Source organism: Hibiscus syriacus, unplaced genomic scaffold (genome assembly GCF_006381635.1).
Source record: "Hibiscus syriacus cultivar Baekdansim isolate YM2019G1 unplaced genomic scaffold, ASM638163v2 tig00010968_pilon, whole genome shotgun sequence".
Classification (NCBI taxonomy): domain Eukaryota; kingdom Viridiplantae; phylum Streptophyta; class Magnoliopsida; order Malvales; family Malvaceae; genus Hibiscus; species Hibiscus syriacus.
This window is the reverse complement of record NW_024062239.1, coordinates 705885-777973: the sequence shown is the minus strand read 5'-3', so window position 1 is coordinate 777973 and position 72089 is coordinate 705885. Positions and strand designations below refer to the sequence as shown.

The 72089-nt window shown below is 34.3% G+C and overlaps 1 long non-coding RNA gene and 1 pseudogene across 1 annotated transcript; one reads left to right on the top strand and one right to left on the bottom strand.

Annotated features, from left to right (window-relative positions):
- Positions 1-37804: 37804 nt before the first annotated feature.
- Positions 37805-38677, bottom strand: LOC120204497. Its single transcript, XR_005523941.1, has 3 exons — positions 38622-38677; positions 37944-38062; positions 37805-37819 (listed from the first exon to the last, which is right to left on the bottom strand). It is a non-coding gene; the product is annotated as an uncharacterized LOC120204497 (long non-coding RNA).
- A 2495-nt stretch (positions 38678-41172) lies between these two features.
- LOC120204502 lies at positions 41173-45262 on the top strand (annotated as a pseudogene).
- The last annotated feature ends 26827 nt before the right edge of the window (positions 45263-72089 follow it).

Here is a 72089-nt window from a genome sequence, read left to right as displayed (position 1 = left end):
GATCATAAAAAATTAGGGACCTAAATATAAATATGCAAAACTTATGTATAAACATTAACATGGGAATAAGGGTTACATTATGTAATTAAGTGTGTTAAATAAGTGATCATTCAAATCTCATCAAATTCCAATTTAAGAGTTTAAGTAATTAAATAAATCAATTTTCGGGTTAACTTGAACACACATAATCATTTATGAGTCAAATTAGAATTTAAGAATACTTCATACCCTTAATGAATGCAACAACACCTTTTTCTATCGAGCAAAACATTGAAGGGATCGATCGTTTTTCATGGGGATCGATCATTTTGAAAAGGGATCGCTCCTTTGCAAGGCAGAAAGTTTGGGATCGATACCATAACGGATCGATCCTTTTCTGAAAAACTGCACATTTGCTAAGAACATGCATATTTGGTCATTTAATCACCCACATAAAAGTAATCGTAGACTAGGAACATTCTTGAACATTATTCAACCACTTTATACATGTCAAAACAAAGGTGTGACATGCTTTATAACACAAGTCTACACATTAATCAAGGATTTGGCACCAAAAGTCAACAATTGCATAAAAGTTTATCTCAAACACAAGGTATCTACTCATTTTTGGCATTTAAGCTCGTTTCATGCAACCCAAGAGTCTAACAGACTTAGTTTACCAAGTTACACCTAACTAAACACTCTAAACACTTCTATAGGGTCTAAATCAACATTTGAGTAATCTCACGCTTCAAGCAACAAGTTCGTACTCATAAATCTAATGTCAACAAATCAAAACAATATCAAATTGCAAACATAAATCCACTTATTACAAACCAAAATCCAGAATTATAAATCCAACAATGGCCTAAAGATTCAACACTTGATTAGAAACTAAAGTATGACCTTTAGGATATTTTTAGGCGATTTCACGAGCCTAGATAACCATTTCAGGGCTCAAGTATCGATATTAGGATAAACAATATCAATACTAGATGAATTAGGGTAAAACTTAGGGATTTCAAACTCGTAGTATCAATACTATCAAGGGGAGTATCAATACTGCCCCTATAGTATCAATACTCAGGGTGGAAATATCGATACTCGGCCTCAATTTTAGAAACAAAATGCATTTTTTGTACGAATACTCATAGGGGTATTGATACTTGACCCTAGGGGCTAGTTTTAACCTAGTTAAGGCTCGTTAGAGCTAAGGAAAATCCAAATTAGTAAGACTTAGTCTGTGAGGGTCGAAAAAGGCCAAAGGGGCTTGGATGAACTCATAGAAGTGTGCTACAACTAAAGTAATCATAGTAGGTGTAACACATTCAAGTTTTTTCAGTCGAGCACGTGTACGGATTGGTGAGAATGAGGATTGTTGTAGGGGATATACCAACAACCGATATAATGAGCAAGTAAGATTTAAAACCAATAGAAAACACAGGGTTTAAGAATGTAAGTGAACATAGGAGGTGTAAGTTTTCATTTTAATTCTAGGGGTTTTGAAAGGAAGTTCAATAAGAGTGTTCAGAGTGTTGCTACTCAGAGTTAAACCCGATTCAGGCATCGAGATAACTAATAGTACAACCAGTGAATAGCATATATAGAAGATGTCATAAAACCCAGAGAATACGTAGAAACTTCTCTAGAGGCAGATAATGATTAATATAAACTTAAGTAGCAAGTGACCAGAATATAGCATCATATTAAATAACAATAGTAATAGCTAATAAGCCTTTTCATAACGTTCTAAGTGAGATAACGAGCGAGATAAAATAAAGAGAGATGATGACCTCACCTTAGTGAGTCTAATTGTGCTAGGTTATACCCAGGTTACCTTAGGTATGCATGTGTAGTCACATCAGTTCAGTTTAGGCGGTGACGATCGTTTAGTGGTATAGGATATCCAATAACACTTGAAGTAGGTGCACGAGGAACTTTTGTAGTTAACTATGTGCTAAGGCCTTAACAATCGTGAACGGTGGGATGGAATATGTGATGTACTTACCTGGATAATACAACAAGTGGGTGAGGTAATTTGGTGGCTAATTTGGGCGCGAGGCTAAACACTCGGAAGAGGTGGGTTAGTCGGATGTGATATCCGTAGTTTCTAGTCTCTGATAGCTTTATGAAACCATGTACTAGTCAGTATTGCATATAGACAATAAATAGTCGACTTATAGTTATATTTAGATAATACAAAACAGTTGAAGTCAGTCTAAGTAGAGACACAATAGAGGGTATATTAATGGTGATGCCCTTATCAGAGGACTAAGGGCAGCATGAGACCCCTATTTTAGTGACAATTGAGTCTTAAGTATGTATCACTTGATCAAGATTATGTATGTGCCTACTGCTAGGTACCTTATTTTTAGCACACTTATGTTTATAAAATTCATAATGATGCTCTAGATTAGCGATTATACAATTGGGCTTTGTAAGCCTAGTCTTCAGATATTTTTGTTGGTAGGTCAATAGCTTGGACAGTTCGTGGAGCACCGTCATTGCAGGACTTTCAATATCTCCTTCAGAGTATTCTATTATAGCTTTCGTGAGCATGTGTATTCAGAGAACCTTACTTATGTAATTGTTTTATTAAATATTGTGATTTATTATTTTGGTTTTAAATTGTGTCATGTAATTCCGATTATGTTTTAAAAGAAAATGATCAAGTTTTGGAAATCAGGGATTGTCTTGGTAGCCCAATGTGGCACTTTCGGCCAATTCGGGTTTAATGTGTTACACTTGGAGCTTCAACAATAGAGGTCACCATAAAGAAAGAGAGAAGATGGAAGGAAGAATGGCCATCTTTCTTTTCTCTCTCTTATCTCATGAAATCTAATTTGCCTTAAATATGTGTGTCCTTTGCTTTATATAGTAGGGCTCTTAGGGTTTTGTTCCCTAATTCTTTGTGTACCATAGGGAAAATTCCCTTTACGTGTAAGGCATAGATGGTTGGTGAATTCACATGCACAGTTTCATAGAAATATCTTTTTTTTTTCCTTTTTTGTGCCCTTAAATGTTTCTCAACAAGTTGCAACATTCACTTTTTTCATCTGCACAACACCAAAAACCACCTTTCTCACATACCAATGCCATTTTATAAATAAATTAATCTCTATAAGTAAACTCCACCAAATGCATGAATTATGCAACTATATGTAACTAAATGAGCTTGAAAACAGACAACAACCAAAGTAAAAATAAATGAAATATACCCTTTTATGGGATTAACATAAACCCAATTCTCTCCTAAGTTCCAAATTTTTATTTGTGTAAAGGTTTTGTAAAAATGTCCTTTACTTGATGCAAAGTGTCTACATACTCTAGAATTATGGAGACATGATCTCTAATGAAATGATGTCTAATTTCAATATGCTTAGTTCTAGAATGTTGGATGAGATTTTTGCTTAGACAAATAGCACTAGTATTTTACACTTGATAGGAATAGTACCTACATCAATTCTATAGTCCATGAGTTGTTGTTTCATCCATAAAAGTTGAGCACAACAATTACCACCCAAAATGTATTCTGCCTCAGTAGTTGATAATGCTACACTATTTGTTTCTTTGAAAACCATGAAATCAATATACTACCTAGGAATTAATAAATATTAGAGGTGTTTTTCCTATCTAATTTGCAACCTCCAAAATCTTCATCCGAAAAAGGCATGCAAGCTAACGCTAGAGTCTTTATGATACCAAAGTCCTATACTAGGAGTATCTTTAAGGTATCTAAAGATTCTCTTAATGTCTTGTGAATGTGATTCCTTATGACATGATTGAAATCCAGCACATAAATAAACATTAAACACAATGTACAGTCTATTCACAGTACGATAAAGCAAATATCCAATTATTGACCAGTAAAGTTTAACATTAACACACTTACCTTCTTCATCCTTGTCAAGCTTTGTAGATGAGATCATAGGAGTGACTTAGGGTTTCATATCCTCCAATCTAAACTTCGTAAGCATATCTTTGTTGTACTTTTCTTGATTGATGAAGATATCATCTTTCCTTTACTTGATTTGGAGCCCCAAGAAATATGAAAGCTCCTACATCATGCTCATCTCAAACTCACATTGCAATAACTTAGCAAATTCTTCGCAAAAAATATCATTAGTATATCCCAAAATAATATCATCACCATAAACTTGAACAATTAATAAATTTTACCTATATTTTTTATAAATAATGTAGAGACAATCTTCCCTTTTGAAAAACCTTTTTACACAAGAAAATTTGTCGATCTTTTATACCAAGCTCTATGAACTTGTTTAAAACCATATAAAGTTTTTTTTCAATTTAAAAACATGATTTGGAAATATTGAATCCTTGAAACTAGAAGGTTGTTCCACATACACTTATTCATTTATAAAACCATTTAGAATTAACATCCATTTGATATAAAGTAAAACCATGAAAACATGCAAAAGCTAATGACATTCTAATTGTCTCCATCTTAGCTATGAGTGTAACCCCCTCAGACCGATACAGGTAACCCGATCTGATCTGGGATGTCACATTAAGACCACCGGAGCGACCCGCTGTAAAAATCTCAAAAAATTTAAAACTTTTATCAAAAAATATAAACTCATAAAATGATTTATGAATACAAAATAAAATTTATCAGTATACAGAAATAAAACAGCTTTCCAGACTCATATATATATAACAAAATACAATTACATGCCCCCTAATCACATGTACCATACTCTGATAGTAACACCGAAAGAACTTCTTTACTGATGTCGATAGATGCACTGGTACGATCCTTTTAACCTGAAAAGGTGAGTAACAGAGTGAGCTTCGAAAAGCTCGGTAATACATAACTACCAGATGGTGCTGAAGAACGTACAAATATAGATAATCATAAATTTTCCTTATCAGTTCAGACTTCTATAGATATTTATGTTGAGCGGAAATCTTACTGATATTTCAGGTAGTAATAGATAGTGAACTTTCAGTTAAGAGAAATATTTCGGATGACTGAGTTTAGAAGATCAAAATAGGTTCTCTAGTGTGTTCCTATAAAACCAGTGAAAAGATATGGATCTTTTTAAAATATATTTTTAAAAACATAACACTACCCCCATCCTTTCACAATCTGTTTGTGTAGATTCCCCAGAACCATACACCCAACCCACACAACCTATAAGGCCCTGAGCACAAAGCTGAGGAACCTGAAGAAATACTTCCTCAACAATACCCCCCAAATAAAACATTTTTTTGTCAGTAAACAGAGATATCAGAAATAAAAACATAATTCAGATAAGATATCAGAACAGAATCCAGATCAGAAATTAGAACAGAATTTAGATCAGAAATCAGAACATAATTCAAAATCTGAAATCAAATAAAACATTCATGTAATTAGGGAACACACTAGTGTTTACAGATATTATTCAGAGATACTGGATAATCTTATCAGGTAGAGAAACACAAATCTTTAGTTTACTGATAGAATGTCGAAAGTTAGAATCACTGTTGGAAGAGTTTATTAGCTTACAGAATCATCGCTATTCAGAATGTGATTTATTAGGATAATATCTTATTCATACATTTTTCGGAAGTTCTAAATAATCATAATGGTATTAAGAATCCTTTACATCTGAGTTACTTGTGTTTTCATATATGACTAGAGTGATTTAAGCTGATAAGAAAAACGAAGATTCAAGACCTTTACAATCTATGTCGATTGATCGGATTATCGAACAACTCTATATGAATAGTTCCCAGAACTAATGCTTGTTGACTGATCAATTCATTTTCCTTCCAGGGAATTTACTCTTTAATATCACAAATTCTTGTCCATATACCAACTTCATAATCATTGCTGAAGAGATCTTCCAATGGTCTTTATTTCATTTCCACGCTTCCACAATATCATGAAATGCTGAGGTGCTTGATTTGTAGTTCATGACCTATAAGGAAATACATCATTTAAGTTCATTAGAATTCCTAGACTCATTCAAATCACTTATTTAATCCTCAATCATTGAGCTTACTTAGTTCACTTGTAGTCAAGTCTATCCCGATTACTTCAGAGTTTTTCAAAGTAATTCGGACGTTTCTGAATTTTGATACATAATGTACTTCCGTTCACTTTAATTTGATTTTCGTGGTTGATTTATCTAACAAATATCCACTTCTTAGTATCGAATGTGATCTAGAGTTGAGCTGAACTGAGTACTTACAGAATTATCATCGATCCAAACTTGAGAAGTCGAACACGCATTCAAGTGATATTTATGTCATTCAGGTACTGACATATCATTAGGTTTGATCGACTCACTTAAGCTGTGATCCATAACTTTTTAAGGGTCGTACAATACCCATGTTTATTTGGATTCCTTAACTAATCCAATATTTAATCCAAAGTATTTACTTAGTCTAGGCCATAAGGGTATTTTTGTTATTTTGGTGCTCAGTTTTATTCAATTCATTTCATAGCTCGAGGATGTCCAATCATTCCTGAGGATGGTGATATTCTTGGGTCATTTCCATTTCAGGAGTATTTTGATCATTTTATAGATCCAGTGTATTACAATCATTTCTTTCCGTCCGATCTTATTATCAAATTCAAACTTATCATTTATTTCGGTCCTTTCAAACAATTCTGTCAAAAGAGCACCATCGATAAATTATTCTTTAGGTATTTACTCATAACTCGGAGATTTATGGATTATCAAGAATTTTCTGTATAAACGTATAACTTAAAGATGAAACTAGTAATTCATCGATTTAGGCAATACTTCTTGAGTACTTTTCCATTCAGGGTCAATTCGAGCTACTTTTCCCTCTTAAGGGTAATTTCGTAATTTCCTAATCATATAATTTCGGTATTAAGACTCTTAACAATATAATTATAATTTAGATTCTAGGGTTTATCTCTTTTTCGGATAATCTTTAAACTTTAAATTATTCCTTATCAAACTTCTAGTATCTTGTACAAGCCATCTTGGGTTTAGAAATCAGTTATCCAGATTTTCTAAGTAAAACTAGTATTTTCTATACACATCAGTAGTTTTATCAGATTAATATGTCTTTACAACTTCTTATCCAACTTCCATGGTCAATTCTTGTCTTTTTACAACATAAGGGTATTTTTGCAATTTTACCTAATCGAAGTATTCTCATAATTTATCGCTTAAACCGTATTCGGTTCGAGTCCATCCATAAACAAACAGGCATAATAGTCCAATCATATACATCCATGCATTTTTCCATTTTTAACATGTTCTATAAAGCATAAAGAGGTAGTAATGTATTACCTTGATTTTCGTGCCATATTGATCGACCATTTAAATTCTATTCGAACACCCTCGATCTTGAAATAAACTTCTAATAAATCCTCAGATACATATCAACAGCAATTTCATCAAAAACGTAGCTTAATTATAAAAACGGATGAAATTGGGTGATTAATTAGTGAAAAAGAGCTTATCGGGTTCGAATTTTATGAAATGAACCTCGGAATCAGACTTAGGACGTCAACAAAATCCAAAATATTACTCTTGAATTCTACCTCACCAACTTGATTTCCAGCTTCCAATCTTTTTCTAACGAACACGGACAATCTTTCGTACAAATACGACTTCAAATAATTTTCCTCGCCAAAAAAAATAACTTATTAGAATCTAATTAATAATTTGGAAACACAATTTGCATAACTAAAACTTGAAGAGCCAGTAATATTTAATCACTAACATCACGGACTAAATTGATCTTATTTAAACCATTATGCCAAAATCATAATAATACGGAAGCTAAAAGACAAGGTTAAGTTTTTACTAAACTTGGATAACTCAGCTTATAATTTACCCCTTTTACACTTTATCAACTAAAACCCACGTGATTTGCTCCTTATTCACTTCAAATTTTCTTTCTTGTTTTTCATTTCTTGTAGCCATCTTCACCGAATCTCTGTAAATGACCAAAGAAATTTCACCGGCCGGTAGTCAAACCCAGTGACAACACGTCGAGTCGTCGTCTACGACCATCGTTCGAAAACAAAATACACCATCGAAACCACCATGTGCTCCTCTACACAGATCCAACCTCCAATTATTGATAATGGTTCTAGATGGTCGTAGATCTATCGAAAATCATTCGGATTCCTTGAAGAAAAAGGCTTCGATTTGTCTCCCTAAGGAAATAGAAAAATACCAAGAAATAAAAGAAACAAGATTTTCTCGACAGCCAAATAAAAGCAGTCACACTTGCCACCCACCACGCAAGGCCAAGCCTTATTTGGCTTCTTTCTTCTTCAAACGAAAGCTTTGGAAGTTCCAAAATTTTGGGTCTTTCAAAAATCTACAAGATCTGGTAGATACAGTGAAGAGAGGACTCAAATGGGTTTCTTTAGGATCTCAAGGCAAACGAGATTATGAAGAGAGAACCAAAAAAATATGAAAGATCGGTGGTGAACGAAATGAATTATAAAAATGTGTGATTTATGGTCGTTTTATTTCTTTATTTTAAAATTATTTTACATCAACCAAAGTCTGAACAAACCACGTGAATGATATAATTAACTAAAACCAATGAAGGACAAAATTAAACTTAAAGTCCTCAATCTTTTAAAATTTCCTTGATAACCAAAATTTAAATTATAACACTTATATAAATATCATACGAAATTTTAACTCATAGATTGGGGTGTTACAATTCTCCCCTCCTTAAAAGAATTTTGTCCTCGAAATTCATGCATGTCATAAAATTATAGAAATGAAACTTCCATCAGTTCTTCCATATCTTCAAGTTGCTTTTACAAAAGTACGGATCCTCCACTAATCCTTAACCAATTGAGTATACATTTTTATCAGAACTCTCCCTCATTCCAATAAAAGAACCAGAACAGAAATATCCTTGTGGAATTAATTCAGTCTTGGTTTCGAAAATAGGCTCATAGTGCGGTAACATATCCCAATCTCATTTCTGGAGTTGGGTCAGAATTTCTCAGATGATTAACTCTCACATGGCTCGTGAGGTACTTTACAGAATTTGGACAGATGTTATTGGTATTTCTTTATGCAAAGTAGAGCCTTAACGAATAAAAAAACTTTGATTTGTTTGTTACAGAGAGGGACTCAACCTTGGAGTTCCGGCTCAGAGAAGTACGAGTGTAGTCTAGGGGCATGTACTGATCAGACAACTTTTGAAATTCAACCGGTCGGTCTATCTTGAAAACTTGACTCACCCTAAGCTTTGATACCACTAAATGTAACCCCCTCAGACCGATACAGGTAACCCGATCTGATCTGGGATGTCACATTAGGGCCACCGGAGCGGCCCGCTGTAAAAATCTCGAAAAATTTAAAACTTTTATCAAAACATTTAACTCATAAAATGATTTATGAATACAAAATAAAATTTATCAGTATTCAGAAATAAAACAGATTTTAAGACTCATATATATAAAACAAAATACAATTACATGCCCCCTAATTACATGTACCATACTCTGATAGCAACACTGGAAGAACTTCTTTACTGATGTCGATAGATGCACTGCAATGATTCTTTCAACCTGAAAATATGAGTAAAAGAGTGAGCTTGGGAAAGCTCAGTAATACAGAACTACCAGATGATGTTGAAGAATGTGCAGATACAGATAAACATATATTTTCCTTATCGGTTCAGACATCTACAGATCTTTATGTTGAGCGGAAATCCTACTGATATTTCAGGTAGTAACAGACAGTGAGCTTTCAGTTCAGAGAAATATTTTGGATGACTGAGTTCAGGAGATTAAAATAGGTTATCTAGTGTGTTCCCGTAAAACCAGTGAAAAGATACGGATCTTATTAAAATATATTTTTAAAAACATAACACTACCCCTATCCTTTCACAATCTGTTTGTGTAGATTCCCCAGAACCATACACCCAACCCACACAACCTGTAAGGCCCTGCGCACACAGTCGAAGAACCTACAGAAAAACTTCCTCCAACAATACCCCCCCAAATAAAATATTTTTCTGTCAATAAACGGAGATGTCAAAAATCAAAACAGAATCCATATCAGATATCATAACAGAATCCAAATCAGAAATCATAACAGAATTTAGATAAAAAATCGTAACAGAATTCAAATCAAAAATCAATAAAATATTCATGCAATTAGGGAACACACTAATGTTTATAGATATTATTCAGAGATACTGGATAATCTTATCGGGCATAGAAACACAAATCTTCAGTGTATCAATAGAATGTCAGATGTTAGAATCACTGTTAGAAGAGTTTATTAGCTGACAGAATCATCCGTTATTCAAAATGTAATTTATCATATCTTATTCATACATTTTTCAAAAGTTCTACATAATCAGAAGGGTATTCAGAATCCTTTACATCTGAGTTACTTGTGTTTTCATATATGACCAGAGTGATTTGAGCTGATAAGGAAAAACAAAGATTCAGGACCTTTACAATTTATGTCTATTGATCGGATTATCGAACAACTCTAGATGAATAATTCCCAGAACTAATGCTTGTCGACTGGTCAATTCATTGTCCTTCCAGGGTATTTACTCTTTAATATCATAAATTCTTGTCCATAGATCAACTTCGGAATCATTCTTGAATAGATCTTCCAATGGTCTTTATTTCATTTCCACGATTCCAAAATCTCATGAAATGCTGATGTGCTTAATTTGTAGTTCATGACCTATAAGGACAGTACATCATATAAGTTCATTAGCATTCCCAGACCCATTCAAATCACTTATTTAATCCTTAATCATTGAGCTTACTTAGTTCACTTAGTAGTCAAGTCTATCCCGGTTACTTCAAAGTTTTCCAAAGTAATTCGGACATTTCTGAATTTTGATACATAATATACTTCTGTTCAGTTCAATTTGGTTTTCGTGGTTGATTTGTCTAACGAATATCCACTTCTTAGTACCGAATGTGATCTAGAGATGAGTTGAGTACTTACAGAATTATCATCGATCCAAACTTGAGAGGTCGAACACGTATTCAAGTGATATCTATGCCATTCAGGTATTGACATATCATTAGGGTTGATCGACTCGCTTAAGTTGTGATCCATAACTTTTAAGGGGCTTACGATAAACATGTTTATTTGGATTCCTTAATTAATCCAATATTTAATCCAAGACATTTACTTAGTCTAGGCCATAAGAGTATTTTGGCCATTTTGGTGCTCAGTTTTATTCAATTCATTTCATAGCTCGAGGATATCCAATCATTCCTGAGCTTGGTGATATTCTTGAGATATTTCCATTCCAGGGGTATTTTGGTCATTTTATAGATACACTGTATTACAATCATTTCCTTCCATCAAATCTTATTATTAAATTTAAACTTATCATTTATTTCGGTCCTTTCGAACAATTCTGTTAAAAGAGCACCATCGATAAATTATTCTTCAGGTATTTATTCATAACTCGGAGATTTACGGATTATCAGGAATTTTCTGTATAAACATGTAACTTAACGATGAAACTAGTAATTCATCGATTTAGGAATGACTTCTTGAGTACTTTTCCATTCAGGGTCAATTCGGGCTACTTTTCCCTCTCAAGGGTAATTTTGTAATTTCTTAATCATATAATTTCGGTATTAAAACTCTTAACAAGGAGAATTATAATTTAGAGGTTCTAGGATTTATCACTTTTTCGTATAATCTTTAAACTTTAAAATATTCCTTATCAAACTTCAAGAATCTTGTACAAGCCATATTAGGTTTAGAAATCGGTTATCCAGATTTTCTAAGCAAAGCTTGTTTTTTCTATACACGTCAGTAGTTTTATCAGATCATTATGTCTTTACAACTTCTTATCCAACTTCCATGGTCAATTCTTGTCTTTTTACAACATAAGGGTATTTTCGTAATGCCTAATCAACGTATTCTCATAATTTATCATTTAAATCATATTCAGTTTGAGTCCATCCATAAACAAACATGCATAATAGTCCAATATACATCCATGCATTTTTCCATTTTCAACATGTTCTATAAAGCATAAAGAGGTAGTAATGTATTACCTCAATTTTCGTGTCATACTGATCGACCATTTAAATTCCATTCGAACGCCCTCAATCTTGAAATCAACTTACAATAATTCCTCATAAACATATCAACAGAAATTTCATAAAAAATGGAGCTTAATTTCAAAAAACGAATCGAATTGGGTGATTAATCAGTGAAAAACATCTTACCGGGTTTGAATTTGGCGAACAGACCTCAGAATCGGACTCAGGACGTCAACAAAACCCAAAATATTACTCTTGAATTCCAACTCACCAACTTGATTTCTAGCTTCCAATCTTTTTTCTAACGAACACGGACAATCTATCGTACAAATACGACTTCAAATAATTTTCCTCGCCATAAAAAATAACTTTTTAGAATCTAATTAATAATTTGGAAACCCAATTTGCATAACTAAAAACTTGAAGAGCCAATAATATTTAATTACTAACATCATAGACTAAATTGATCTTATTTAAACCTTTATGCCAAAATCATAATAATACGGAAGCTAAACGACAAGGTTAAGTTTTTACCAAACTTGGATAACTCAGCTTGTAATTTACCCCTTTTGCATTTTATCCACTAAAACCCGCGTGATTTGCTCCTTCTTCACTTCAAATTTTCTTTCTTGTTTTTCATTTCCTATGGCCATCTCCACCGAATCTCTGTAAATGACCAAAGAAATTTCAACGGCCGGTAGTTGAACCCAGTGACCAACACGTTGGGTCGTCGTCTACGACCATCGTTCGAAAACAAAATACACCAACGAAACCACCTTATGCTCCTATACATGGATCCAACCTCCAATTATTGATAATGGTTCTAGATGTCGTAGATCTATCGAAAATCATTCGGTTTCCTTGAAGAAAAAGGCTCTGATTTGTCTCCCTAAGCAAACAAAAAAATACCAATAAATAAAAGGAATATGATTTTCTCGGTAGCCAAATAAAAGCAGTCACACTTGCCACCCACCACGCAAGGCCAAGCCTTATTTGGCTTTTGTCTTCTTCAAACGAAAGCTTTGGAAGTTCCAAAATTTTGGGACTTTCAAAAATCTACAAGATCTGGTAGATACAGTGAAGAGATGACTCAAATGGGCTTCTTTAGGATCTCAAGGCAAGCGAGATTATGAAGAGATAAAACAAAAAAAATATGAAAGATCGGCGGTGAACAAAATGAATTATAAAGGCATGTGATTTATGGTCATTTTCTTTCTTTATTTTAAAATTATTTTACATCAACCGAAGACTGAACAAACCACGTGAATTCTATAATTAACTAAATTCAATGAAGGACAAAATTACACTTAAAGTCCTCAATCGTTTAAAAATTCCTTGATAACCAAAATTTTAATTAGACCACTTATATAAATTTCATATGAAATTTTAACTTATAGATTGGGGTGTTACAACGAGAGCATATGTTTCATCAAAATTTATTTCCTCTTCTTGAGTATCCCCATGAGCAACAAGTCTAGCCTTATTTCTCACTATATTGCCACTTTTATCTAACTTATTCCTAAATACCCTTGTAGTACCTATAGTATATTTGTCACTAAGCCTTTCAACTAATGTTCATACTTAACTCATCTCAAATTGATTTAACTCATTTTGCATAACCATTATCTAAAATTCATCATTTAATTCTTTTTTGATATTCTTAGGTTCTGTTCATGAGATAAATGCAACAAAATTACAAGTATTTCTAAAAGAGGATCTAGTAGTTACCTTTTTGGATGGATCACCCAAACTCTCACCATTCTTAACATCATTATACTCCCTTTGGTAGGAGACTTCCATTTTCTCTAGAGTTAGCTCCTCAAGAGAATCTTTTATTTGCTCTTTCATTTCCTCTTTAGACGATGGTTTACCAACTTCATTTGATGTCATAATACATATATCATCTTCAACACAAGAATCCTTCCTCAGAAGGGGTTATTATTGAAAACAACATGAATAGACTATTCTACCACTAGAGTACTTTTGTTAAAGACTCGATAAGCTTTAGAATTCATGGAATAACTAAGGAATATTCCATCATCACTTTTTGTATCAAATTTTCCTATATTGTCTTTTCCATTATTCAAGACAAAACACTTACACCTAAAAGGGTGAAAATAACTAGTGTTAGGCTTTTTTATTTTTGAAAAATTCACATGGGGTATTTTTTAAATATGATTAATCATTACTCTATTAATAATATAGCAAGCGGTGTTTATGGCTTCCCCCCAAAAATATTGTTTCACAAAGTATGGTTCTAGCCATTTCCTTTTAAGTTCTATTTTTCCTCTCAACAAATCCATTTTGTTGAGAGCTAGGGGTTGAAAATTATGGCTAATACCACTAAACTTGCAAAAATCTTCAAAACCAATATTTTGAAATTCAATTTCATTGTCACTCCTAACACTAGAAATTAAATAACCTTTTTCATTTTCATTTATTTTTGAAAATGTGATGAATTTGTCTGAAGTTTCATCTTTAGTACTTAAAAAGAGAACCAATGTGAATATAGAATAGTCATCAACAAGTACAAAAGCATATTATTTTCCACCCAAACTAGTAGTCATGATAAGCCCAAATAAATCCATGTGTATCAATTGTAACACTCTAATAGAGGAAACATCATTAATGGATATAAAGGAAACTTTTTTATGCTTACCCTTTACACATGCATCACAAATTTTGTCTAACTTTCTCATTTGAGGTTCTTTAGGGGCCTTTATGTTTGTATGGTTTAAAGTTATTTTTAACATAGCTAGATTTAAAAGGTTGGTCGTTTTGATAATGGTTTAATCCAACCTTATTAAAGAAGCTTTAAGATCATCAAGTCCTTTTGATGATTATCATGAACTTTAGAAAGTAAGTTATACAAATCTTGATTTTTCTTTTCAAACTCATCAAGTTTGATTTGCATATCTTTCACCTTACTTTCAAGTTCATTATTGGTCTTAGCTAAGAGATCATTTTAATTTTCTATTTTTGAAATATTTTTCTTATTCTTTGAAAGCATTATCTCATATTCTAAGGCCAATTCTTCATAGGCCTCTTTTAGTTCATCAAAAGAAAATTCATTTAAATTATATGAACTAGAATTACCATAATTTCTCCCTCAATGGACATAAGACACAAGTTGACTAATTCTTTTTCTTCTTTATCATAGCATTCTTCATTGCTCCATGAGCTACATGTGCCTTTTATGCCTTCTTGGTTGACCCCTTTATTCAATTGAGAACACTCAAACTTCATGTGTCCTGACTTCTTCCACTCATAACAAATGATGGGGTCATTCTCCTTATATTCATTCTTAAAGCCCTATTTTATTTGAAATATTTTTCCTTTACTGGACTTCATGAATTTTAAAAACCTTTTGGCAAACATTTTCATTTCTTCTTTTTCCACACTAGAATCACTCTTTTCTTTGGTAGACTAGAGAACAATCCCAACTTTCTTCTTTTCCACCTTCATCTCTTCCTTATTCTTGAGTCTTATCTTATGGGTAAGAAGAGACCCAATGAGCTCATCGAGTGTAAGAACTTCCAAGTCTTTGGCTTTTTCAATAGCCTTCTTCTTGGATTTCAAAGACACTAAAAAGCTATTAAGAAATTTCTCACATAATTGCTCAAAAGCCTTTATCTTGTTAATGATAACGGTAAAATAATCTGAAATGACTATGATGTCTTCATCGTGATTTATTTTAAAATTATCATAATTGAGTGTGAGAATACCAATCTTCGATTTCTTCACTTGAGTTGTACCTTCATGGTGACTTCAAGCTTATCCCAAGTCTCTTTTGCATTTGAGCAAGAAGACACACTACTACACTCATCGAGGTCGACCCAGTGTACAAAATAGAATGTGCATGGCCTTTGCATTGAGTTGAACGAGTCTTTGGTATTTATCGGTCCATTCTGACTTAACCCTCGATACAAGTAGCTCTCCTGGCCTCTTGTAATGAATGGATGATATATCGGTAATAACATCCCATACTGAGTAATTGGTGGCTTTAATAAACAGCATCATCAAATTCTTCCAATATGGATAGTTAGCACCATGCAAACAAGAAGGCTTTGATATGGATTTAGACTCACCAAAAATTTTAAAAATAGATGGAGTGGTCATTGATGATGATTTTATTAACTTCTTCTAAGGATCTTATTAAAAATATGTTAAGTCTGCCAATGAGATTAGCTCTAATATCAATTGTTGAGTCAATCGAATGGAGGAAATAGCCAATATAGGGGTGAATTAGAAATTTAAAAATTTGGTGGAAGCTTAAAGAAAAATGAATAGATGAACAAAAGAATTTTAGAGTGGTTCAACATTCTAAACTAAAGTCTACATCCACTACCTTAGCTATCCACAGTAAGAATTTTCACAAATTCACTAATTTGTAGCAACCTTTAAAGATAAAGTTTAACCTTACAACTCCCTCAAGATTTATACCCCAAATTCTCGAGAAACCCTCTCAAAAAGAAAATTACAAACTGTAAACTTAGAAAAACCTCACTAGGAATGTGTTTGCACAATTTTAGAACAAATAAAAACACTTGAGAAATAGAAAGAAATTGAGTACAAAATTGTTCTTTAAAAGTAAAAAGAATATTGAAAAATGTTGACTTGAATTTGGCTCTATTTGATTGGTTAGGCTTTTTTGTGATATCTTGTCTTCACATATGACTTCAAATCTTATTTTTATACCCCCTTTATTCTATTCTAGCCATTTGGGTAGTTATGGGAGTTAATAGATCTAATGGGTGGGATAAAATTTAATATGATAAATATTTCCCAGACGTCTTAAGTACCGATACTCATGCTTGGAGTATCGGTACTAACTACATTAAATATAAAAATATAGTCTTTGGGGAAAGGGAGTAACGATACTAATCAAGAGAGTATCAATACTACAATTATAAGTAGTAATGATACTTAAAGGAGTATCGGTACCAAAATGGTATATTATCTTTTAACAAACTCAAAAACATAAATGGGCACTACGAGTTTCGATACTGATTAGTAAACAATAATATGGTCAAGAAAAAGTATTCTCATTCATTTTTTTTAGTTACATGGCAGCCGCCTTTATAGTAGTAGTACGTCATTCTAGAAAGTTCTATAACAAACTAACAATATTCTCTAACCATAAGGCTAACGTCGTTTATATAGATGACTCACTATGTAATTAGCCTTGTATTATAGAATAACCACTACATTCTCTTTTTTGTTTTGTAGTTTGATCATAACTATAACATTCTTCCATCTTTTCTATAGTTTTTCCACTGTGAAGATGAATTTTCTCTCGAAAAGAAATAAAGGAAAATTTCAACAGTGGTTTGCTTAAACCATCAATTATTTGATGAAGGGCAGGAAATAGTTCACATTTAACTCATTATTTGTCACCTTCTCGAGCATGAATCACATGTCGAGCTCAACATGTTTTGACTTGGCATGGAAAATGGGGTTTGTGATCATAGCTATAATGCTCGTGTTGCCACTCCATACAACTAGGGTTTTCTCTTTCTTCTCTCTCATGTCTTGTAACAAAGTTCGTAACCACACAACCTCAGAGAAAATGTATGCAAGGCTTCTATACTCAGCTTCGGTGGTAGATCGAGCCACTATTTTTTACTTCCATAAACTCTATGAGAGATGGTTATCACCGAGGAAGACACACTGTCCTAAAATGGACATTCGATTATTGGGGCTACTTGCCCAATTGGCATCAACAAAACACACTAGTTAGGATGTTGATCTATCTACATTGAAAACAAGACTATAGTGAATGGTGCCTACAAGATAACATAGAATTCTTTTACTGGCCACCCAATGTCTTTCATATGGGTTATACATATATTGGGCAATCCTATGAATATTGAATGCCACATCTGGGTGAGTGTGGCTAAGGTATAGCAGCGCCCCCACGATACTATAAAATGTCTACCCATCAACTAAAGGTTTACCTGAATCTTTTGTGAGTTAGAGAGATAAAACCATAGGAGTGGGAATAGGATTTACGTGAAACATCTTGATTTTTTCAAGCAAATCATGAACAAACTTTTGTTATCGAAGAACAAGTTTGCTGTCATCCCTCATTAATTCAAGACTGAGAAAGAAATTCAAGGCCCCAAGATTCTTCAAAGAGAATTGTTGAACAATAGTTTCAATTGCTTTGGATGAGTCTCTTGTGCTGACAATGTCATCAACATAGATTAGCATGAACACACGAGTGATATCCTTGCATCGTATGAACAAAGAGGTATTTGTTGTTGTTTCTCATAAACTAACATTAATCAAGAACTATCTCAACTTAGCATACCACGTTCTCATATCTTCTTTGAGACCGTAAAGAGCCATCTTCAATTTATAAATTAACATAGCACCATTAGAATCTCGTAGCTCAAAGCCTGGGGGTTGAGTTATAAAGACTTTCTTACCAAGTTCCCCATTTAAAAAGGCTTTATTAACATCTACTTGGCATAGTTGCCAACCATGAGAAACAACTATTGAAATAACAACATTGACAATAGCCATTTTAGCCACTATACTAAATGTATCCCTGAAATCATAAATAGGGTTTATAAAACGTGCCATAGTCCCATCAGTGTTGTGTTTTACTTTGAAAATCCATTTGCAATCCATATCCAAATGACTAATAGGTAATTGTTTGAGGGTCCATGTGTCATTTCAAATTAAAGCATTATACTCATCATAGACAGCTTGCTTCCTGTGGGTGATGCAAGAGAATAAAACACTATTTCTAGATAATCAAGTTCAACTTGGAATATTGATTGAGAAACAAAAACTTTGGGCTTAAAGATCACTATTTTACTCCTTGTAACCATTGGGTGAAGGTTATGAGTGGTGCCATGATTACGACTTTCTACCTGATCACTTGTAAATGTATATACTAAGGCATGCAAATATGTGCAAGTGTACACAATCGATGCAAGTAATATAGTAGTGAGTGAGTATCGTCTCCACAGGGATTGGAGGGCTTTTAAAAGATTACTACAACTAAGAATATATGTCACTAACTAATCCTAAGTAACTAAGTCTAATGATATAAACAAGCGAAATATGTAGTGGAAAATTGTATGAACATATCGAAAAAAAAGTATGACCGAGGCAAGAAAAATTGTAAAGTGAAGTGAGCAGAAAAGTTTTGTCGAGGCAAGAAAAATATGTAAAGGTAAACAAATAAATGGTGTTAAGGCTAAAGTTGTTAAAACTCTATAAATAAACTGGCAAGCTCACACAATCAGACTTCTAACAGAGCAATTAGGTTGGATTTTCTACTGCAAGAAATTATTCTATGTATAGGATGATTTAGTATGCTATGCCTATGCTGACATGATTTACTAAAGTATTCCAGGACTTTTGCTACGGCAATACTAATCAGAGTGAACTACAACCCTTGGTTTGTCAAACTATTTTTGTGGCAGTACCAATCAGCGTAACATATAGCTTTTGCCTATCTTACTCAAGTATTTACCCCTTTTAGTCGAATAAAACCCTCTCTTTATCTCTAAGCTGGGTTAGAACCTCGCCATCCTGGATTAGTTCCCTTGTTCACATAGATTTAACCTAACTCTCTTGATATTAGGTATCAACTCCTAGAAAAATGGCAATCTCTCAAAAGCTCTTATAAAGACTAGGAATGTTTTGATGTGGCACCAGACAATATCTCAAAAGCTCTTACAGTGTTAGGGCAAAAGATTAAATTAGTGAATAAAACAACACTTAGTACAAACAAACTTAATCATTCATTAACAACTGAATAAAGTATCATCAAAGCATCATCCAATACCAAATAAAATAGTTCATGGTGTGGTAGATATCATCCCAAAAATCAATCTTTAAGTACAAGCCCTTAAAGATAATAAAATAAAGAACAAGAGAAACAAAAAATCCCAAAATAGAGCTTTGACATGACATCAGACTACCACCATGACTGCTCCAGTGCACCAGCCTCTCTCGAGGGCCTGGTCGCCGCCCCATTGAAGCCTAACTATTGAGGCTACCAAGGACGGACGAGTGGGGAAAGGTGGAAAAAAGGACATCGTTGCCTCTTTTTTCGAAGCCTATGGTATTTTCTCTGTATGGTTTTGAACACCTTATGAAAAGTTATAATGGGGTATTTATAGTGGGAATTTCTAGGGTTTAGTGCTATTGGAAATTCCCTATATACCCTTAAAGTTAAACCCTTTTTGTGAATAACATAGCAATTTATGATGGTCTCAAATTCCTTGATGAGGGCATGATTGCACGTAAGGTAGATTGGACAGTTGGCCATGTGATGTCAGTAATTTTGTCTCATACTACGTCAGACTGGTGAGATAAAACTCGCATTGGCAAGAAAATTTGTTCCTCACTGTCTTCGTCTTCTATTCCACTGGCCCTAGCAAATTAATTTGTCTCGGAAAATAAATTCTTCCTCGGTCATTTCCTGCATCATCACAACCAACAACGAACATTTATCATCAGCATCATCAGTTTAATCAAATAAACTTTACCTCGGTAAAACTTTTCCACCACATAAAAAAATGTCCTAAATGCAACTATAGGTAGCTAAAAAGCTATTTTAATAGCTTTTAGACACTCAATAACTTAAGAAAAAAGACCTAAAATATAGTCTTTCTACGGAGTTATCACACCCCTAAACTTAAGCTATTGCTTGTCCTCAAGCAATGGATAATGAGAAATAGAAAAAATGAAATGCTAAGGAAAAGTCTAAATCAGGACAATCAAGTGGTTTAAAAATTTTAGCCCTCGACAACAAGTTTGGCCTCAACATGATAGACTAACTGAGAAGCCAAGTACCATTCCCTAGGTCAGGATCCTTTATCAGTGTGTGTGCGTGATTGTATCTAGTCTATGCTTAACAAATTTAGAAAACTCCTAAGTAAGTTCTTTTCTTTTTCCAATGCATAAAATTATTCATTAAGCACAACGTCACTCCTATTTATTCAACATTTAATTTTAGAGATTTTTTATCTTTTTTTCATTTAACAACTACTACAAGGGGAGTCATCCAATCACACCTACCATCCCACACTCTAGGTGAAAGGGAGCATACCTTCCATCCCCGAGCTAGTCAGGTAGAGTCATCCCGTGACTGCTTTCATTCACTCATGTGCCAAGGCTACCATTTATTTAAGGGGTATCCAGGTAATACCGATGCACAGAGGAGTGTCCCTCTACAGTTATGCCGAGATATTTATTTTCAATTCATAACATTAAGTAGTTCAACTTAATCTTTTCAATAATTTGATTCCACGTCGCGTAAAAGTTCTATCCTAAAAATTTTCTAAGTACCTTAAGCATAAAACACATAATACAGTCGTGTTAAAAGAATCACAAAGAATCATGTCCTAAGGTTGGTTCTACCCTCTTCATCAGTCATGTACAATAATTTTGGCCAAGGCAAATTTTTTCATCATCAGACATCATAAACTTATTCCAAATAACTAGCCTAATCCTAATTAATGCCATAACAACAAAAAAAAACTTTCTCTACTAAACATTATCAATGCAAAAGACTAAGTATGATAAATACCTCCCCCAAACTTGAGGGATTCATTGTCCTCAATGCATGAAGACTAAACTAAAGATGAAATGTAATGCAAGGTACCTTGACTAATATCTACTTTGATTGTGGTGGGGTTAGTTTGTGCAGATTCCTTAAGTGGAGAAGTCTAAACGTGATTGTTTGTCCTCTTTAGGTGATGCTTGATTAGAGGTGTTGTAATTCGTCATGGCATTTGTGCAGCTGAGTAGACATCATCAGTAATGTCATCGTTTGTGCCAACACTAATTGAGTATTCTTTCTAAGTTCGTGCTATATCCACAGGGGATTTACTCTTATCCACATGGTTGGGAGCCAGTTCTTATAAAAAAAAACTAATATTAGAAGTAAATAAAGAAATAACGCAAAGAAAAACAAACACACAAACAAACAAAATAATTTTTTCATGACAAAAAAATAAAATAAAGAGGCTTGAAGGGATGCAAAATCCAAACATCTTGAATTGATATGACAATTATTTCGCGTTTAATCGGAAACAGTATAGACCAAAATGCCCCACATATATAACAGTTCCACCTTCAAAATATTTTTCCCTAGCATCTCATCTCTTGCACATCTGAATTTTAGGACCTTTGCAGTAGTCATTTCTCCTTTAAAGTGATCTCTACATGAAGCTGAATCGTAGTGGAATAGGATCTCTTCGTTTTACTTCTTCAACCTTTGAGGGAAATGTGGTGGGGGTTTGACTTCATCTACTCTGGGTGGGGGTGAAATTTTTGTCGTGGCAATAAATTTTCCTTCATCAGTAGGATGACTTGTTGAACTATCGCCCTTTTCCTTCTAATTAGGTAACTCGTCTTGTTCAATATTTTAAGCTTGAATTTTAGATTCTTCATGTGTAATGCTGTGGTGAGAGATTTCTTGCTTCATCCCCCCAAACTTATCTTCCAGATTAATTTAGGTGTTGTTCCTCAGTGCAAGTGCATTGCATTGCTCTTTTCCATGAGGCTTAGTGACCTCAGTATCACTAGGGAGGCTTCATTGTGAGCAAGAATGTAATGCCATGACAATTTGGCCCACTTGGTTCTCCAATGCTCTCAAAGATGAGCTATAACTTTTTAATAAAGTTGTTTGTAACAGTGCGCCTTGGCTTTTCAATTGTTGAAGAGTGTTTGTGCAACAAGACCTTAGTTGAAGTCGTGAAATCTTTTGTCAAGTCCATAAAACTTGCAGTTAAGCTGTGAGGGAATTAGAATTTGAGGAAGATGATGAACCCTTGTTAATATTTTCCAGGGCATCTGTTGATGCTGAAAATTTGTAGGTTCAGAAATATTTTGTTGTGGCATGTTAAGTTTGCATGCATGGTTGTTGTTGGTCCCTTGATTACCGCACAAAAAATTTAGGTTCCCATCCAGTATTGTATGTATTAGAGTAGGGGTTGTTGTTGCTTTTATTAAAATTGCCCACGAAATTGATGGACTCCTGGTTTTCTAGGTATTCACTTTCATGATGGTTGTCGTAGCAAAAAATGAATGCTGAGCTGGTTACCTTGATTTCTTTCACCTTGCTGGAACGCTGCAAAATTTTCAACATATTTGTTATGGCAGAAAGTTGGGTACACACGGAATCCTTGGCATCAAGTTCAAATGCCCCAAACACTTTCCTTCCAGTTCCTAGCCTTGTAGACATGAATTGATAATCGTTGTTCGCTATCCTATCAAGGATATCAAAGGCTTCCTCGGACAATTTGTCAAGCAGAGTACCATTCATCGAGTCATCCAACATCATGCGAGTGGTGCGTTGAATCCATTGTAGGACATCACAACTTGAGTACAGTCGTGGAATCCTTGATTGGTACACTTACGAAGAAAACTTTTGTATTGGTCCCAACAGTCATACATAGACTCTTCATCGCCTTGGCAAAAAGATGATATGGAATTCCTAAGATGGTTTTTCATATTGGGTGGATTATGCCATATCAAAAATTGTTTGCACAAATATACCCAAGTCCTTATCAAGACAGAAGGTAGTCCATTAAGGCGTGCCCTGGCGTGATCTTTCAAAGAATATGGAAATAACTTCACTTTTAGCACATCATCATGCACACCTTGTTATTGAAAGGAGTCACAGACCACCAAAAATGCTCGAACATGTTGCCTTGCATCCTCATGAGGAGCACCACCAAATTGTCCAATCAAGTCCAACATGTCGAACATAACGGTTTGAGCTCAAAGTGGTCTGCCTGAATCTTGGGAGCTACAATAGTAGGCTTAAGGTCATCCAAGGTGGGAGCTAAGTGATCTCTAATAGTTCGTGGTCTTACAACATTCTTCAAATTTTATTTTTCGTGGCATTTAATTCTTCAGGTTCCTCCACTTCATTTTGAACTTCATATATAGCTTTTTGAGCTCATTGAACATATATTCTTTGGTCGAATTTTTTTCGATCTCAGGTTCAAAATGAGAAAATGGTTACTTATGACTTATACAAGTTATGTAACTGCACAACATCTGAAAAGGGTAAACAAAAATAGCGAATAAATCCATAAAAATAAAATAATAAAGAAACAAGATAATGCTATAACAAAACTTTTCAAAACACTAATTGCCAATCCCCGGCAACGGCGCCAAAAACATGATCGCTTATAAATGTATATGCTAAGGTAAGCAAATTTGCTCAAGTATGCACAATCGATGAAAGTAATATAGTAGTGAGTGAGTATCATCTCTACAGTGATTTGAGGGCTTTTAAAAGATTACAACAACTAGGAATAGGTGTCACTAACTAATCCTAAGCATCTAAGTCTAATGATATAAACAAGGAAAATATGCAGTGACAAATGGTATGAACATATCCAAAAAAAACGTATGGTCGAGGCAAGAAAAATTGTAAAGTGAAGTGAACAGAAAAGTTTTGTTAAATGCAAAGGGAACTCTATAAATAAATGGCAACCTCACACAATCAGACTTCTAATGGAGCACTTGGGTGGATTTGCTACGGCGAGAAATTATTCTATGTCTAGGATGATTTAGTATGCTATGTCTATGCTACCCAATAGGATTTACTAATGTATTCTACGAATTTTTCTATGGAAATATTACTGGACGTGAACTATAACCTTTGGTTTGTCAAACTGTTACTGTGGCAATACCCCTCAGCGCAAATTGTAGCTTTTGCCTATCTTACTCAAGTGTTTATCCCTTTTAGTCGAATGAAACCCTCTTCTTATCTCTAAGGCGGGCTATAACCTCACCATCCGAATTAGTTCCCTTGTTCACATAGATCTAACCTAACTCTCGATATTAGGTATTAACTCCTAGAAAAATGGCAATCTCTCGAAAGCTATTACAAAGACTAGGAATGTTTTGCCGTGCCACCAGGCAGTCTCTCAAAAGCTTACAGTGCTAGGACAAAAAATTAAAACAATGAACAAAACAACACTTAGTATAAACAAACTTAATCATTCATTAACAATTGAATAAAGTATCATCAAAGCATCATCCAATACCAAATAAAATAGTTCATGGTGTGGTAGATATCATCCCAAAAATCATTATTTAAGTACAATCCCTTAAAAGATAATAAAATAAAGAACAAGAGGAAGAAAATCTCCCAGAACAAAGCTTTGTCGTGACATCATACCACCACCATGACTGCTCCAGCGTACCAAGCTCTCTCGAGGGCCTAGCCACCGCCCTAGCGAAGCCTGGCTATGGAGGGCACCAAGAACAGACGAGTGGGGAATGGTGGAAAAAAAGGACATCGCGGCCGCCTTTTTCCAAGCCTAGGGTATTTTCTCTGTATGAATCTAAACACCTTATGAAGAGTTATAATGGGGTATTTATAGTGGGAATTTCTAAGGTTTAGTGCCATTGGAAATTCCATAAATACCCTTGAAGTTAAACCCTTTTATGAATAACATAGTAGTTTACGGTGGTCTCAAATTCCTTGATGAGGGCATGATTGCACGTGAGGTAGATTGGACAACTGGCCATGTGATGTCAGTAATTTTTTCTTGTACTATGTCAGACTGGCGAGATAAAACTCACCTTGGAACGAAAATTTGTTCCTCACTATCTTCTTCTTATGTTCCACTGGCCCTAGCAAATTAATTTGTCTCAGCAAATAAATTTTCCTCAGTCATTTCCTACATCATCACAACCAACAAAGAGCCTTTCTCATCAGCATCATCAGTTTAATCAAATAAACTTTGCCTCGACAAAACTTATCCATCACATGAAAATATGTCCTAAATATAACTATATGCAGCTAAAATGTTATTTCAATGGCTTTTAGACACTCAATAACTTAAGTAAAAAGACCTAAAATATAGTCTTTTTATGGAGTTATCACTACTACCTCATGAACCATACTTATTTCGGGGATTAAACTACTACTGAGCTATCCAACCTCAATGGGTTGAGTGCCTACACTACAGCAAAATAGGTTTTTAGCGGCGTTTTTTAGTTCTATAGCGGAGTTTTTAAACGATGCTAAAAATTTTCTCGGCGTATATAAAAATGCCACAATAAGCGCCGCTAAAACTAGCGTCGCAAAAGGTAGCGGCGTAAACGCCGCAAAAAGTCCAGCTCTATAGCGGTGTTTTTCTGAAAAACGTCGCAAAAGGCAAGATCTATAGCAAAAATGTCGTAAAAGGTCAAGCTCTATAGTGGCATTTTTCAGAAAAACACCGCATAAGGTCAAGATCTATAGCGGCGTTTTTCTTAAAAGTGCCGCTAATTACCTTATCTTTAGTGGCGTTTGTTTTCTTAAACGCCACTACATGTTATGATATTTAGCGACGATTTTGTAAAAAAAACGCCGCTATTAACTATGTATATAGTGGCGTTTTTTACAAACGCCATAAAAAATGTGTGATCATTTGTGGCGTTTACATCACAAAACGCCGCAAAAGAACCTGACTTTTAGTGGCTTTTATTTACAATCGCCACAATAGTTAATTGATTTCGCATATATCATTTTCTACTTTATATTACGCAAATTTAATATTCTATATCATTATCTAATAATAATAAACTTAAAATTTAATTACGACACAAATTATGTTGAAAAAAATCAAATTTTATAAAATTAAATTAAAATGTAACATAGTTCAAGATTGTTCACTAGAATTTATTATAGATTCTTTCTCTTTCAATAGAATAAAAACATTGTTCACTAGAATAAAAAGCAATCTTCTAGTGGCAATTTTCCTTTTGGCATGCAACTTCAGTTGATTCTTTTCATCAGAAATATACCTTCAATTCAAACAATAATGAAAACAATGGATTCAGAGACAATATATTACAAGAAGATAAACTAGAAGAAAAAGCATGATTCTAAACAATATTACCTCCTCCAAATTTCTTGCCTTCAGGATCCATGTGTTAATGATTCATGAAATATGTACCATCATAAACTGCAAACTTTTAGTCAAAAGTCTAGGAAATTTTCCATGAATATCGACTCAAAACATCTATAAAGGTTAAACAAAGATTTAAGCGATTGCTAGCATGTGCACATAAATATTGCATAAAACAAAAAACTAATAATAATAAATAAGCAGATCAATGACTAGACTCACGGAGTTTGAATCAGCGCCTTGTACTGGATAGCTCTTAAACCCTTCATCTTCTGAACTTCCTCGAGAGGAAGGAGTTACATAGAAAACTTTAAGCTTGCACTCATGTATCTCCCTAGTGCTATCCTTATTAAACTGAATGCAAAGACAAGGATGACATTCCAAAGATCGTATAGAACTATGAATAGGTATGATAAATGTAGTCAAATGAAAAAAGTTATTCTCGCTGTCAGTATTCTTACAGCATCAGCCGGGAGATCATACACATCGGTATTTGAAGGGACTACGGTACTTTCTAGCAGAAATTTTTCTTTGCATTGCATATCTGGAGGATATTCCCGTTGAGCTTGGAGAGTGACTGGGATTCAATCAGATAAACGAAAATCAGTATCATCCATATAAGAATCTCAACGAATTAACCAAGAAAAAGCAATGGATAGAAGCATATTGTGAAAATTTTAATTTATAAGATGGTGTTACGACGGAATGATTTATAGATAAAACCTCTAATGACAGATGAATCCAAAGGTTGTACAATACCGGTGTTTGGTCGCACAAAATACTTCTTAGGAGAAGTCGTTTTAACCTAACATGATAATGAATTGGGAGAATTAAAATTATACAAACATAAAAATATCCCGGAACAGAAAAGAGAATACACATAACAAGTAATCGGATGCATTTGTAATGGTGACAGAACTCTGTGTACCTTAAATGCCACATGGTGTTATGTGTTGTTCACCACTTTAAGATCACAAATGCTTGGCTTTTCAAGCTCAACTGAAAACACGAATAGCACAACCAAAATGCAACTAAAACTTAAAATATTAATCCTCAGCTAACTTCTAAATTAGGCTTAATTTTTGAATGCTAATCTAATAAGTTAATGAATAAAATACTTTAAAAAGATGTGAACAGAAGCATTTAAACCTTTGAAAACAGCAATGCAGCAGAGACATTCACTTTGAAACTTCTATTAAACCCTTAAATCCTCAACATTGAAGCTTGCAAAAGAAGCACATCGCTAAGCAAGAACAAGAAACGCTTTGAAACCCCAAATATTTTTAAAGATTACCTTTTCGCTAAGACCCAAGTCCCCAGCAAGAGAATTTACGGTGACCAAAAGTTAAAACCCCACAACCCCAAAGCAAAAAAGTGAAATCACAAAGTGTTTCACTTCACTCGCTACTCAAAATAAAGGTCTGATTTTTGTAACCCGCAATACTCTTGTAGAAGAAAGTATCAAAATGGTACAAACCCAACAAAGTGTCCCATTTTTTAACAGTCCAAAAACTTGTTTTTCCATTTGAAAACACAGACCCAAGAGAAAAATTCGTGAACAGTGAAACATAAGCTATATAGAAACCCAAGGTTGCATTTTTTAAAGAGAAAAACACTGTAATCCATCCCAAGATCATGAATTTCCATCACTATGTGAGCATCTAAACTCTGAATTTTGCAGAAATTGAGTCTTAAAGTTTTAAGCTTTCCAAGTCAAAACAATGGGAGAAAGGTAAAATTTTGTTCAAAGTTACCTCACGAATCATGGCTAAACGTTTAGTTCCCTCTTCAACGCGGCCTAACTGAAGCTAAACTTTCTCTCGAACCTCCATCTAACATGCATTTTATATTCAACTCACTCACGCTTCTCTACCAATAAAAAGAATACAAAAATATTATCAAATTCAAATAAAAACCAAAACCTCGCGAAATTTAAAACAAAAAAAAAGGAAAAGAAGAGAAATTGAGTAGTGAAATGAAGGGCGAGAGAGAAAGGTTGGAAGGGAAGGGAATTGGAAAGGAATTGAAGAGAGTAAAAGGGTAAAAATGGTAGATCAGAGAAAGTTCGAGAGAATTCTAAAGTAAGCAAAAGAAGAAAGATGGAACTTTTAGGTGTTTCTTCTTCTTCTAGGGTTCGACGGAGGAGAATAACGAAGCGATTAAAATTTCCCCCTTTTATACTCTCTTTCAGGTTTTTGGGGGTCCGTAGCTTGGCTTCTTTCACTGGATCTCGGGGTTTCATCTTCTTGGATTTGAATTCTAGGTTCATATCTAGAAAAAATGAAAAAGAGTTAAAAAGAGTGTGGGACTTAGAAATCGTAACCTTGCGTCGTTTGTATTTACAAATGCCACAAATGTACTGAAAAATTGCGGCGTTTATTCAAAAAATGCCACTAAAGTAAGAGTCTTTGGCAACGTTTATACAAAAATGCCACTAAAGTACAAGTATTTGGCGGCGTTTGTAAAAAAATGCCACTAAAGTTAGGGTCTTTAGCGGCGTTTGTAAAAAAAAGTCACTAAAGTACGGGTATTTGGCAGCGTTTGTATAAAAAATGCCACTAAAGTACAGGTCTTTGGCGGCGTTTGTATAAAAACGCCACTAAAGTACAGGTATTTGGCGGTGTTTGTATAGAAACGCCACTAAAGTACGACTCTTTGGCGGCGTTTGTGCTTAAAACGCCACTAAAGTACATTATTTAGCGGCGTTTATACAAAAACGCCAATAAAGTACAGTATTTATCGGCGTTTATACAAAAACACCACTAAATCACAATTATTTACCGGTGTTTGTTCAAAAAACGCCGCTAAAAGTGCCGCTAAAAACCATTAGAAGCTGTATGCATAGTGGCAGTACCTCCTTCAGAAGTAGTAGCATGAGTCAAATGGTCATCAACGAGAGGATAGTAGTGAAGAACTGCTTCAGTATTAGGAGAAGTTCTTAAACCCCTAAAGGGAATGTTGTCAGAAGTGTTGGCAGTCTCTACCACATTATGAAGCTTCTATTATAACAGTCATAATTGAGTAGCAGCTGGAATTAATAATAACGAACTGCCGGACTGACTAGTTAAGGGTCGAGGTGGAGCACTAACAATGTCCTTGCCAGTGTAGGGGAATACTTTCTCATCAAGGACTAGTTATAGCCACGATGTTGTAAGCTACATCCCAAAAACACATGGTCTAGACCTGAAATTGAACTTGTGTGACTAAAACGAATGAGTGTAGAGAAAACAAAAACATCCAAAGACGTGTATGTTAATTAGTTGAACTGTTGTAACAATTGCATGTGACTAGAATCTGAAAGGTAAAGAAGCCCGAGCTAGCAAAGTTAAGGCCATTTCAATAATGTGTCGGTGTTTTCTCTCGACGATGTCATTCTATTGAGAAGTGTGGGGACATGTAACTCGGTGTTGTATGCCAGCCTGAGATAGAAAAAATGAATAGACAAAACTCACCCCCTCTGTCTCTTTGTAAAACAAGAATGGTAGCCCCAAATTGTGTCTGAACTATCTTTTTGAAGACTTGAAAACATTGCAAAGCTTGGCTTTTCCCTTAGAAGATATAGCCAAGTGTGGCAGGAATACTCATAAACAAACAAAATGTAATAATTGAAACCATTCGACAAAGTATGTGCAGGACCCCATAAATCAGTAAAGACCAATTGAAAAGGCTGAGTGTAAACTGTCGTGGATTTACTAAATGACAGATATGGCCTTTACCCATTTGACAAACAACACATAAGGAAAGAGGGTTTTTATTCAAATCAGTAAAAGAAACATCATTAAAAGTATTATTAAATGAATTAAAACACTATGGGAATGATGAATAAGACGGTCTTGCCAAACACTGTAATCAACCCCCGCCCCGATCAAAACATAAGTTGCAAGAGTAGAGCTACTCGACATGGCACCATTAAACTCATATAAGCCTCCAACCTCCTTTCCTCTCAACAGAATAGTACCCATAACTTCATCACGAACCAAACAACTATGAGCATGAAATTCCAAGAAGACTTTGTTGCCTCTAGCAAGCTTAGACTCTGAAACAGGATTCTTAGTAATGCATGGAACATGTAATAGATCAGTCAAATCCAAAGCACGTGAAGAAGTTTTTAGTAAGGAATATCATATCTTGGAAATCGCTAAAAACTTACCATTACCAATGGCTCACTTACCATGGTCAGTAAATTCCGATCCATCAGCAACAACAACATCGTCGACAGAAACATGGTGAGTGACACTAGAGTCCACAAACCACGAGCCTACCTCTTCTTTGTTCTCAAAAGTTCTAGAGTTACCTCGTTCATGATTAGTATTCCTAAAGTTTACAACAGCTTTGTTCACGCACACTGTAACGTTCCAAAATCTAGGTTAGTAGTTTCTTGGTTGATTGTTGGGTTGGTTTCAGATTTTCCAATAAAAATATTAAAATTAGAATTTTAATATATAAATATTTTTTAAATGGTTTAAATGGTTTTGGAATATCAAATTATAGTTTTGGGGATTTAATAATTGATTTTATATTGTGACCAAATTGAATAAAATGAAAATTGAGATTTTAGTGACTAAATTGTTAAGATCACAAAATCGAAAATCTATGAAGCTTATTTTACCAATGCTTGTATATAGTGGTTTCCCTCCCATTTGAAATGTATCTTAATCTCTACTGTTAGCCAAAATTCTATCTAGATTCATTTCATTTAATTTTCTCTTAATTCTCATTCACCGTTCATTCTCTCTTTTCACCAAAAGTCCATCGTATCTTTTATCCCAAAATTTTCTCATGGCTAAAAACTTTCTCATCTTCTTCCAAATCTTTTGTTTATGATTTCTACTTCTTTTAGTTTGATTTTCTTTTCTAAATCATTGTTTCGTCTTTCTCTTTTCTTATTTTCTTCTTTGATCTCTTTTTGAATGTCATTGATGATCCTTTCTTTTATTCATCTTTTCCAGCAAAAGCAATGTTCTTCCTTGGTCCTTTTTATTTCTTCAATGATTAATAATCTATTTGATTTATATTTTTAATTGATCAATCTTTTCGTAAGAGAAATTGTGAATTAAAGATGATTTTTGGAATTAATTAAAGAGTTTTTTTCCTTCAATTGATTATAAGGTTTTCTTGATGTAATTGAGATATTTTTTGGATGATTATAACCATGCTAAATCAAATTTTCATTTAATAAAGGTTTAGATATCGATTTCTTTGAGATAAGTTTAATTTTGGTATTTTTCAGAAATTTAGGAATTAGATTTAATTGAGGTTGTTCTAGGGCTTTAATTGAGTTTAAATGATGATGTTTGTGTCTTTAATCAGTGTGCAATGATGAGGAGGAGTGCCTTTGAGTTTTGAAAGCGTGTGAAGCCGGTTCGGTAAGGTTTTCGGTATTCCTGCTCTATTTTGGAGAACGTACTTTTCTGCTCTGTTTTGAATGCCCTTTTGATATGTTATTTTTCTTTCAAGTTGTTTTATAAGTTGATTGCAGATGAAAAATGGTGCTTACTGTTTTGGTGATTGATTTATAAGTGCTTGGAGGTCATTTCTGTATTGTCGACAACAAAGGTGAGTGGCTTTCATTCTTTGTGAATGGACATGTTCAAAGATAAAAGAAGGTGTAGTTTAGGGAGATTCTATAACTTGAATTCTAATGTTGGTGAATGAATATTGATGCATTTAAATGATGCGAAATATATTGTGAAATGTGAATGTTATATGTGAATTGTGTTGTGTTGGGAATGATGCATAGAGATTTCAAAAGCAAATTTGAAAATGTATATATAAGTGTGAATGTGTGCTTGGACGAGTCGACCATCTTACTATCCATTAGAGTGAGGATAATCATACCATCTCTAAGCGTGTTTCAAAATGTGTTTTAAAGTGAATATGTGAAAAGCTATGCATCATTGGCAACCACTTTTGATGAACATGGATTAATTGGCTATTTATTTTTAATAGGACCTTTGGATATCAAAGGCATACCTAGGAGAGAGCACTCTAGGTATTTTGATATTGTGTGATATCGGGTTATACGGGAGGTTGGTGCATTGAGCTATGCTCCGAGAAGAATACGGGGTAAGGTTGGTGCGTTGAGCTTTGCTCCGAAATTTGGGGGTTTTGGACCTAAGTGAGTCCACAAATAAAATAGGAGTTGTATGGAGTCTGTTTATCCAATGAGTGAGTTTTGTTTTGAGCAAAAGGCCATTGATCATTAATTGGAATAAAGTGTGCATTGTGTGTGACTTTGTGAAGAGGTAATTGTGCATGAGTGTTTGTGTTTGATGCTGATTAAATAATGGTAAAAAACATATGTGTAATCTGGAATTTATGTGTAATTATGGTGCATAATAGCATGACATGATGATATTGATGATGAGGTAAAAACAAGTGAGGGGTGAATGCATATAGGGCTTTCATTTAGCTTTGGATTGTGCATTACTTAGAATGTTAGATATTCACTAGACCTTTTAGCTCGCACTCGTTGTTCACTACTCTTTTAGAGGATTAGTTGCTATGTCGGAGGTGAGGAGCAAGTACTTGGGTGATCGAGCAAGGCATTAATAAGAAATAAAACGTATGCATTGTTTTCTTGAAATGACAATGTGGGATCTATTTGGGATTTAGACTTTTGGATTTTGAAATGTTGTATTGAAGTTGCTTTGGACTTGTGGATCATTTTTTTGTGTTGAAAAGTGTTATATGAATTGATTTGGAACAATTGAATGCATGTTGCAGGTAATATTGATCATGAAATATGAGAAATGTTGATTTGTGCCTTAAGAAAGTGGTTGGTGTGTTTAGAGAAGTGACATTAAGTGTATCAAATATTTTAGGCTCATAGGATGCATGAAATGACTCAAAATGATAGATCACTTCGTTGTAAAACTAGATAGAAAAAGGTGGAATTGCATTCATTAAAGGTTTGAAGTGTTCATTAGCCTTAGTTTGACCCCAAAAAGCTTTATGAATTCAAAATGGTCCAAAATATGAAATGTTAATTAAGAATAGACCGTAACTCGAAATTTGATGAGACTTTTTTGTCACCCTTAAATCTATTTAATTACATAATGGAAAATTCAATTGCATGTTCGATGATCATATGAACTTTTGAATTGTTTATGTTTTTGTCCCTAGATATGTATGTTCAATTAGGTCCTGTTTGATGTCTGATTGATATGGAAACTTGCATGTCATTAATTAAGGATTATTAATGGATATTGGTAAACTTAATTTGATAATTTGACTATGGATTTCTTGGATGTGCTAAAATGATCGTTACCCCTGACTGTCTATTGCGATTATCATGTATTGTTCCAATTGTTGTGTGATTTTAAGTTATTGTTTGTTATCTATTGCCATGTGTTGCATGATGATTGGATTTTAATTTTTATGCTTTCGTATAGTGCGCATGTTTTATGATTCTGTTTGTCCAACATGATCAGAACGTAATGTATGCTCAGGTATCCAAGTATGCCTTCTATACCAGGTATGGGGTGTTACACACGCACAAGTATAAGAATCATAATAGCCATAAAGATTAGCTGAAGGAGAATGAGGACTCGTGTGTTCATTGTTTCATTGAGTAGAGACTCCATGAAAGGTTTTGTGATCGTCTAGAGTGAGCTCCATAAGCATTATCTTTGAGAGCAGCCTCTGACGATGATATGAACATACGAGCAAGATTAGAACTTATGTGAATAGTATCATGATGCTCAAAACTTTTATGTTAAGTCAGCACCCACAAGGACAGAAATGATGTCGTCTAAGGTAAACGACTCACGACTGACAATAATAATGGCAATGAAAGAATGATACTCTAGTAGTAGACCGTTATGGATGGTAGCGATATGTTCGAACTCAGAGGTAGAACTCCCACACGTAGCTCGGCCATCACAAATCTCTTTGACTTAAGAAATGTATGCCCTCATTCCAAGCTCCCCCTTTGTGATTGTTTTGAGCTTGTAGTGAAGGTTCATGAGCATAGTCGTTGACTTGCTCGCAAAGAACCTAATCACAGTCGACTAGACTTCAGCAGCGGTCTCAACGCCGATGAGTTGAGGGAGCAAGAAGGGACTGATGTTGGAAAGAATCCATGACGCCAACGCGTTATCTTGGGACATATAAACCTCATAGTCTTCATTTTCAACCATTAACCCATAAGCTCCAAGAATAGTAGCAGCCGGTGGTTGGAGAACCCTAGTGAGAAGCCTTTCGAGTCGATGACTCCTTACGACCAACAAGATTTGATGTTTCCATAACAAGAAGATGAACTCGTCGAGGGCATTGCTGATCTTTTTGTTGGTGAAAACTTTACCAGCAAGGTAATCGGACGACCCACCGGCATTATAATCTGTAGAGGTGACCCCTCCACGAGTAATGGAAAAGGAAAAAGAAACGGAGACTAAACAACAACTGACCACCAATCGCAAGAGACTAATACCATGATCAGTAAACAATAATATGATCAAGGAAAAATATTCTCATTCATATCTTTTTTTGGTTACATGTCAATTGCCTTTATAATAGTAGTACGTCATTCTAGAAAGGTCTATAACAAACTAACAATATTCTATAACCATGAGGTTTGACGTCACTTACGTAGCTGACTCACCATGCAGCTGGCCTCGCATTCGAGAATAGCCACTACAGATATAAATTTGCAAAGCTCAAGGAGTATCGGTACTGTTATAAGTAGTACCGATATTGTTTTATATTTTTAAGCTATTTGTATTGATACTATATCGATATTTTTTTGGAGTATTGTTACTACTAGGTCTAAAATAGATTTTGACTCGATTAAAGTCTGAAACCCTTAGAAAAATTGTTTTAAAATTATTTTCGGTATATAACTCAAATTTTTAATAAACTAATTAAGGAATAAAACTATATTTTTTAATTTAAAAAGAATTTCTATATTCGAATGAACGAATCAAATATAATATTAAAATTTCTTTAAAATATTAATTAGTTTTGGTAAATCAAAATATCAAAATATATCAACAAAATTGATAAAATTTTACTTGTACCTCATTGCTGCCAACATCAAATCTAATAAAATTTTAATCACAACTAGGGATGTTCAAAAATACCCGACTCAGTTAACTCGACCCGTCAACCCAATAAAAAAATCTGAGTATTTTTTAAAAAATCAAGTTTTGAGTCACAAAATTAAAATTTTTCGGGTATCCAAGTACCTGACTACCCTCTTGCATTTATTTTTTATATATAGTAATATTACATATTTAATTATTAATAATTTTATATATTAAATTAAACTAATACAATTAAAAAAACTGCCCACGAAAAAATATTTTAATAATTGAGTACATATTAATATAATATTATTTTAATAATTAATATTTTAAAAATGATATTAAAATATTATATTAATGTTAAATAAATAAAATAATATTTTTTGAGTGGTTATAAAAGTTAAAAATGTTTTATCGAAATTCAAATGGTAAAATATTTTACAAAAAAATACAAAAAACTAGGAAAAATAATTACATTATAAAAACCAATTATAATTATCGAACACTGAAAAACATTTTTTGAAAAATATTTACAAGTTATCAAACAAAGAAAATATTTTAGGAAAAAAAATTCTACAGTCAAACAAACCCTAAAAGAAAATCATTATTTTGACTATTAATAATATAATACCGTAAGGGTGCGTTTGGTTCACGGAATGTAAGATTACCAGTGAGAATGTAAGATTACCAGGTAATAGGATTACTGGGAATGTTACATTACTGTGTTTGGTTTGTTTGGCAGGAATGTATGATTACAGTGTTTGGTTGAAGGAATATGCAGTAATATATATTTTACCAAATTGTCCTTGTGCTATATGTGTTAACAAGTGGAATTCTAAATATTTAAATTAAAATATTCATATAAAAAAGCATAAAAATATATTACTTTATTATTTTAAATTTATATACTTTTTAATAAAATTTATATATACTTTTTTTATAAAATTTAAAAGATAAATGGTAGAATAAAAGAGTAAATATATCATGTATTATTTTAATTATAAATAATATTATTTTTTACATTAATTATCTAAAAATATATTAAAATTTTACATCATGATTTAACTAAATAAGCATATGAAAATTTTAATAGATGAATCATTTTACTCCTAAAGATTACAAAAGCTAAATTTTATAATTTAAACATTTTTTAAAATCAGAACAAAAGCTAAAATTTATACTTATTCATTCAATAATTTCATCATTTTATTTTGAAGTTCTTGATTGAGGTTGTTATTATTATTCTCCCCTAGAGTGGTCTTCATTGTTGTTTAAAATTTGCTCTAGTTTGTGGTGTTGCAGAGTGGATTTGGAATTCCCGAAGATTGATGTTCGATTCGAAAATCTGACTGTTGAATTTTTTGTCCATGTTTGGAGCAGAGCATTAGCAACCATTCCCAATTTTATTTTTAACATTGTCGAGGTAACAATTAATCCCTTTTTTAAAAGCACATATAATGCTTCTATTTCTTGTTCATCCCATTCCAAGGAATGCTTTGCCATCCCAATATAGTAAAACAATTTAAACCATGCTTACATGGAACAAGGATCAACCTGGTATAAAGAATGAAAATTGAGAAGTAAATAGGTGTTCATAACATAATTAAGTAAAAGTGCAAACTGAAGGATAATAGATAACCTTACGTTCTTTGTTTAGCTTACAGAACAAAAATAAGTATAAAAATTAACCATAAAAAACAACAACAATGTTCAGACTTACAAAAGATAATAGCTATGACATTCTAAACTTAATCATATATGTTGGCTATATTATATACACAAAAAATTCTCCAAGTCAAAAGCTTCACATATACCTAGTGAAGCTAGACAAAAAAGTTGGGACCATATTCTAAAGTCAAAATAAAAAAAGATCGACATACAATCTCCATCATTTGCAGTTGTAAAATAAGAATTGTATCTGCAGACCACTGAAACCACATTGCCAGTTGCCAAGGTTATATCCCATAACATAAGTACATTTCCAAGGAATGACTTACTGCCCCCAACATATGGTAACATGAACTAACATCATAAAAATTCAGGATGAAGTACCTTGACATGTCAATTTTTTGCCACTTTCCAAAATCCAAGCTAGAAAGCAGAACAACATGCTTCTTTCCACTTGCAGCAGCAAAATTTGCCAAGTATTTGGCAAATTCAACCATTCGCCCCTGTTTGGAATGACCATTCAAAGATTAAATCATTCAATCTACATTCAAGTTTTGTATAGCTTGAAAATGAAGGGGGGAAAATTATTTGGAAGGCAAATTTTAACAATGTCAAAAGGACACAGTTAGTTCACAATTGAATTTCAAATGGCATTGTGATCCCTCAGTCAGGACAATCAGAAATGACCCAGCACTCGATCTAAAAGTAGTCATTCATTGCTTCAAGAAGGTGATTGAAAGAAAAGAATTCATTAGCATAGGACACCAATCCAGGCACTTAACTATATAAATTCAGAAATTTTTATTAATGAGGTTCCCTGTATCGAACTGACTAATATTTAGTTAACACAGTTGCTTTCTACTAACGATCAAATAAAAAATAACAAACAGTTTACAAGTAAATTCAATGGTTGTTATCCTTCTAGTTCAGTTTTAAGTAGTAAAACGGCCTTAAATCGATGATGAGTATTCAATGTTAACCATCTCAGAAGGTCATGGCAGCAGAACATACTTGCAACAGGAAAATATAATCAAATCATTCTAACTATAATTGAAGCAATACCATAACAACCAGAGACCGCTGTTGGAGAAGAGTGAGATGACTAAAAGACGATTCGTATGCTAAAAGATCAAGAAAGGACGTACTCAAGTTCTAATATATTAGTCCAAGCTTACTATAACAAACAATATGAAAGGGGAGTAAAGTGAGCACCTTCGAGAGGAAGAGTAAGGTCGCCACAAGGAATAGGGTATAAGCATCGTTTCCAACGCAGGGAAGCACAAAGGGATAATATGTATGATTCTTGAAGCATTGCTGAAGTTGCCAGTCTTCACATCCTGCTTTTGACAGACAGTTCATTCTGCATTTGGTCCCTCAAGACTCTCCTAAGCAATTTGTTAGATGCAGTTCTGGGAAACTCTGGGATGATCTTCACATTGTTCACCTGTGATCAATCAACTATCAATGTCTCTCTCTTAATGCAAACCACAAATATCCCTAGCCAACATATTTATTTATGTAGAAACATATTCACAAACAAACCATAATACACCCAAATGGGTATGAGCCTATAACTGAACAACAATGCTATTGCAGTGAAATTCTAATTTACAATGAATCAGAAATAGCTTGACCATCCCAATTTTTTTTGTCAAAGTAAAAGGCGATTGGATAAATGTAAATAAAAAACTCTAAAACATCCTCATGTTACATCTGTCTGTAAATCTTGTTTAATATTAAAATCAATACGATCTGAAGCTTTCAATTTAATAATTAGAAATCTGCATTAAGAACTCAAAATAAATATCTGATTGGATTTAATGTAAGTTATCAATGATTGGAACTTACAAAAGCTTAAACTTAATACATGAAGAAATATCACATAGCCACATCTATGTACAATCTCAAAGAGACCCAATCATCACCCAATTAAAATTATATTACCCCGAAACAACCATTTCTATGATATAAAATGGTTTGCATCACAAGCAGGTTCTACTTTTTTCTGTTCTATATTACTACAGCTAATGCTTCTCTAAATTTGAAATATTCAATCATTTGAAGTTAATTGTTCTTATCCCACAACAAATCCATCAAATAAGTTGTCAAAATGCCAGTTCAGCTAGACATGGTAGTAAACCAAACGTACAAAGCAAGAACAAAACTAAAGAAACTCGAACCAGTTTGTCTAAATTCAAAACTCTCTTTCAAAGCATAAACGGAAGGAAAGAAGAATTTAACCCCCAGTTGTTCTATCTCTACCAAATCAATACTACGAGCAAATAAACTCAACCATCTACGAAAATCCTCGTAACCAAACACCGCCTTACTCTCAAAAGTCCCTTTCAAGCCTTTCGTCCTTCAATTCATAACTTAAATTGCCATCAGATCAAATGACTAAGTGACCACAATAATGCAGTAAAACCAAGAAAGAGAGAATCAAAATAAGGATAAACATACGTATCCTGGCAACCGTGGGGTCCTCCGCTTGAATCTCATTGGCAGCCTGAAGGATGGCGTCGATGTTAGTGGCGCGACATAACGAGGGTGGGGGTTGAACCGCACCGGCGATCCCACCCGGCGATATCCAACCCATCATAAATCCTGAATTTTATATCCACCAAATCCTCCTCTGACATTTTTGCACCTACTTCCACTTGTTCAATTCCTCCTCAAATCCACTCACATACTCACCCACTCATCACTGTCGACTGCTCATCAAATCAAATCCACCGCCTAAATTTTCCACAAACGAAAAACAAAACTGAAAATTCAACTAAATATTAAATTTAAGTACCGACCGAAAAATGAAAGGAGTAAAATTCAAACCTGAATTCTAAAATAGGAAATTCGAAGCTTAAAAAGGGAACAGAAGAGGAATAGGAAGTGAGCGTTGGGGAAATCAATGGAGAGATGGGAAAAGACTTTGTCCATTTGCTTTGAAGTCTCACACCAAGAAGCTCAGAAATGAAGGATAAGCGGTGCACCACTCGGTTTTTTTTTGGTTCTTTCAGAACCAAGAAATATGTTGAAAATAAAAACTGAAATATGAACGCCAGAAGCAAATATCTAAGTTAAATCGAAGAAGAAGAAGATTTCAGCAGAACGAAGGGGAGCGGGAGAAGGCTATTTTAGATAACGGGGACGAGAATGAGTAAATACCTAAGGGAGAGGAGGGATAAACATTCCCGGAAATGTAGTAAAAAAATCACTGTTGGTATTAACTTTTTCCTGATACTTGGTAATATAACCCATCCAAACATAGATATATTCATCTGAAAAAATAACATTCCTCCCAGAAAATAAATATACCGTGAACCAAACGAGGCCTAAGAGTTGAATTCATTTGGCTTTAACTTCTTAATCAACACTTATGAATAGATAACAGTAGGATCGCATTAATAAACTCACTGAATTTACAGATTTATGAAGACAAAATGGAAATAGTTTGGAGTGGAAGAAAGCAGAAAGTAGGGCCACCCCAGGTTTGAACGGTCAAAAGAAAAGCCTACTTACTGTTGAAATGCAAGCAATTTAATTACCCTTAAAAAAAACTTAAAATAACCATAAATGTTAGGGCTCATCAGTTTGACCCAGGAAGAAAGAGAAAACTCCAAAAACGCCATTTCACCGTTAAAGACCCGATTCCGATGCCTGTATTATTCATTTCATGATTCCCTTCTTTCTCCCCTGATTTCTTGACCTGATCGGTAATTATTTTCTTCCTTCCTTACCCTTTTGAGTCTAATGCTTTTTGTGTTTGGCTGTCGGATCAAGATTTTCGTTTTCAAATTAAATCACTATTATTTTCCGTTAGATTTGGTTACATTTCGTTTCATCTTTGCGTCATCTTAGATCCTTCTTTCCTTCTAGAGTTTCCGATATTATCTCCTTTTTTTTAAAAAAAAACTTTATTTTCTTAGTTGATGGTTTTACTCTGTTAAATTCATGTGTGAAATGAACTATGATGAACTTAGTGCACTAAGACGAAACAGATCTCTGCTTGATCTAACTTCATGTATACTTGTGGCCGGAAATGTGTTTTTCTGTATATATTAGTTTATTATATTTTCCTGAGGATTAGAGATTTTTGTAGCTGTTTTCTTTTGAGGGGTACCATTGACACCGTTTCCTGTGTTTTACAGGTAATTTATTGACGTGTTTTGCTGGTTTAAATAGGTGGTTTCAACAGAGGATCTGTGAGGTTCTCATTTTGCTTTTAGTTCAGTGCAATGGCTTCAGTTAGCATAGCGCTGACTTCTAGAGTAAGAGAACATAGTGGAAATACAGTTGGTGTTGATAGATTGCCTGATGAAATGAATGATATGAAAATTAGGGATGACAAGGTATGCTATTAATTTTCTTGTTTGCTTGTTTCGGGAATTGACTGTCCATCTTTCAGATCGGTTTTACGAAATCTTTCACTATGCTGCAGGAAATGGAAGAAACCGTAGTTGATGGGAATGGAACTGAGACAGGGCATATAATTGTCACCACTATTGGTGGTAAAAGTGGCCAGCCAAAGCAGGTTAGTCAAGTTCATAATTTTCTCCTGAATTGGTCGAAGATTTTTTTTTTTTTTTGTCTTATAGATGTTTGTTTATATTTCTGTAACTTAATCTGTCTATCATTTCAGACAATAAGCTATATGGCTGAGCGTGTTGTTGGGAATGGGTCATTTGGTGTTGTCTTCCAGGTTTAGATTTATTTCATCCTCATTATTTGTTCATCTGAAAGATGTTCAGATTTCATATTCTAAGTCGACTTTGACGTTTTTTCCGAACTATTTATGTGGCATTTCAGGCTAAATGTTTAGAGATGGGTGAAACTGTTGCTATAAAGAAGGTTCTTCAAGACAAGAGATACAAGAACCGTGAATTGCAAACCATGCGCCTACTGGACCACCCTAATGTTGTCTCTTTGAAGCATTGTTTCTTTTCCACGACTGAAAAAGATGAGCTCTATCTTAACCTGGTGCTTGAGTATGTTCCAGAAACTCTCCACTGTGTTATCAAACATTATAATAAGATGAATCAAAGGATGCCACTGATATATGTGAAACTCTATTTTTACCAGGTATGATATTGGCTAAATTGCCGCACTTTTAATCTTATTTCTGTCTATTATAAACAAGAAATCCATGTTTATATGCAATCCTTACACTGAACTGGTGTTATTCTTGTCTTTATGCAGATTTGCAGAGCGCTTGTTTATATTCATAACAGTATTGGTGTGTGCCACAGGGACATAAAGCCTCAAAACTTATTGGTATAATGTCAAGCACCTTGCTACAATTGTTCTGTTGGCTGAGAAACATTGTCCAGAAACAGTGGTGTTTCACCTTAATGACCTAAAAGGATCACCAGGAGTTTGGAGAAGGAAAAAATAATCTAGCATTCTAATGCATGCATGCTAATATGTTAATAGTGTAAAATCGAAACTCAGGGACAGAGCTATCAGCGATATAAGAGCTCCTTCCAAAATTTTTGGTTTAATAGCATTTTAGGTCCTTATCAGTTTAAATTTAAGTAAAATTAGACTTTTGCCCCCAAAGTTTTAGATTAAATACATAATAAGTCATTATTATTTTCAAATTAAGCACCTTGCCCTCCCGATATTTGATCCTGGCTCCAACCCTGTTGAAACTTATGCCGAGGAGCTTCGCTATTGCAAAAATATAATTTTTTTTGATAGGAAGCAAAAATATAATTACAATGTGTCTTTAAAATAATAGCAGTATTATCACCTTTTTACTTAATGATATTGTCACCTCGTTCCTTATTGTCGAGTGGAAATGTGTCTTGTTATTTATATCGAGGAATGAAATGACTTAATCTACCTATATTATCTTTGTTCGCATATGATATTGGGTTTATTTATCATTATGTAGTAATTGACTCGTTCATACTTTTATGAATACAAACTCATTAATATTATGGTCTCTTGTGACAGGTCAACCCACACACCCACCAGCTAAAACTGTGTGATTTTGGAAGTGCAAAAGTTTTGGTATGTACAAATTAAAATGTTATACCTTTTTTTTTGGGGGGGTGGGGTTTGACACAATTTGAGATTTCATAGATCTAATTTTGGTTTTACTTTTCCAGGTAAAAGGGGAACCAAATATATCTTACATCTGTTCTCGTTACTACCGAGCGCCTGAATTGATATTTGGTGCAACTGAATACACCACAGCGATTGACATCTGGTCTGCTGGATGTGTTTTGGCTGAGCTATTGCTTGGACAGGTAGATAGTTTTCTTGCCTGTATGTTTTATTATAATTATGCATATCTCTTTATATACTTAACTATTTCCCCCTTTTTCAGCCTCTGTTTCCCGGTGAGAGTGGAGTAGACCAACTTGTTGAAATTATTAAGGTAAATTTTAGTTCAAAATCCTCATTAATTGTTTTAACATGATCGCTATTGGAAAATACTAAAGTAATCACGAAGGATGGAAGATAATAACTGATCCAAATTCTTTCCCTATTGATGGCTCTTAAATCTGACATTCTAGACACTGGATCTCTGATTCATCCTACTTTTCTTTATATGCTTTGATTACCTTTTCTTTTTCTTTATTTTTTCTGATTTTTTTGATTGTGATGCAGGTTCTAGGTACCCCAACAAGAGAAGAAATAAAGTGCATGAATCCTAACTACACGGAGTTCAAATTTCCCCAAATTAAAGCTCACCCATGGCACAAGGTAGTGGGGTTGAGATGAGATGCTATTTCTTTATCTTTGTGAAATAGTTGGTGTCTACTGTCTAGTATATGATATTGATCAATGTATCATTGATAACCAGATATTCCATAAGCGTATGCCTCCAGAAGCTGTGGATCTTGTTTCTCGACTATTGCAGTACTCTCCTAACCTTCGTAGCACAGCTGTAAGTATCAAACTGGTTACCATCTCTCTTACTGTTTTCTCTCAGTGGTCTGTCTTTTTTTTTTCCATTTTAAATGGGGAAAAATTCAATTATGAAATTCCCTCAAACGTTATATTCTATTCAGCTAATGATTTATGTGGCTTAGATCTGTCATGTCATAGATTGTGCAATTAATCTTTTTCTTCTAATCAACTTTTCTACACATTCTCAGTGTAGTTTAATTTATTTAAAGTTTGCTAGATATTTCCGTTATATGTATGTACTATGTTATGATGATTGTTTTTATTCTTCTATACAGATTGAGGCTTTGATCCATCCTTTCTTTGATGAGCTACGTGATCCTAACACCCGCCTACCCAATGGACGTTTTCTTCCTCCGCTATTCAACTTCAAGCCTCATGGTAAGAAACGGACTATGCTGCTTTGATGCTTATACTATTTTATAGATTTGTTATCGAGCCAAGCAACTGATGATTGTTGCTGTCCTGCCATATCATTTTCAGAACTGAAGGGAGTGCCCTGGATATGCTAGTGAAGCTGATCCCTGAGCACGCACGAAAGCAGTGTGCCTTTCTTGGATTGTGAGGCAAGTTATTTCTTCTTGATGTCTGCATCTTGCAGAAGTGGCTGTCTATTGTAGAGAAGTAACTAGTGGTGTATTACATATAATATCCATATGGGAGCCGAGTTAATTGCACTTTTCACCCTCAATGTTTTTGGTCTCGTTACCTTTTTACCAATGTGTTCTTTGTTTTACTTTTTGTAGAAAGGAGACTTGAGTTTGTCTGCTATTATAATTCAAAATGTTGTCATGTTCGTGTTCGATTTTACTAAAATGCGTCGAGGCGCTGTTTGATGTAAAATATCGCTGTCAAACAAGGTGAAAAGTGAAAAATATAATGTTTACCTGGCCTAATTATGTTGCTTTCAAGCAGGGTTCACTGCAGGGCTCAGTCATGTACCAAAGCAAAAGGGAAATCCGTAGTTTATTATTAGGAGACCCAACAAAACCGACAATCAATGCGTTTTTAGGCATGCTGAGCATCATTGGCTAGGCTACCGCAGGGAGAAGCAAACCGTCCGTAAAAGAATCCAATATCGCATTAAATAGAAGCAAGAAGTTGTTACAAAAGATAATTAAGAAACAATTTCAAAGTGTTAACCAAGTAAAAGGTGGGGAAGGCAGCTGCGCCAGTAATGCTGGATACCATCAACGAATGAAAAGTCGCAGTATGCGCAGGATGTTGATAGGAATCTTCGCGTGCTACTAATAAAGTGGTTAAGGTGAGTAATAGAGGTAAAATGAATCGAGCTTAAACGAAAAAAATTGTGTGTTGTTTGTTTATTTTTAAAAGTATTAATGTACAATTCATTTTTAGTTTCGTGTTCGTTTATTTATTTTTATATGTATTCGTAAGTTGTTTAGTGTTTGTAAATGTTTTCGTTTATAGTTAGTTTAATGTTCGAAAATAAACATTCTTTCATTCTTTTATTTGTCACTCGAGAAAAATTGGTGAAATTTAACTACCAGTCCTTATTTTATGTAGGCTTCATAATGTGAACTCTGAAGTTCATCTTGTGTTTAATTTAATTATATCTTCACCAATATTTAAAATACAAAAGAATATTTATAAAAAAGGAAAATGAAAACTAAGTAAACGAACTATAAAGAAGACGATAATAAGCTTATAAACGAAGAATAAATGAGTTTATAAACAAGTTTAACTAGGCTAAATAAAATTATAAAACTTAGAAACAAAAAGGAGTTACTTTAGAATGATGGGCTAAACTAAATAAAAAATTAAATGATTAGAAATGTCATTTACCTTTTTTTCAGGACCTTTAAGGAAAATAATATTTACTTTTACCATTGAAGTTACTTGATAAATTCTTATAAAAGGTTCTAAAATAACTTTAAAGAGATAATATGCAAAAAAAATTTATAATATGCATAGGATGACTTTCCAGGCTCGACGAGCATTGAGCACCACTAATAATGAGCATCGCTAAGCACTGTTTATTTAATTTATAAATGTAATACCCCTGATTTCCGGGTTAGTAGTTTCAGTCAACCCGAAACCCGTCAATAGAACCCATTAGATTTTCCAAGCTAAACTATACCAATTCTTAAGGGTTGGGCTTAGGTTGGCCCAATAGGCTAAAGATTGTGGTGTTTTTAAAAGTGAGTTAAAGGGAGGACTAAAAGTGTAGTTTACCCGTAGCTTGTTTTAAAGGTTAAAAAAACCCTTATCTCCCTTATTTTTCACGTGGGCCATTCCCCAAAAATATCTTCCCATTTCTTCTTCTCCAGACTATTTTTCTTCATTTCTTCTCCTTTGCCAAGATCAAGCTTTAAAGAATTTCAAGCTTAGTTTAATCAACTAAGGAAAGAGTATTATTCTCCTTCTCTCAAGCTTTATTTCAAGCTCTTAATCTTAGATTTTGGTTAAGATTTATGAAATGGATTTTTATGGGTTTTAAGGAATCAAGTGATTCAAGCCATTTTAAGAAAAGATTTGAGTTAGAGGGAATGTATTTAAGTTTTATTCAACATCTGGTTGAGTAAATAACTCATTTCAAATGACTTGTTAATGAAAGAGGTCGAAGAAAGTTCAAAATCCAGTGGTAAAAGAAAGGTGGATTCCTAGTTGTTTGAGAGAGGTTATAGCATCCAAAGCATCCAAGTAACACACTATTAGCTTCCCATTCCATTTGTAGGATCATTAAAAAGAAGTTTAGGTTGAAAGTTGAGTATGAGCATATTTATTAGTCTTACATGGTAGATTTTATGTTTAATGTTTTCAACATGTTTCTAAGCCTTAGTTATGCTCCCTTAATATCACATTAGACTCTAGGTACCCAAACACTTTAATATATCACCAAATAAGACTACAAGTGAGAACATAATTGATGTTTAATTCAAACATAGAAACCAAATAATTAGGGACAAATAAGACTAGCCTTGTTTGATTCTCGAGAAATTATTCGGATACTCAAGTTCCTTTAGAAAAGCTAGTGGAGTCGAAAGTATAGATGCAGTTCGGATATATCCTTATGTAGGGCGTAAGGCCCTTAAAACCGACTAACTAAGGCCGATCAAATAAGACTAGAGGGGTGTGTGAGCTCCAAGATGCAATAATTCCTCAACCGCACCATGATGTTTATAATAGCGTAGAGAGTGAATATCGTAAGGATATTCACTAAGCAGATCAAATCAATATACTTGATAACTAGCCTTTCAATGATATGCAGTTAGTATGTTTTAGCTATTAGTGTGTGATTGTTTCCGCGGGTAGGTTAGTAGATCCAGCAGGTGAAGAGTTGTAGATAGACTAAAACCCAGTTCAGACCAGTGTAGATTCAGAGTACATCTCAGCATTATTAGAAGGGCATGTATATTTGTAAATATTTATGTGCAAGTGATTCGCAAATTCGTAAAAAGGTATGTAATAATTTTTAATGCAAATGTTTTATTTTAGGAGATCCTTGTGAAAAGTTTATCTATGTTTTTATTTTGTCTTTATTGCTGATTCATATCATTGTTGTTTTAAAGTCAGAAAAAGTTAGAATCCATGTAGCACCTTAAATCGATCGAATGTGTGTCGTACTAGTCTAAGATGTTACATTTAGTGGTATCAGAGTGTCAGGATTGACATTCATAGGGCCTGCGGGTCAGTGATGGTTGTTTTCAGTAAAATATTTATGAGTATGCATGCCCTTAAAGTGTTAATTCGTACTTATGTTTATATAATAGTAGTAATAATTTCTTGCTTCAACTTAATCTCATATTTAGATATGGATAGAATCCCAAACCATAGCAGAGAGGGTAGAGATGATAGTAGAGCTTCCTAGCAGGGGATTCAGGAGATGAGTTCATCCCAAACTCCTAGCATGGAGAGCCTGGAGACACAAGAGTTGATGAGCATGTATTCTTTAGGAATCTGACCTCTACCTTAGAGCATATTGTTAGAGCTATTCCTCAGACACCTGATACCCTTCTGTTCAGCCAGTCCAGCCTGTTCCTCTAGTTGTAGCACCTTAGGAAAACCAGTAGAGAGGCTCCGAGGTACCTGACCACTGAATTATTTGGGTCAGGGGATGGTGATCTAATCGTAGCCGACTAGGGTTAAGGGAAACTCTTAGAACCCTTCGTTAGATGCATCTTACTCCCAAGGGAATGTTGAAGTACGTTATCTCACTGTTGAAAGGTGACGCAGTTGATTGGTAAAAAGACAGTGGAGATGTCGTTAAAGCCCGAACGACCCACATGGGATCAATTTTTAGAGGAATTTAGCCATAAGTATATAGAAGAAGCACACATGGATATAATGAGGGAACAGTTCGCTCAGTTGACTCAGGGGGATAGATCAGTATTTGAGTACGAGGTGGAGTTCCTCAGGCTGAGTAAATATGCCCTATAGTAGGTTTCATCTAAGTATCATCGTTGCCGAAAGTTCAGAGAAGGTATTCGTTTGGATATATTAACTCTTTTAGCTGTCAATCTACCGTAAGTCTTTATCGATCTAGTTCATCAAATAAAGGTAGTAGAGAGAGTTGTGGCTCGGAGAGCAGCAGAAGAAGATACCACCACACGTCAGGGTAAAGAAGTGGCAGGGTTAGTTAAACTAGTCCAGCCATCTAAGATGTCGAGAGAATCTCAAGAGCCCGTGAGAGTCCTGGTAGGTCAGTTTAGTCAACCAACGCAGAGTGCTATTAGAGGAGGGAGTAGGACTAGTCAGCGCAGGAAACCATTGTTTACTGCACTAGTAGCTAGTGCTGAAGGATCTTCAAGAGTGCCTTCTCATCCTACATGTTCTCGCTGGGGTAGGAGGTACAAAAGTTTGTAGGTTTGGGGATCAGGGTTATTACCAATGTGGGTCTTTAGATCATTTTCTTAGAGATTGCCCAGAGGCTTAGAGTGTAGTTCCAGCTTCATCAACTCTGACAATTCAGAGGGGCTGAGGATTTCAGATATAGGGTACTTCACCTAGTCAGGATGGTAGGGATACAGTTTGGTCTGGAGCTAGTGGGGAGCCGAGAGTAGCACCGTCAGTATGTGATTAGAGCTCTGGAGAAGGAGGAGGTGCAACTGATGTGATCTCAGGTAGCATTACCCTATTTCCTATTATAGTAACAACCATAGTCGACTTAGTGACCAACCCTTAGAATTAGATGTCTTTGCAGTTGAGATTAGTTGTAGACGTCTATCAAAATTTTGAGGATGAAATTTCCTATTAGGAGGGTAGAGTTGTAATGCCCGATTTTCGGGTTAATAGTTTCAGTAAACCAAAAACCCATTATAGAGCCCATTATATTTTTCAAGCTAAACTATACCAATTCTTAAGGGTATTAGGCTAGGTTGGCCTAACATGCTAAGGATAGTGGTCTTTTTAAACTGAGTTAAAGGGATAAGGACTAAAAGTGTAGTTTACCCGTAGCTTGTTTTAAAGGTTAAAAAACCCTTTTTCTCCCTTATTTTTCACGTGAACCATCCAAAAAATATATTCCCATTTTCTTCTTCTCCATAATCTTATTCTTCATTTCTTCTCCTTAGCCAAGATCAAGCTTTAAGGAATTTCAATATTAGTTTGAATCAATCACGGTAAGAGTTTAATTTTCCTTCCTCAAGCTTCATTTCAAGCTCTTAATCTTAGGTTTTGGTTAAGATTTATTAAATGGGTCTTATGGGTTTTAAGGAATCAAGTAACTCAAGCCATTTTAGGAAAGTATTTGAGTTATAGGGAATGTCTTTAAGTTTTATTCAACCTCTAGTTGAGTAAATAACTTATCAAATACCTTGTTAGTGAAAGAGGTTGAAGAGTGTTCAAAAGACAAGGGTAAAAGAAAGGTGGATTTTTAGTTGTTTGACAGAGGTTATATCATCCAAATAATCGAGGTAACACACTATTAGCTTTTCCATACCAGTTGTATGATCATTAGAAAGAATTTTAGCTTGAAAGTTGAGTATGAGCATGTTTACTAGACTTACATGATAGATTTTATGTTTAGTGTTTTTAGCATGTTTCTAAGTATTAGTTATGCTCTCTTAATATCACATAAGACTTTAAGAATGTTTAGGAAACTCACTAGGGTTTTTGGGATTGAAAAATAGAGTTTCTCATGCTTATTTTATAACTTTTGTAGGTAGAGTATTGATACTTGTTCTTAGTTTCTATGTAAAATAGTGTTTTCTGGGCAAGAGTATCAAAGCTCTTTCAAGAATATCAAAACTTTAGGTCATAGATTCGAAACTCTCAGAAAGTATCAAAACTAGGTAGGATAGAATGTTTAAAAGTATTAGTACTTATATAAAGTATCGAAACCTTTACAAGAGTATTGATACTCTTGGCTTGTATTGATACTTTCAGTCTATTTTAGGAAAAAATGTCAGTTTTTAAGGGAATTAGACTTAAGGTACCCCAACACTTTAATATATCACCAAATAAATTACAAGTCAGAACATAATTGATGTTTAATTCAAACATATAAACCAAATAATTAGGGACAAACAAGACTAGCCTTGTTTGATGCTCGGGAAATGATTTGGACTCTCGAGTTCCTTTAGAAAAGCTAGTGGAGTCAAAAGTATAGATGTAGTCCAGAAATATCCTTAGGTAGTATGCAACACCCTTAAAATGATTAACTAAGGCTGAGGCTTGACACTTCCAAGGGTGAGTTAGTCAGGGGTATGGTGTCAAATGAAGAATTCTGGGGGCCATATATTAGTATACTAGAGGGGTGTGTGAGCTCCGAGATGCAGTAATCCCTCAGCCGCACCATGATGTTTATTGTAGCCTAAAGAGTGAATATCACAATGATATTCACTAAGCAAATCAGATCATTAGACTTGATAGCTAGCCTTTCAGTGATATCCAGTTAGTATGTTTTAGCTATTAGTGTGTTGTTGAGCTAGTTAGCTCAAACTTTAGATTGTTTTCGTGGGAAGGTTAGTAGATCCAACAGGTGAGGAGCTGTTGATAGACCAAAACTGAGTTCAGACTAGTGCAGATTCAGAGTACGTGTCAATATTTTTAGAAGGGCAAGTATATTTGTAAATATTTATGTACAATTGAGTCGTAAATTCAGAAAAAATGTCTGTAATATTTTGTAATGCAAATGTTTTATTTTGGGAGGTCCCTAGTGAAAAGTTTATCTATGTTTTATTTTGTCTTTATTTTATTTATACTCGGTTCATATAATGTTTGTTTTAAAGTCAGAACAAGTTGGTTACCACTTCGATTGTTTTATATAGCACCTTAAATCAATCGACTGTGTGTCATACTGGCCTATGGTGTTACAATAAAAATTTAAAATTCTAAAGCACTAAATGTATAATTATAAAATTGTAACACCCTAGTCTAGTTAGACCCAAAGATCCATGGATTACAATGTTACACGGGCTACCAAAATAGTGACCTAAAAATTTTCTTTTAAAACTGGTTGTAAATGTCTGAAATTTAGACATCCATAATGTAATATAAAACATAGTAATAAACTGAATTTACAACTAATGGGAAGCTTTCAAAATATATCCACAAAATAATACAAAATATTGAGCTTCAAAAGAGTTACGACTAAATACATAACAAGGTTTATAATAGTATATGCCCTCTAAAAATGATTCAAGACGTACTCTGAAAGGCCTCTCGAAATTTGCTTTGCTGCACTGAAATATCTTATGACAATTGTTACCCACGACTTGGTCCCTAAGAACCTGTGCATGGCAACACATTCTGAACACTGAGCTTACGAGCTTAGTGCCTCACTAAAAATTGTACTATATTATACGCATTTAATAAATTAAATGGAAAGTGGCACATGTCTGAGTGTACAACTATTATACTGATAATATGTGGCCTGCATCATGGTGTGACTAAGGGATTATGCATCTCGGATCTCACGTACCCCTCTAGCATTGCCGAAGCACCATCTGGTACTCTTGGGTGATATCTAAAATTCTGCATACAAACGTACACCCACAGACTTACTCCATTGAGCCTTGGGGCATCTGACGCCCAGCCGACTGTCATATTTATGCTAAAAGGAACCAAGTGTCTTGATTGTTTCCAGAGCGTTAAACAATGATAATTTTATGTAAACCTAGCTATTTCTATTTCTATTATTTTTTAGTAATTATTGTTCATGCTTGAAGTCTAATTTGAGGATATATTGAAGAGTTGGGGTAACTCGAGTCAAATTCCCTTAAAAACTGCCTTTTTGTCTAAAACAAAATGAAAATGTCGATACTAGCCCAAGAGTATCAATATACTTGCAAAAGTTTCGATACTTTATATAAGTATCAATACATTAAACCAGTCTGTTATGCTTAGTTTCGATACTTTCTGGGAGTTTCGAAAGTATGACCCAAAGTATCGATACTCTTGCCCAGAAACTCACGAATTTTCTCGAGAAGAATAAGTTTCGATACTATCCCTCTAGTATCAAAACTCAACCTACAGAGAGAATAAAATAGGTACAAAATCTCCTATTCTACTATCCAAAGACCTTAGTGAGGTCCCCAAACATTATTAATGTTTTATGAAGATACAAAGAAGCATAAATAGGGTTTTAAACATGTTTATAACTCTAAAACATGAAATCTACCATGAAAATGCTTCAAGCTTATGCAACCTACTACATTTCATTTGAATGGCTTACATATGGTATAGTTGAGTCAAAAGTGAGTTACCTTTGACGCTATATTGATGAAACGTCTAAGGCTCACCAAAGTAAATTTTTCCTCCTTCTTAGCTTAGGAACCTTTTCCAACCTCTTACACTAAACAAAACCAAATGAAAGGGTTACTAACTTTTACTATGATTAATGAGGGTTTTAAAACACTTTCCAAGGCTAGAAATATCTGAAAAATGGGTTGGAACCATCTAGTTTCTTTAACCCTTCTAAATCTCTTTTTTTACAACCATGGCCAAAACTTGGTCTAAAGGTCTCAAATGAAAGCTCAAGAGGTGTTGATTTTGATTCTTACCTTGGTTTGATGAAATAGACTGAAACTAAACCAAAGCTTCCACATTTTCTCAAGAGAATGATAAAAAAATATAAGAAAACTCTGGAGAAGAAGACAAATTGTGAATGCGCTCCAACTCTGGTGGTAAAGCTAATTAGTAAGTCACTAGTCTAATTCTATCAAGTACCACATAAGGTCCTATGAAACGAGTCAACTTGCCTTACACTCGAAGAGGAGAACCTTCTTCTAAGGGAAAACCTTGAGGAATACCTTGTCCCCAACTACGAACTCAATGTCCTTACGCTTCAAATCTGCGTAAGACCTCTGTTTGTTTGAAGCTTCCTTGAGTCAGTTATGAATTAATCTAACCTTATGCTTGGTCTCTCTGATTATTATGGGCCTACAATCTTACCCTCACTGAGTTCAGCCCAACAAAGTGGAGTCCTACATTTACGCCCATATAGGGCCTCGTACGAAGCCATCTGAATGCTCGACTGGAAATTGTTGTTGTAGGCAAACTCCACTAATAGAAAATGGTCCTCCTAACTAAGCTCTAGATCGATGATTGTACACATTAGCATGTCCTCGAGAATCTGGATAACTTGTTCTGACTGGCCATCTGTCTGATGATGGAAAATTGTGCTGAATTGTAATGAGGTGCATAGAGACTCATGAAGAGCTTCCCAAAAGTGAGAAGTGAAACGAGGATCCCTGTCTGAAATAATGAAAGTCGGTACACCATTCAACCTCACTATCTCATGGATATACAACTGAGCTAACCTCTCTAAGTTATAGTTCATCCTAATTGGGAGGAAGTGAGCTGATTTGGTTATGTGACCTACTATGACCCAAACTGTGTCATGTCTCTGTCTGGTCATTGGTAACCCGGTCACAAAGTCCATGGTCACCCTGTCCCATTTCCACTGAACAATCTAATGGGTGAAGCATTTCTGAGGGAACCTAGTTTTTTTCCTTAACCTGCTCACACACTAGATATCTAGAGACAAACTCCGATACTTCCCTTTTCATTCTCGACCAATATAACAATCTACGAAGCTCCTGGTACATCTTATTACTGCTTGGGTGTAAGGAGAGTAGACTGCAGTGTGCTTCATGGAGAATCTTACTACACAACTGAGCGTCTACAAGTATGCACAATTGACCCCTGAAGTATAACACATCTCCATCTCGAAGTTCAAAACATGAGGCCTTGCCTTGGCTAACCTGTTTGATCCAACTTCTCAACCGGTCATCTGAACTCTGTAGCCTCTGAATTCACCTACCAACTCTGGATTGACTCATAACTCGACTAGAAAACCATCACCACTAGATAAATGCAAACATGCTAGGAGGGATCCCAACTTAGTCATTGATTTCCTGCACAAGGCATCTGCCACTACATTCACCTTTCCCATATGATAATCTATCACACAGTCATAGTCCTTAAGTAACTCAACCCATCTGTGTTGTCTGAGGTTCAATTCCTTTTGAGTGAGAAGATACTTAAGGCTCTTGTGATCGGTCATGATATGACTCTTCTCACTAAAAAGATAGTGTCGCCAAATCTTGAAAGTGAACATACTACTGCTATTTCAAGGTCATGGGTAGGGTAATTATGCTTATGAGGGTTAAACTAAAGGGACGCATAACCTACAACTTTACCCTCTTGCATTAAGATGCATTCAAGTCCATGCAAAGAAGCATCGCTGAAAACTGTGAAGTCATTACCCTACTCTGGTTAGGTCAACACTTGGGTCAAGATGACCTTCAACTGCTCGAAGAACTCTTTCGCCTTTCATCCCAAATAAAGGGAACTCTCTTATAAAGAAATTTGGTTAACGACGCTGCTAAACCCTGTAAAAATTGATGATAGTACCTGGCTAACTTAAGGAAATTGTGCACCTCTAACATATTCTTAGGGGGGCTCACACTCAACTATAGCCCAAATTTTCTTAGGGTCAACTCTAATACCTTCGGCTGAAACGACATGACCCAAGTATGCCAACTCCAATAGCCAAAACTCGTATTTCTTGATTTTTTTCATACAATTGTCTGTCTCTGAGGGTCTAGAGAACAATACAAAGATATTGATCATGCTCGCCCTCTAATCGATAGTACACTAGGATTTCATGTATAAGTACCACTACAAACTAGTCCAAGAATGGGTGGAAGATGCGATTCATTAGGTCCATGAATGCCACCGAGGCGTTGGTGATTCCAATCGATATTAATAAGAACTAATAATGATCGTACCTTATTCTGAAAGTCATTTTTGCCAATCCTCATCCTTAACTTTGAACTGATAGTAGCCTGATCACATATCAATCTTCGAAAAGAAACATTCCCCTCTGAGCTGGTCGAAGAGATAGCCTATCATGGGGAGTGGGTAATGATTCTTGATGGTCAACTTATTTAACTGGGTATAGTCGATGCACATCCTCATCGACCCTCTAGTTAGCTCACTAGAAACACCCCCAGAAGCTAAGTTCAATGGTCTCCTCCTCGAATCAGACTTGCCACCACGACTCAAACTCTGTCTAGTCTTCCAGGACTGTGTTGTTGGTCTTAATAAACCCTGACTATCTCTGGCCCTCTTGGTCGAGGCCTACGATGGTCTCATTGACTCAGTGGCTCTCCTAACATGTCTTGCAGCCTCACTGGACTACCTGGTCTGCCTATATATGACTTTCTCAACGACCTTTGCTAGGTGGGATATCTAAGTAAAGACTTTTGGAGGATCTGTTGCAAGGTCAGTCAAATATCACCTTGAAGGCCCTATCTGAATCGATAATAGAGATGATCCTCAGTCAGGATCATCTCCATGGAATACATACTAAGTCAAAGAAATTCTCGCTCGTACTCCACCACTGAGTAGTCACCTTGAGTCAACTATAGAACTATTCTGTCAGGCCATCGATATGAATTTTGCCTATGCCTTCTCTCTGAACTGGGTAAGAAATTACTTCCAAGTAGGCCTCTTTGGCTCCATTGCCAACTCTACAGTATCTCATCACTCTATCACATCACCCTTAAGCAGGGAGGTGATGCATTCTAATTTACCTGCTTGGGTGAAATGCAACTGTCTAAGGGTATGGAGCGTCTCTCTAAGCCATTGATCCGCTCGATAGGATCATCATCCTCTAAACCGAAGAACTCAGTGGTTTTATATCGACGAAATCGCTATACTGGGGACTCCTAGGGAATGGGCACTGTCTAATTTGGGGGTAATGGTGGAGGGAGGTGGTGCACCCGAAGAACTAGTGAGTTACCTAGCTATCTGCGTAAGTATAGAGGTGAGATCCTTGAAGAAGGTAGCCTCCTGGACCTCCGCATCTGTTGGGTCCTGACGGTCATAAGTATTTGGGATAAATCCCTCACCAATATTGGGTAGTGGTGAGGCATGACTCTCATCTCTTTTAAAACTACTTGAAAATCTATGAATTTAGACATCCATAATGTTATATAAAAACATAGTAATAAACTGAGTTTACTATTAATGGGGAGCTCCCAAAATACATCTGCAAAATAATAAAAATTATCAAGTTTCAAAAGAGTTACGACTGAATACATAACAAGGACTATAATAGTACATGCCCTCTAAAGATGACTCAAGACGTACTCTGAAAGGTCTCTGGAAATATGCTACGTTGCACTAGAATATCTGATGACGATAGTTCCCCATGACCTCCTCCCTAAGAACCTACGCACAGAAACACATTCTAAATGTTGAGCTTACGAGCTTAGTGTCTCACTAAAAATTGTACTATACTATATGTGTAACACCCATTTCCCGTATACGTTTTTGTACACGAGTCAAGATGCCATATAATTTTTAAAACTTTTCTCTTTTAAAGGAAAACAAGTAAATTTTTGTTTATGATCATAAAACATGTTCATTTAATAATAAAACATTCATTAACCTTTAGTATATAAAAAATCTTAAAGTTCAAACATTTTATATTTTTGCATCATCATAATTCAAATACTTTTCAGAGCATTATCATAATCCTATTACCTGCCAACTAATAATATAAAAAATATACACTGTTTTCATACAGTTACTGATGAGGCGCCCCTTGATTTACGATGTTAATTGCACTCCGTGCGCTAATACCTACGCATGAAATCAACACATGCTAAGTATTTACTTAGTGAGGCAATACTAATAATGAGGTGAAATTAATACATAATTATGTCATTATTATCAAAATACAAATTAATTATTGCAACTCATTTATTGCAACTCATTATAAGTTTCATGGGGTGCACATGTAGTGTTGATACGATCATTCATAAACCTTATTATGAATTCTGTGGGTTGCACACTTAGTGTCGATACGGTCGTTCATAAACTTATTATGACTTTTGTGGGTTGAGCACTTAGTGATGATACGGTCGTTCATAAACTTATTATGAATTCTGTGGGTTGCACACTTAGTGCCTTTACATAAAAATGCAACATATACATTAACCAACATGCAATTATAACTCTCAATGTACATAATAATTACACTCACCTGATTTGTCTCACTATTATTCACAGATGTAGTCCAACTACTCTGCGACTTTATCCTTGCCTTTCGGTTTGCTTGACTCGGGAGCTTGATTTTGATCTAAACAAGCATCCATAGTCACACATACAATTATGATGTTAGTATACTCACTAACTTTTATACTTTTAATAATACTCAAAAGTACTATCATTTTCAATTTCTATTAAAATTCATCCTATCTAAAGATTCCAGGTTCAATAGTATCGGTACCCCTACTGTGGTATCAATACTTCTATACTATGTTACCGATACTCCCTTCAGTATCGATACCATTTTTGCATTCTGGAATCCATAGTATCAATACCTTCCTCTTAGTATCGATACCCACAACAATATCAATACTAATTGCATCAGTATCGATATTGTTCATCCTATTTCCTCAAATTTAAACCTATAGTATCGATACTGTTCTTCCAGTACCGATACCCTTACCCAATTTTTTCATTTTTCATATAAATTTTTACCCAAATTTCGTTCAAATCTCTTACTTTAATCACCAACCATACCATTAAACTCATCATCAGTTAAGCCAACTAATTTTCCTCCATTAATCTCCCTATAACATCTAAAATCTCTAAAGAACACTCCCAACCAAGAGTCACACTACTTTTTCATATATGTTTTTAATCACATCCAAGGCTTATAAACCTCATTTACTTCTTTGACAAGTCAAATTTACTTGTAAACCTCAATAAAAACTCATATATCAACATATCACTCAAAAACTCATTTTCTTAAATCTCAAATAAATCATTCATCTTTTAGTTTTAATCCTCTTGAACTTTCCTTAAGCCTCTATAACACTTAAGGTTTCAAAACTAACCCAAAAATGAAAAGAAACACCAACATTGAAGAATCCTTACCTTGGTTATTGAGGGAACGAGACTACGAGAAAGAAGAAGAGAACCACTTTGACTTATCCCCCTTATTTTCCTTATTAAATATCTTTAATAATAATGAATATTAAATTCATATCCCTCTAAAGGACCATAATGTCCTTTCATTATTTCATTCATACTAATTAGTCTTAAACACAATTTACCAAATCATTCCCTATACTTTTGAATCTACTCACTTCAACCCACCAAAATTTTAAATACTTTCCCTATGGTCACCTACCCGATAATCGGGGTATTACAATTCTCCCCTTAAGAAAATTCATCCTCGAATTTTAAGACATACCTGATGCGAAGAGGTGTGGAAATTGTTTTCTCGTGTCCTCCTCTCTTTCCCAAGTAGCTTCCTAGACTTTATGATTTTTCCAAAGTACTTTAACTATAGGAATCTTCTTGTTACACAATTCTTTGTTTTCTCGAGCCAAGATCCGCACTGGTTCTTCCTCGTAAGTCAAATATGGTCGAGTCTTAATTTCTTTTGGTGTGATGATATGGGATAGATCTGATCGGTACTTTCTGAGCATTGACACGTGAAAAAATTGTGGATTTTATCCATATTGGGAGGCAAAGCTAACTAATAAGCTACTGTCTTGACCCTTTTCAAAATTTCATAAGGTCCAATGAATCTCGGACTAAGCTTTCCTTTGTGCTCAAACCGTAATATTTTCTTCCAAGGCGATACTTTCAAAATACCTTGTCTCCTACTTGAAATTCAATTTCTTTTATTTTTGGACCAGCATAAGACTTTTATCTATCGGAGGCTATCTTCTGATTATCTCGGATAATTTTCAGCTTGTCCTCCATTTCTTTCATCAAATCCAGGCCAACTAAGTCTCGATCTTTTAGTTCAAACCAATTTAATGGTGTTTGGCACTTTCTCCCATACAAGGCTTCATAGGGAACAATCTTAATACTTGATTGGTAACTATTATTATAAGTAAATTTTGCTAAAGGCAACTATCTTTACCATGATCCTTTGAATTCTATCACACATGCCCATAACATATCCTCTAATAGTTCGCTCTGTCTGCCCATCTGTCTGTGGATGAAAAATCGTGCTAAAATTCAATCGAGTACCTAATGCCTCGTGCAAGGACTTCCAGAATCTTAAAGTAAACCTTGGGTCTCGATCGTACATTATTGATATAGGCACTCCATGCAGTCAAACTATCTCTTTTATATACAACTCTACATACTTATCCATCGAGTAATCTATTCGAACTAGAGTAAAATGAGTTGTATTGGTCAATCTGTCCACAATTACCCATATTGAGTCCTTTTTACTGGTGTCGAAGGTAGCCCTGAAACAAAATCCATTGTAACTCACTCCCACTTCCACTCATGGATGGATATCAGTTGTAGCAATCTGGAAGGCCCTTGATGTTCAGCTTTCACTTGCTGACTTGTCAGGCATCTAGCAACAAACTCGGATATAACCATTTTCATGCCAGGCCACCAATAACGACTCTTTATATCATGATACATCTTATTCCCTCCTAGATGCATCGTTAAAGGACTATAATGTGCCTCGGAGAGAATATATTTCTTTAATTCTTAATTATCTAGAATGAAAAGTCTTCCACGATAATATAAACATCCATCAGTTCTCATTTCAAAGCCTTTAGTCTCATTTTTTTCTACTTGCGCAATTCTTGCCAAGCATTTTACATCTCTTCCTTGTAGCTCTTTTACCGGTTCAAAAGCATTAACTTTAACTTAAGCTCAGTAATCAAGGTGCCATATTCCTTTAATGATATACGTGCATCCAAAGCTTGTAGAGCTGTAAAAGTCTTTCGACTATGTGCATCCGTTACCATATTAGCCTTCCCAAGATGATAATCGATTATCAGATCATAATCTTTTAAAAGCTCGATCCATCTTCTCTGGCTTAAATTCAGTTATTTTTTAGTCAACAAATACTTTAGACTCTTTTGATCTGTATAAAAAGGGCACCGCTCACCGTACATATAATGACGCCAAATTTTCAAAGCAAACACAACCGCAACCAATTCTAAATCATGCTTCGGGTAATTTCTTTCGTGAGTCTTCAACTATCTCGAGGCATAAACCATAACTTTCTCTTCTTGCATCAGCACACATCCCAATCCATTATGGGATGCATCACTGAAAACTACGTAGTCTTTACCCGACTCAGGTTGTACAAGCACTGGCACCTCTGTTACAATCTCCTTTAACATTTCAAAACTTTCTTTACATTTATTCGACCAAACAAAAAGTACATATTTTCGTAACAACTTAGTTAGCGGCAAGGCTAGCATTGAAAAGTTCTTCACAGATCGCCTATAATATCCAGCAAGCCCAAAAAAATCTGAACTTCTGATACATTCTTTGGGGTTGCCAATCCACTATATCTTGAATCTTTTTGGGATCGACTCTTATGCCTTCTACAGAGACTATATGGCCAAGGAAAACAACCTCAGCTAATAGAATTCATACTTGGATAATTTTGCATACAACTTCTTCTCTCGAAGAGTCTAAAGAACCACCCGAAGATGAGCATCATCCTCCTCTCTTGACTTTGAATATACCAAAATATCATCTATAAATACCACAACAAATTGATCCAGATAAAGTTGGAATACTTGGTTCATCAAGTCCATAAATGTTGCAGGAGCATTAGTCAAACCGAATGGCATTACCACAAATTCGTAATGTCCATACTGAGTCTGAAAGGTTGTTTTTGAAATATCATCCCCTTTTATCTTTAATTGGTGGTACCCCGACCTCAGGTCTATCTGAGAGAACTTTGTTGTGCCTTTCAATTGATCGAAGAGATCATCAATCCTCAAAAGAGGATACTTATTATTTATGGTTACTTTATTTAACTGATGATAGTCGATGCATAAACGCATAAACCCGTATTTTTTCACAAAGAGCACAGGTACTCCCCAAGGAGAAATATTGGGTCTGATAAATCCCTTTTCAAGTAGCTCTTGCAATTGGACTTTTAATTCTCCTAGCTTCGTTGGAGCCATTTGATATGGAGCCATAGAAACAGGTTCGGTACCCTTGTACTATGACCCATAGGGTTTACCATTATCATCTCACTAAAGATTGGTTCTAAAGGAATTCCTCTAGCTCTAACCAACTTTGTATTAATATAAGAGTGTGTAGAACCAGGATCAATCAAAACAAATGTTGGTTCATAAAAAAGATGGAATGTACCTGTTAAAATCTCTGGGTCATCCCGATCCTTTTTAATATTATAAATATGGGCCACTCCTCGAGTCTCTTATCGCAAGTTGGACTCAGATTGTCTGCCAGATCCTGCTTCTATTAGATTTTGCTACTAATATCCCAGTTTGCACTGATCTATCTCTGAATCTCTTTGGACAATTTCGAGAATAGTGACCAGTTTCACCACAATTAAAACAAGCACCATTGAGTAATCTACACACTCCACGATGAAATTTGCCACATGTCTGACATGGAGTAGTTCTTTCTCCATATGCTCTACTAGAGCTAGCAACCAAAGATGGTATCGATACTATTGTTTCAATTTATATTAAAATTCATCCTATCTAAAAATTCCAGGTTCAATAGTATCGGTACCCCTACTATGGTATCAATTTTTCTATAGTATGGTATCGATAATCTCTTTAGTATCGATAATATTTTTACATTCTGGAATCTATAGTATCGATACCTTCCTCTTAGTATCGATACCCACAGCAGTATCGATACTAATTGCATCAGTATCGATATTGTTCATCCTATTTCCTCAAATTTAAACCTATAGTATCGGTACTGTTCTTCTAGTATAGATACCCTTACCCAGATTTTTCATTTTTCATTTCGATTTTTACCCAAATTTCATTTAAATCTCTTACTTTAATCACCAACTATACCATTAAACTCATCATCACTTAACCCAACTAATTTTCCTCCATTAATCTCCCTATAACATATAAAATCTCTAAAGAACACTCCCAACCAAAAATCACACTATTTTTTCATACATGTTTTTAATCACGTCCAAGGCTTGTAATTTCAGTTACTTCTTTGACAAGTCAAATTTACTTGTAAACCTCAATAAAAATTCATATATTTAAAAATATCACTTGAAAACCCATTTTCTTAAATCTCAAATAAATCATTCATCTTTTAGTTTTAATCATCCTTAAACTTTCCTTAAGCCTCTATAACACTTAAGGTTTCAAAACCAACCAAAAAATAAAAAGAAACACCAACATTGAAGAATCCTTACCTTGGCTATGGAGGGCACAGGACTACGGGGAAGAAGAAGAGAACCACTTTGACTTATCCCCCTTATTTCCTTATTAAATATCATTAATAATAATGAATATTAAATTCATTTCACTCCAAAGGACCATAATGTCCTTATATTCTTTCATTCTTAGTAATTAGTCTTAAACACAATTTCCTAAATCATTCCTTATACTTTTCAATCTATTCACTTCAACCCACCAAAATTTTAAATACTTTCCCTATGGTCACCGACCCAATAATTTGGGTATTACAATATGCGTTCACTAAATGAAATGGAAAGTGGCACATGTCTGAGTATACTACTACTAGACTGCTAATCTGTGGCTGGCATCACTGTGCGACTGAGGGATTCTACATCTCAGAGCTCACGCACCCCTCTAGCACTGTCAAAGCATCATTAGGTACTCTTAGGTGAGATCCAGAATTCTGCATAGAAATGTACACCCACCGACTTACTCCATCAAGTTTTGGGGCATCTAGCGTCCTGTCGGCTACTATACTGTCGTGGACCTGACTTGGATCCATTGAATGTCATATTTATGCTAAAAGGAAATCGGGTGTCTGATTGTTTCCCGAGTGTCAAACAAGGCAAGTTTTATGTAAACCTAGCTATTTCTATTTTTACTGTTATGATATTAATTATTGTTCTCGCTTGAAGTCTTATTTGAGGATATACTAAAGTGTTGGGGTACCTCGAGTCAAATTCCCTTAAAAATTGGCCTTTTGTCAGTATTGATACTAGTCCAAGAGTATCAATACTCTTGCAAAAGTTTCAATACTTTATGTAAGTATCAATACTTTAAAGGAGTTTGTTATACCCATTTTTGATACTTTCTTGCAGTTTTGAAACTATGACCCAAAGTATCGATACTCTTGAAAGAGTATCGATACTCTTGCCTAGAAACACACGAGTTTGCCGAAGAAAAAGAACAAGTTTCGATATTATCCCTCTAGTATCGAAACTCACCTACATAGATCATAAAATAGGTGCAAAACTCCTATTCTACTATCCCAAAGACCTTAGTGAGGTCCCCAAACATGATTAATGTTTTATGAAGATACAAATGAGCATAAATAGGGCTTTAAACATGTTTATAACTCTAAAACATGAAATGTGCCATGGGAAAGCTTTAAGCTTATGCAACCTATTACATTTCATCTAATTGACTTACATATGGTATAGTTGAGTCAAGAGTGAGTTACCTTTGATGATATATTGTTGGAAATGTCAAAGGCTCAGACCAAAGTAGAATTTTCCTTCCCCTTAGCTTAGGAGCCTTCTCCAACCTCTTGCACTAAACAAAACCAAAAACAAGAGCAACTAATTGTTGCTAGGGATTAAGGAGGGTTTTAAAAACACTTTATAAGGCTAGAAATATCAAAAAATTTGTTGGAACCATCTAGTTTCTTAAACCCTTATAAAACCCATTTTTTACAACCATGGCCAAAACTTGATCTTAAGGTCTCAAATGAAAGCTCAAGAGGTGTTGATTTTGATTTTACCTTGGTTTCATGAAATAGACTGAAACTAAACCAAAGCTTCTACCTTTGCTTAAGATAAGGATGAAGAAGTGGAAGAAAACTTGGGAGAATAAGACAAATGTGAAGAAAAAGAGAAGCTGGAATTCAGACGGTGATATCACCAAATTTTAATGGAAATCAACTTTATTTTTGAACAAGGGTATAATTTCTTCCTTGGTCCCTACAATTCTGACTGCAGATTAAAAACACCCTTTTTATTCACTATTGGGCATACCTCAAGCCCAAATCCTCTTTAATTTGGGTCAAGACTTCATACAAGCTAAGGAATTAAACCAAGGCCCATAAAGGGTTAGCCCAATACTTCTAACCCGAGATTCGGGCGTTACAAAATAGTTAAAAATTTAAAGGTAAATTATTTAAAATAAAATATCAATTACTTTATTTTTCGTAATCTTTTTTGGGTAAACTATACCAATGACTATCTAACTATAACCCTTTTTCATTTTGACCACCATTTTTTATTTTTTTCAATCATGTAACCCAATTATTTAAATGCATTCAATTAGGTCACTTGTCGTTAACATTTAACAGAAGTGCTAATGTGACAATTAATAAAATTAGTACAATTACACACGACAATTAAAAAATTGTAAGAATTACACATTTGGTCAATGTTACTTACATATTCTATCAATTTGATCCTAATTTAAATAAATTAAAATAAATTTAATCTTCGAATCAGATCGTACCAAGTGTCACTAATGTCAAACATCATAATTCGTGTTACCACCCAATTGTAGGATTTAATATATTAGTTTTCACCAATCAAAGGGTGACACGTGTCACCCTCTTGGTGAATGAAATTTAAAGGCACTAAAGAGAGCCATGGGATTTAAACTTGGTTTGTGTGGGTGACAAAGTAGTTGAGCATCAACGATTGGGACAAGGCTAATTATTTGCCTGGAAGTGGACTACATGTGGTATATAATTTGTAACTTAGTGTAATTTTAAATTCTTAATATATATATCTTTGATTGAAATTCACATCTTAATAAAATTAAATATATTTTATTTTTATCTTAAGTAAAGTAAAAAAACATTTTAGTCTTTTCTAAACTTAAGTATATATATATACACTTAAGTTTAAAATTAAGCTCAAAAATATTTTTTATAGTTAAGATAAATATAAAATATATTTCTTAAATTAAAATAAGAATAAAAATATATATTTTAAATTAAAATAAAATATAAATAATATTTAATAATTTAAGTTAAGAATATAATAATGTAACAAGTTAAGATAAAAATAAAATATATTTTTAATGTTAAGATGTGATTTCAAGTTAAAATATATTTAGTATTAAGAATTTAAGATTATACTAAGAAACAAGATATATATAATATGTAGTCTAATCTAAACCAAAAAAATGAACTTGCCCCAATGGGCAATGGTTGAGCTTCTTCTTACTCACCCAAGGGTTACTAGTTTGAGTCCCATGTTTTCCCTTAAACTATTTTTAATTTTCTTTCCACGTAACATGTGCCATGATTTGATTCAAATATTAAATTTATTTTTAATTTATATAATTACGATCAAATTGATAGAATATATAAGTAACAATGACTAAATGTGTAATTATACAAATTTTAGTAATTATCACGCCAGTACTTTGACTAAATTTTAATAGCAAGTGTCTTGATTGAATATATTTAAATAGTTTGGTGGCCTGATTGACAAAACTTGAAAATGGTGGTCGGAATTAAAATGAGCTATAGTTAAGTGTCACTGGTATAATTTACCAAAAAACTATGAAAAATAAAGTAATTGGTATTTTATTTTAAATAATTTACCTTTAAATTTTTAAATAATCTATTATTATACGTTGAGTCTTTTAAAATCTTAAAATTTTATAAACTGCATTAATAATGTTAATGCCTATCATTGATAGTGATCAACGATAATCGTGGAAGATTGTAAATTTTTTCATATACATAAGAGATACTGGTTAGTTAAATCTTTTATTTATCGAAAATTAAGTATAACAAGCCTTTTCCCATTTCCCATTTCCCATTTCCCATTTCCCATTTCCCATTTCCCATTACTTACTAAGAGCTTCGTATCATCAATCGCAACCGTTGTCCATTATTTATTTATTTCGAATAATCCACACAAATCACGTGCAATGTATTTGTTTGTTTATTTAAATTATTGCGTAAAGTAACAAAACTGGTGGTTGAGCCAAATATATATTCTACGAATTTTTTAATTATACATAATTAAACGCGTTGTACGTGTGTACCGGGTTTTATTTATTTATTTATTATTATTATTACAAAAGGGAGGGAGGGGAGATGATTTGGATTTCATTTTTACACTCAAATTGTGGTTATATTTAGTGCTAACAGACAAATTCATATACTACTGGCATTGTTAAAATGGTTAAAGAAAGAAAAATGCAATTAATGATATTTTAAAATTTAAAATTAAGCATATTTATTAGGTAGGTTTTTAGATCTTGCTTTTAATAACTTTATTGATGGTATAAACATAAATTTGTTAAAATAATTTATTTATTTTTATTAATTTGGATTGCTTACGAGTGGAAGTATATGTCTTAAATTCTCAACCATTTGACAATGAGTGCTCAAATACCCTACAATATATGTTTTTGAACTTGAGATCTTTAACAATAACAACTTATTTTTTCAAGTGAGGTAACTTGGTTCATGTTAAAAAATTTATATAATATAACTAAAACTTTTTGATTAATAGTTTTATAACTAATAAAATAACACATATCAAAATAATAAAAGTAGATTTCAATTTTAGTTAAAACCAATTAATATTGTAACCTAAATTTAAATCGTACAAATGTAAGGCCTTGAATAAATTAACCTAAATTTTACAGGAAATTTTAAACTTGTATAGTTCATTTCCAAAAACTTTTGCCTGGTGTGATTCACATTTGCATTGGTGGCCGCACTGCTCCCTTTTTCTGACTCGAGAATCAATATTATAAAAAATATGTAAAGTAAGAGTTTTTATTCATATATTTTAGAAATTATTGATAAAATCTCGACGACTTAAATGTTAATATTTCATCTTTAATTTAATTAACCATCATAACATAAATTTTCATATAATTTTTTCACATAAAATCGATCCTAATGATATTCTGATATTCTCAAAAAAAGTATTTTATTTTTTTCAGTATATAACGTCTTTTTAATAATTTTGTACTTTTTCTACAAAATTTCATTTTTTTAATTTTTATAGATTTTCCTTATAAAATTTTAATATTTTATAGGTTTGTAATATTTTTAATATTTTATGTATTTTTTAATTTTTATATAAAATAATAAAATAATAAACACAATATTGATAAAAAAAAGATAAAATAATTACCATTAACAAATTCATTATTTTTTATCATTTGATTCAATTTAACAAAAAGTAGAAAAAAAGTTCAAAAATAAAATTACAATTTTTTTAAAATTAAAGATAAAAATATTAATAAACCAAAAAATTATACATTACACTTCTTTGACAAATTATAAACATAGTTCTAATATTACCTAGAAATAGAGAAACAAGGACTATAAGGGAATAAAGAGAAGTGCTCCTAATGGGTCTATAACCATGGCCTAAAAAAATATAAAAAACAAATATGAACAGTTTGAGCAACTAGCAAAATATGCTTGCTATATACCTTACATCTTTTAAATGTTGATATTTGAATCACATATTTATTCATTTTAAATATTTTTAATAAAATTAAATATTTCTATTTATATTAAAAAATATAATCAAAATTATTTGAAATGCTTTAATAAAATAGTTTTCTCTCAGTTAGTTTTTTCATGTCATAAACGAAAAAAATATGTTTTAACGAAGTTTTCTATCCAATTTTTATTAAATTGTAGGTAAATTTAGCGTAATAATATTGGCCCTTAAATAATTTGAAATATATTGTTACCAAAAAATTATTTTAGAATTTATGATATTTGTTACAATTATTTAGAACCGATTATGTAAGGAAGTTGTAATAAAATATTTTTTTATTAGAGCTTATTACTCTCTCATGACTAGTTCTAATAAAAATAATATTTTATGAATTTCTTCTATAAAAATTTTCATAATAAATTTCAAATCACTCTAACAAATATTATATATACTTATATAATTTTTCATTAGCCGTAATTCCCTATTTATTTTTCTGTCACAATATTTTTTTAAAAAATTTTTTGCCTTAGTTGTATCCTAGCTTCATTCATAAAAATACATGACAATAAAACTATGACGCAATGGACAGTAAGCAATTTGTGCTTGTAGGAAAGCCGCAAGAGACATGCAATTTAAGCGCATGAAACAAAATTGATCGGACAGCTTGACCTTCACCTCTCTCTTAGTTTAAAATACCTTGAAGAACCATCCTCGAAGCAACCCCGAAAGAGCACGCTCCGGCTCCACTTCTCTGACCCTCTCTATTTCAGCTCGTGCTCTTTGCCTGAAATTAAAAGAATTAAAAAAAGGAAAACAATTATGGAGAGTGGTAGCTTTGAAAGCAAGAAGAGGAAGATTTGCCAAGAGGATGAAGACGAGGAAGAAAAGATAGAGAAATTCTGTGCCCTCGTGAACACCATTCGAGAAGTACGTGATCGTTTCATCGTCAACAAGAAGAATCGAAAGCTTGAAGAGGGCAATCATGCCGCAGCATGGAAGCCCTCGTTTCAACCTGAAGATTTCATGCAAGAGACCGATCAGCTGAAGAAACCCACCATGAGCTTCGCCACTAATTGTCAGACCAAAGAAGAAGAAACGGGGAAGGAAGCGGTTAAAGAAGGGTTAGACCTTACCCTTTCACTTTAGACAGATTTTAGAAGTTTTTGGAACAATTAGTTCAACAATGTAGGTTGAACCATGACCCAACTGTAGGCATCAAATGATTAAACTGCATGTTCTACTCTAAAAGGTAAGACCAAACTATTAAGCATTTCTTCAGCTGCATTCATGGACGAACACAGAAATTTAGTTTGGGGTGTGAACTTAAGAAGTTATATTAAAATTTTTAGGTGTATGAAATTATAAAAGTATAAAAGGTGCATAATTAGATAATCAATAAAAAATATAAAGAAAAAACCTAAAATATAAATGAATTTAAAAATCTTAGGAGGTACGACCACCCCAGTGTCACGAACATAATGTCTCGACCTTGTTGTTATGTCGTACGACACTTGAATGGGGCAACTCCCAGACAAGTCAGCCTTTCCCAACATAGATCCACGCCTCAAATTAACTCGTCATGAAGCAAAGCCACATTGGCCAAGAATCATCCCTTTGTTCATTAGTTGATCCCACAGTATCCTGTCCAAACAGACAAGCCACATATTAGTCCCAAGCCATAATATAATCCCAAAGCCACAAGCACTCTTGGAAAGAAGATCCCTGGGGCATAGCGAATGATAGGTTGCAACCCCACTCCTCAACTTAGAGCGCAATATGGGCCCATTGGTCCCAAACCGTCCCTAGGTATCATCCTAGAGAGACATAGTACCATCCGCTTGATCTCGATGCTTGCACAGCTAGGTTCCTCATGAACTTAGGAGAAGGTCGCTTACACCATGGTAGCTCCACATGCTAGCTCATGGTGAGGGGGATGGTGGAGACCCAACACCAAATCACTTTCCCCTAAAGAGCTAAAGAAACTTACCAGCTATAACACCAGTACACGTTGGAATGTTTGAACTGAGGCCATTACCTTGACAGGCCCTCCATCTTCATCTTCAAACTTTCTTTGGCTCACAGTCACATCTACTCGACCCATTATCGAGTTACTGTCGGAGTAATATCATGGAAATGAGATGTCCCTAACATCCTCCCCCACTCACTTTGGTCGATGTCCTCATCGACACTAAAACAATATCTTAGTTACCTTGTTGCATAGAGTTGACCCTTCTCATGAGGCCCATCGACTAAGATCAGGATTCGTTCCATGGGACACCAAACTCACAGCTTTGGGCAGAGTAAACCCACTTACCTTCATTTTTCTCTCATTGCCATTGAGCTTATTCTCTCTAAGGATATAACCTTGAGGAACCATCATTGTTATGTCTAACATTTTAAACACCATCACACATTATAAACTATATGACGCATCACTTGGTATGTTACCCCTCGCGTACCTATCGATTTGCGGCATCTCAAACAATGTTCATATATGAATGATCCATATAATCATTCCCAAAGGTACCATTTTAGCTCAAAACATATGGGAAATTAATTATGTTAGACATGTCCCAACACAAGCACTCTCGATCCTTCATAAACACCACACCTAAACTTTGTCCATCTGGCTCATGATTGCTCACTTGCAGCATCCTCGAAAAAGGATAAAGGCTCACCCACTTCCTTGACAAAGGATAAAGGCTCACCCACTTTTATTATTGTCGAAGCCTACCTTAATAGTAACAATATACCTGCTCAAACACTAAACACCACACCACCACTAGCAAACACATTTGTTAGCCCAATAATTATAATACGACTCCCAATACACCATCATCAGAACATTTGCTAATATAAATATAACACAAATCCAAATACCTCATACCAAGATACCAAAGTACCTTAACTTTACCATTCTCTATGATTCCCACTTGTTGACACCATGCCAATCGATTTGCCTTGTTCAAACCATTCTTTTCGAATTCGTATCGTGCGACTCTATCTTCTCCCCCATTCGTTCTCATGATGGCCTCGTCATGAACAACATTTCCTATACCACCCAACATTTGATAGCTCCACCTTCTCCTCCGCTCGAACTCATGATGACTTCTTCATGAACATCCTTGTGCCTCATTCCCATGAATTGTACAATCAATGCACCCATGTGTTCCTCGATCTTCTCCTTACTCATAAACAACCGAAGATGGTCCTGATGTTCTTCCATGGAAGTATTAAATATCATCATATCATCCAACTAGATGACTACGAACTTGTCGAGGTAGCCATGGAACACTGAGTCACACAAGCCGTTTTCGGTTCATCCCCTTCAGCCACCCTCACCTGATGGTATCCTGACCTGAGATCTAACTTTGTGAAATACTTGGCATTATTCAGCTGGTCAAACACATTGGCAATTAGAGGAATGGGATATTTATTCATGAAAATCACTTTATTTAATGCCCTATAATCCACACACAATCTCAAACTCCCATCAAGTTTCTTTTGGAACAACACAGGCACCCAAAAAGGTTACTTCGAGGGTTGAAAGAATCTTGTTTGAAGTAATCCATCCAACTGCTTCCTAACTCAGCCATCTCTAGAGGACTCATCCAAAAAGGACATTTCACTGGAGGCTTTACTCTATGGATTAACTCAATCTCATTATCCACCTACCTTCTATGTGGAAAATCTTTCTACAAATCATCTGCATTACATCCTCAAAGTCATTCAACACTTCCTGAACACCTTTAGGCATCTTACCAGAA